The sequence below is a fragment of the Lactuca virosa genome, chromosome 7 (genome assembly GCF_052849685.1).
Source record: "Lactuca virosa cultivar CGN04683 chromosome 7, Lactuca_virosa_CGN04683_v6, whole genome shotgun sequence".
Taxonomy (NCBI): Eukaryota; Viridiplantae; Streptophyta; class Magnoliopsida; order Asterales; family Asteraceae; genus Lactuca; species Lactuca virosa.
The window spans coordinates 4610147-4674328 of record NC_136432.1 but is presented as its reverse complement, the minus strand read 5'-3'; the positions used below and the strand labels follow the sequence as shown (position 1 = coordinate 4674328).

General features: G+C 39.9%; 1 long non-coding RNA gene across 1 annotated transcript; it reads left to right on the top strand.

Moving 5' to 3' along the window:
• Positions 1-24961: 24961 nt before the first annotated feature.
• On the top strand, positions 24962-28766 carry LOC145125845 (uncharacterized). Its single transcript, XR_013716175.1, has 3 exons — positions 24962-25389; positions 25477-25605; positions 28660-28766. It is a non-coding gene; the product is annotated as an uncharacterized LOC145125845 (long non-coding RNA).
• The last annotated feature ends 35416 nt before the right edge of the window (positions 28767-64182 follow it).

Genomic DNA, 64182 nt, shown 5'->3' with positions numbered 1-64182 from the left:
CAAATCATTCATTCAACAATTATTTCAAATAAACAAATAATATATAAACACATAGCACGTATTTTATAAAGAATACTTCATATCTATGTGTTAGAAGAAAGTGACTACACACTCACCTGATCAGAAGATGATCGGACAACACTACGGCTCTAAGAGTAGTGTTCTTCGGTGAAACCGGGAGATCTTCACACACCGGGCTTCTCGCAGGCAGGGCTTCGGCTCGGAAACTCTTTTCTTCTCGGGATCTTCGGTGCTTCGGGACTCGCTTCGGGTCTCGGGATGATACCGGGGCTTCGGGGGGGTACTTCGGATGGCTATAGAGGGTATCGGGAGTGAGAGAGAAGAGATGCAGCAACCAAATTCGGCTGACCCTCGATTTCTATTTATAGGGCCAACATTCTGTACTCACGTCGTGAGTTTCCAATGCTCACATCGTGAGCCTCGTTGGTCACTGCATTCGTCACTCGTCCACTTGCTCTGGAAGACGTCCATCACTTGCTCACGTCGTGAACACTGTGCTCACGTCGTGAGCTTCGACACAGCCTCGAATTTTGTGTTCCGAACTTCAGAAATTCATATCTTTTGCATACGAGCTCCGTTTTCGATGTTTTTTATATCCACGTGTAGGTGAGATCATGCTCTACAACTCTAGTTTAGACTCCGTTGGCTAATTTTGACTTTATTTTTATTATATTATTTTTAGTAGGCCGGGACAGGAAAACTCCGTTAGAAAATCATATCTTCTTCATCTGACGTCCGTTTTTGTCTGTCTTTTTACCGTTGGACTACTATCGACGAGATCATCGATTATCGTTTAGACTGTTTCGTCTAGAAATCACTCGATCTCATATTCGACTTCGGGCTGCATACTGTTAAGCTGAAACTTAGAAAAATCATAACTTCCTCATACGAAGTCAGATTTAGACGTTCTTTTTATGCACGCTCTCGGTTTAACGTATTCTATGAATTTCGTTTAGATCACTAGGGCTAGATATTGCTCTATCATAAATTTGTATTTTACGTCATACAGCGTCGTGCCGGTTCTGTCACGAAACTTCGACATGTCATAACTTCTTCGTTATAACTCTGATTTCGGCATTCTTTATATATTCGGAAACCTTGTCATGACCACTTCGTCTTCATGTATCGATATCGGTTCTATCTAACATTTTATTTTTACGCTTATTTTTATTCTTAATTCAATTAAGCCACACAATTAAGCATAAAACACATAATACTCAAATAATACATTCTTATCATTTCAAAATGAGTTACAAAGGTTAACCTAGACTATTACATCAATATTAATGCCTAGCCCAGAAACGCGGGCGTTACAGCCAGAGACATCCCTAGGAGCTGTGGATTTCAGAATTCGACTAGGAACTTTGATTTGAAGAGATCTAAGGAAAAAATCATTAGTAACTTACTAATTCCTTTGTTTACATCATGTTTGCATTGATAAATTTCGTTTTTATGATTATTTCTGCCAAAGTCATGGGCTAAACACCTTACTTTTGTTTAGAGTAGAAGATCTTATGATTATGGTTTGATTAGTGGCTTTGGATTATATTGATTTGATTATTTATCATGTTAAGCTTGTTAAAAGAACCTTATGTGTTAATGACAATTATTTTTCGTTGATTAATGAGTTATTGAGATTGCATGAACATCTTTCTTGATTGCTAAACTCTTATGATTTTGTGAAAACAAAATTATAAGCCTAGTGTATTGAACATAACCTAGGGTTAACTAGAAAATAAGTAAGTTAATGTATGATCTATATATGATGACCAACCATATATAAGTTAATTGAACTAATCAATTTAATTAATTACTATTACAAGTCTTGCTTGATTCGAATTGAACACTAGTGAACTCTTTAGTTTAATCACTTGATCACTGTTTGAATTGAATTGTTTGCTAAAGGATTAGTAATAATGAACATGAACCTAATCACATTAGAAAATCGGTAATTAATGATATATTAATCCATTGCACTTGCCACGAAATCAACCATAGGAATAAGTGAATCGAATCTAAACGGAAGTCTCTTTAATATTATTGAATCTAGTTGTCTTTTGTTCCTCTTTTTAGTCATTAATTGTTCTTGCTAAGTGTTTAAGTAATTGCTTAAGTTTCTAGTCCTTTGTTCCTCTTTAATTCATTGTTTAAATTGGATAATATTAGTAGTAATTTTAATTGTTTACTGTTCCCTGTGTTCGATACCTTACTTACCTTCACTAAAATGCTAATCGATAGGTACACTGCCTACCGTGTGTTTGTTTTTGTTTAAGTTAGTTAGGATTAAAACTAGTACATTCCACACGTATCAAGTTTTTGGCACCATTGTCGGGGAACAGTTCTAAATAGTTAATCTTATTTGCTAATTGTTATCGATCCTTTGTGTGAGATTTATCTCATATAAAATTACGAGTTTTTTGTTTTAAGTTTTATTATCATTTTATATGTATTTTCCAAATCTCAACGCTCTTGATGTTTTTCTTGAGGAAGTAGTGCAGGAAATTAAGCGGGAAGATGAGGAGTATGACTCGGATGAAGATTTGAAGAAATTGGGAAGATGGCTAGATAACATCTTGCCTAAAAAACAAGAGAAATCTGAGTTAGAAGAGCTAGATTTAAAAAATGAGGAATTTAATCCAGAAAGATATTTGGAGGAGCTGGAAAGGTTGCTGGCAAAGGGGTCGGACGAAGAACAAGAACAAGCTGAGTTGCAGGAACGAAGCCGTGGTTTGACCATTACCACGACGTGGCCCCCTGTTTTTCCGGTTTGTGTTTCGAAGCATAGGGTGACGATTCCAACTTTGGAAAAAATTCTGAAGTACGATCCATTTCTGATTAGTACCGAACCGGTTCCAACCCTTGTCAAGATTCTTGGGTTTTATGAATTCAAGCTCGTTTGGCTAATTTTAGAAGCAAATAGTCGAGTTTTACAAATTGGTGCACAAAAGATATTCAATGCAACGGATGGATTGACATTGAGTTTATTGGAAGTTTATTAAGTTGGGAGTCCAGCTCAAGACTTGCACAAAAAGAAGCGCTTGCGGGAGGCAACCCGTCATTAGAGTTTGCTTTTCTTGTTCCTTTATCTTTTAGTTTTTCATTTTTCTTTTCTTTATTTTGTTAAGTTTCGTTAAGGATTTTTAATCTTTGTCTTCTAAATAATTCAAATGTTGCTTGAGGGCAAGCACGACTTAAGTGTGGGGTGTGGTGAAACTTTTAATGCGAAAACATAAATTTTTTGGTTCTGAACACCCAACACGGCGTGGATGAGCTGTTCCCACGCCGTGTTTGGCCAGTTTTTTGCGATTTTTTTTTCAGAATCCCGTTTCAACACAGCTTGTTGGTATCCCTAACATGGCGTGTTTACTTTTCAGTTACCGAAAATTTATCAATTTTAAAGTCCGTCAAAAGGGATCTTTAACCCTAAAAGGAAAAATCGATTTTACTTTTGACCTACCACCCCCAGAACGCACTGAGTTCCTTCAAGCATCCTTGAATCTCTACTCCTTCGGTTTTTGCTTCGATTTCCACACGAAATGGTTAGATTTTTCTCACTGAAACTTGCTTAAGTAAGGATATTCAAGGTTTTTTTGTGTCAAAATTGCAGTTTAGAATGGATTTAAGGAACTTTGCATAAATTTCTAGGGTTCCGAATTTGTTTAATTTGGGGTGTTTCAACCGGATTTTCTTGTGAATAAGTGCATATTATAGTGTTTTAAACAAACTCCTGAACTTGTTTGATATTTATTTGGTCGTATGGATTCAAATCAGAAACTGTTACTGTTGGATTATGTGTCTAAGCCATAACTATATTTGGTATGTACTTGACTCGGATGTAGCATGATCCTTTGGGTTGCCTTCACCAAAGCAACTAGACTGGAAGAATAATAGAGAAAGAGGTTATTATGATTTATTAATATTTTATTTGAATAATATATTAAAAGAGAGATCATATTATTTAATTAACATTGGTTAAAAATTAATTTAGAATTAATTTTGTGGTCAAAAGAGGTTAATTGAATTAAGGGGACTGTTATTGTAATTATTGGATAATTGCAGAGTGGGTTGAGGAACCCTAAAGATAGGGTGGACAAAATCTTATGGAAGCCCATAAGGATTTCGTCCAAGGGCTAGGTTCTGGAAGGATCTAGTGGGCTGTTTAGAGCTTAAGCAACCAGATTAGGTTTTTGACTGAAACCCTAATTCCTCACATATATAAGGAACCCTTGGCTTCACAATTTCGGCTACCACAACCCTAGAAGGATTACTAGAGCAGACTTTGTGCCTCCTCCCCCTCTCTCTTGCATTCTCCAATTGTTTTGGTGTTTGTGATCTACTAGAGGCATCACACTTGAGGTGCTAAAGTTCTTAAAAGCTCAAGATCTTCAAGCTACAATCAAAGGTAATATCATAACTCTTCATTAGATGTAGATTTCGATTTTATTGTATGCTAGATTAGGGTTTGCAAGTCTTGGACAATTATTTCATGTACAAATAGAAAAACTAGATCCAAGCATTAGGGTTTGCATGTGCATCATAGGATTGATGTTATGCTCATAACCCAATAGTGGTATCAGAGCCTAGATCGTTTTTCTTTTGTATTTGATGCATTGCTAATTTGTTCAAATCTTGAAAATCGAAAAATTGTGCCTCTGACTGATGAACTCGACGAGTCCAATTAGTGACTCGGCGAGTCGGGTCGTCTGGTGGCTGATTTTTTGGGATTTTGACTGAAATTGAACTAGGATAATTACCAAAAACGTTTTTAACTGATAAAACCCGATTTTTTCAATAAGTTATCGATTATCCTAATGCAATTCAAAGATAATTGTCATAAATAAGATAATTACTTGTTTTATATGATAAAGATTGATTATTTGTATTTTGATTTGAATTATCTTTTCATGAAAATAGATTAGGTCAAATTATGTGATAAAGACTAATAATATGATTAATTAATTATTTTTCAAATTTGATCTAAAAGATGTTTTGAAAGTTTCAAAACTTGCCCTCAGATTTTGGGATTTAAATTTTTGATTAATAGTTTTAATTTTGAAATATTTAAATTCTAAACCCTAGTGTTTTAAAAGTTAAAATTCAACCCTTATACTATTATAATATTAAAAGATTAATAATATATATATGTATAAGATAAATCTAGTCTTACCGTTAGTAGGCCTCATTCACGAAACCAATCTATAAGGGGTATAATGTTGCTGCCTATAAAATGACAGTTTAATGGGTGTCCACTCTCACCCACAGTTTCCTTGATTGGTGGAGGGTCGTTAGCCGAACGGGTAGGATAGGGCAACCAATTCCTCATTAATAAGTATAATGATTATATAAAGTAACTAAATCTTTTTATAAATTCCCAATCTTAGTTACTTTAGGAAAAATATGAAAATGTATGCTATTCCATGAAATTACACTTTGCACCTTGCCAAATCGTTAGTGGAGCATGTGTGGTTAACCGGCACACTAATTTGGGACTAGCAAAGGTGGCAAAGGGTAACTTGATGTTTATCATAGATCAATGGAGCGTGTGTGGCTAACCGGCACATTGAGTAGGTGGTAAATGACATCGAGAGTGCCATGTACATTTGCATGGTTATTCACACCTTGTTTGTGATCCTCGATATCCCAGTCACAAACTTGAAGGGCATAATCGAGATTTAAACATGCCATTGAAAAGTTCAATGAATCTCAAAAGAATCTAGGAATTTCAGTTCATTTAAAACGTAAATCCTTTTTGTTGTTCATGGTGGAAATTGGTAAATCGTCATTTACCTACCTTCATATTATTTGCAATTAGATTACGACATCCCTCTTCTGAATTGTAAATAATCATGTTGGGTCCTAGCCATAATTTCTCATTTGGGTGTTTAATTGGGGATTATTATCTAATCTAAACTTTGTTCCTTTTCTATTTCAGATGTCTACTCAAAACAACAACGCTTATGGCTCGACCCCTTCTGGCTCATTCTCACTCATGAACTTGTGTGGGAGGGTGATATTTGATGGGACCAATTTTAATGATTGGATCCGCAACATTCGCATGGTCACCCGCTACGAGGACAAAGAGTATGTTCTCATTCTCACTCAATCTGGCGTTACTCTGGATGGGTAACTCTCCTTTCTTGGAGTTATGCATGTTGAACCTTTTCAACACTTTGTCCACATAGGTGCTTTGACTAAGTCCAATTAGTCTTTTACTCCTGTTTCTCAAAATCCTTATCCCTAGGATATAGGCAGCTTCTCCAAGGTCCTTCATAGCGAAACACTCCCCAAGCCAGGACTTTACTTCCTGCAGGGTTGGGATGTCATTTCCTATGAGTAGTATGTCATCCACATACAGTACCAAAAAGTTGACTATACTCCCACTAGCCTTGATATAGACACAAGATTCATCTTCACTCCTTGAAAAGCCAAATTCTTTGACTTTCTCATCAAAGCAAAGATTCCATCTGTGAGGTGCCTGTTTTAATCCATTAATGGATTTCTCGAGCTTACACACTCTACTGGGGTACTCTGTACTGACAAAACCCTCTGGCTGAACCATGTAAACATCTTCAGCCAAGTTTCCATTAAGGAAAGCGGTTTTGACATCCATTTGCCATATTTCATAATCATGAAATGCAGCAATGGCTAACAGAACCCTAATAGACTTAATCTTGGCCACTGGTGAAAAGGTCTCATCATAATCAACTCCCGGAGTTTGAGAATAACCCTTTGCAACCAGTCGTGCCTTATAAGTGTGTACATTACCATCCATGTCGGTCTTCTTCTTGAATATCCATTTGCACCCAACTATCTTACGATCAGGTACATTGTCAATCAAGTTCCAAACTTGATTGTCATACATGGACTGTATCTCGCTATCCATGGCCTCTTTCCATTTAGCAGCCTCAGGGCCTGCCATGGCTTCCGTGTAGCTGTTAGGCTCATCCAGATTTATCAGTGTGTTATCACTGATAAGTGTCTCACCTTCTGCAGTAATATGAAAACCATAATAATGCTCATGTGCATTCCTAACTCTGGTGGAACGCCTTAGAGGTATAGATTCTTCAGTCGGCTCAACAGGAGTTTCCTCCTCAGGTTGAGGGCTAGGGTTTGAGGTTCCTTCACCACTTGACTCTTGAATTTCCTCAAGGTTAATTTGCCTCCCACTATCTCCTTGGCTCATGAATTCTCTCTCTCGAAAGAATCCTTTTCTTGCTACAAAGACCACATTATCATTGGGTCTGTAGAAGATGTAACCAAAGGATTTCTGTGGGTAGCCGATGAAAATACACCTTTCGCTTCGGGGTTCGAGCTTATCGTGAGTCTTGCGTCTCACGAAAGCCTCGCAACCCCAAATCTTGATGTGGTCTAGATTGGGAACTTTTCCAGTCCACACCTTGTGAGGTGTTTTGGCAACCTTCTTTGTAGGGACTAGATTAAGGATATGAGCGGCAGTCTCTAAGGCATACCCCCAAAATGAGATTGGTAGCGAAGCTCGACTCATCATGGAACGAACCATGTCCAACAAGGTCTGATTGCGCCTCTCAGCTACACCATTCAACTGTGGTGTCCTAGGAGGTGTCAATTATGAGACAATCCCACATTCCTTAAGATAGTCAAGGAACTCAGTACTAAGATACTCACCACCACGATCGGATCGAAGCATCTTAATGTTCCTGCCCAACTGATTCTCCACTTCTTGCTTAAACTCTTCGAATTTCTCAAAGGTTTCTGACTTATGCTTGATTAGGTAGACATATCCATATCTACTAAAATCATCAGTAAAAGTCACATAGAACCGATTAGCATCTCTTGTGGCGGTTCTGAAGGGTCCACACACATCCGTGTGTATGAGGTCCAACAAACCTTCACCTCTAGCACAAGTGCCAGTAAAAGGTGACTTTGTCATTTTACCAAGCAAACAAGATTCACAACTATCATCTGACTTTAGGTCAAATGACTCCAAGACTCCATCCTTTTGGAGTTGGCCTATGCGTTTCTTGCTTACATGTCCAAGACAACAATGCCATAAGGATGCTTTATCTAAGCTAGTGGAAGAGTTAATACACAATACATTATTTCCTAGATTATCTACAACAGATACAGTTTCATACACGCCATCACAAGGTAATGCTTTAAAATAAAGAACATTATTAAAGAAAGCATCAATACTACCATTATTATTATCAAAATAAAAGGTAAAACCTTGTTTATACAATGCATGAAAGGAAATAACATTTCTTGCCATTTCTGGCGAATAATAACATTTATTCAAATCTAATGTAAACCCACTATTTAGCACTAAGGAATAAACTCCTATCTTGGTGACAGGTGAAGCTTTCCTATTTCCCATGATCAAGTTTATCTTTCCCTGCTCCACATTCTCACTTCTTTTTAGTCCCTGCAAATCACAACATATGTGAATACCACAACCTGTATCAAGGACCCAAGACTTAGAATGAGGTGAGTTATTAGACAATATAGTGTATATACCTGCATGGTTGGGTTTTACTTTCCCATCCTTCAAATCTTGCTGGTACTTTGGGCAGTTTCGCTTCCAGTGCGACTTTTCATGGCAATAGAAGCATTCAGCCTCATTAGGGTTAGGAGAAGGAGTGACAAAACCTTTCTTGGTTTTGCTTGAAGAGGAGCCTTCAAAGGTCTTACCCTTGGTACCCTTAGAAGGGTTCTTTCTCTTCTTCCCTTTGCCATGCCCGTTTGCCAAGACATTGGCCGCAGTTGGAGTAGGAGTAGGAGTAGTAACAACCGACTTACCCTTTAGACCACTTTCGGCGGTCTTCAAGAGTCCTTGAAGTTTGCTGAGGGTGACTTCTTCCTTGTTCATGTGATATGTCATGCGGAATTGATCATAACACGATGGCAAGGAGTGCAAAATGATGTCTATTGCTAACTCCTTAGGGAAGTTCACATTCAGCTTCAGTAAACGGTCCACATACCTTTGCATTTTCTACATGTGGCCCGTGATGGGTTCACCATCCTTCATTCGGGTTGTTATCATGGAGGAGATTATTTCATATCGCTCTTGACGAGAACTTTGATGGTAGCGGTCCATCAAGTCCTGGTGCATCTCAAAAGGATAATAGTCCTCATAGGACTTTTGGAGCTCGGCTGTCATGGTGGCCATCATGATGCATGCCACTTTTGTAGCATCTCTTTCATGTACCTCATATTCAACAAGCTCTTCAGGAGTAGCAGTTGGCTCGGGTACCTTCAGCTCCTTGTCGAGAACATATTTTTTGATCTCATACCGAGTGACCATCCTGATGTTTCTGATCCAATCTGTAAAGTTGGACCCATCAAAGATGACTCTCCCACAAAGATTCATAAAAGAGAAGGAGCTAGTAGGGTTTGAGCCAGAAGCATTGTTATTGAAAGACATCTGAAAAGAAGAGGGAATAGATTAGATTAGATATAGAGATAGTCCTTAACAAAACACCCAAATGTAATATTAAGGCTAGGACCCAACACAATATTTTATAACTTAGAAGAGGGATGCCGTAATCTAAGCTATAAGATATTTGAAGGTAGGTGAATGACGATTCACCAATTTCCACCATGAAAAACGAAATATTTAATTAGGTTTTAATTGGTTTATAAACTCCTAGATTCTTTGAGATTCATTGAACTTTCTTCAATGGCATGTTTCAATCTCGAGTGTGCCCTTCAAGTTTTGTGACTGGGATGCCGAGGATTTCAAAACAAGGTGTGAAGTAACCATGCAAATTACTTGGTACCCTTAATGTATTACCCCTCAATCGATGTGCCGGTTAACCACACACGCTCCATCGATACTATGATAAACATTAAGTCACCCTTTACCTACCTTGTTAAGTTCAAGTTAGTGTGCCGGTTAACCACACACGCTCCACTAACGACTTAAACAAAGTGTAAAGTGTAATTTCATGGATTAGCACCTTATTCACATTTTCCTAAAATAACTAAGATTGGGAATTCAATAAAGTTTAGTTACTTTAGTATTATCATTATACTTTTAATGAGAATTTATAAGTCCTTGTCCTACCCGTTCGGCTAACGACCCTCCACCGATCAAGGAAGCGGTGGGTGAGAGTGGACACCCATTAAGTTGCCATTTTATAGGAAACAACCTTATACCCCCTTATAGACCGGCTTCGTGAATGAGGCGTACTAGCGGTAAGACGACTTGATCTTATACATATATAAATATTATTAAACTTATAATATTATAAAGTATAAGGGTTGAATTTTAACTTTTAAAATTCTAGGGGTTGGAACTAAAGTTTTTAATATGACTTTACATGTTCAAAAACTTGAGGGCAAGTATTGTAAACTTTCAAAACTTTTCATTTCTCATAACTTATGAGTTAATGGTTATTAAAAATGAAGACTCTTCATTTTTTGTAACCTATGTGTTCTTTTAATGGTTATTTATAAATATGACTTTTGGTTATCCATAACTTAAGAACTAGTTATGGACTCCATTAAAACACATAAAGATCAATAATTAATCTAATCAATTATTAGCACATAATTTCTATGATCTTCTAAACTCATATGTTTATGAATGTTCATATCAAAAATTTCAAGAATCGTAAGTACATATACAAAACTTGAAATTTTGATACGAGCTTTTGAACAAACCTTCGATTTTCAAGTTTTTTTTTTTTTTTTTGCATCAAGTATCAAATAAACAAACCAGGCTCTGATACCACTGATGGGTTTTGAGCATTCTAACACTCTTATGGTGTACATGCAACCCTAGAAACCTTGGATCTATGTTTGACTAAGATACATGCAAATAATTATTTTTTCCAAGGTTCTTATCCTAACTAGCATGGCATGGGGTACTTGAATCAAATAAAACTAGTAGAATTACTTACCTTGTAGTAGTAGTTGATTGCTTGGAGTTTGAGAGCCTAGCACCAATAATGTGGATGCCTCAAATGGAAGTCACAAATCACCACAAACTTGGAAACTTGAGAGAATAGTCACAAACTTCTTGAAATCGACCCTCTTAGTTTACACACATCAACTAGTGCAATTTCAAGAACCAAAGCCTCCTTTATATAGTGTGGTGGATTAGGGTTACATCCATGTAAACCCTAATACCCATGTCTTTTCATTTCCATGAGATCCATGGGTTAAAGCTCCATGGAGTATCCATGGACTTTCCATGCAAGCCTAGCCCATTCCAAATAAGCATTAGCCCACACTATATAAATACAAGAGCCCATATTTAATTAGTCATACTTTTGATCTCTAAATTAATTCTAAATTAATTATAGATCAACACTAATTAAATAATATGATTTTATATCAATATATTAGAACTTATAATATATTAATAAATCATAAATTATACTATTCTCAAAAGATTATCCGTAAATTGTTCGGGTGAAGTGCAACCCAAATGGACCATGCCGGGTTGGGTCAAGTACATACCAAATATAGTTATGGACTTAGACACTATATCCAACAATCTCTGCTTTGGTTTTGTTTGATTCGAGGCTACCCGATCCTTTATATCGCTTGCGCTCAACAAGAGGTTTGTTGATGCTCCGGGGGAGTTGGATTGTCCATTAGAGGTTGAGATTACTTATGACCATCCTGTGCGGGTATCGAGGGTTCATGGGGGTTGTGTCTTGGAGTTGTTCAGTGAGCGGTATCTGACTGATTTGGTTCCTATTCCTCTGCGTGAGAGCAAAGTTATTATGAGGATGTATTGGCTAAGCCCCAATGGGGCAATGATTGATTGCGAGCAGCAGATGGTGCGCATTCGGACTCCAAGTGGGGGAGAGTTGGTGATTCAGGGAGAGGGTGTTCAGCGTGGGCCATTTCTATGTCCAGCAGCTAGGGCCAGGCGCTATCTTCAGCATGGTTGTTCTAGATTTGTTGTCTATGTTATGGATACCTGGGAGAAGGGTAAGTCGAGTGTGGACGGTGTGTCGATTGTTCAGGAGTACCCGGATGTATTCCCGGAGAATTTTCAAGGAGTTCCTCTGGAGAGGTAGGTAGAGTTTCAGATTGACTTGGTTCCTGGTGCGGCTCTGATAGCCAATGCACCTTATCCGTTAGCACCTCCAGAAATTCAGGAGTTGTCTAGTCAGCTGCAGGAGCTGTTAGATAAGGTATTTATTCGGCCGAGTAGTTTGCCATGGTCGAGTAGTGGGATTTGTATCGACTACCGGGTGCTGAATAAGCTAACGGTGATGAACTGTTACCCACTCCTGAGAATTGATGATTTATTTGACTAGTTTCAGGGTGCATCTCGGTTTTCCATGATTGATCTACGTTCGGGTTATCATCAGATGAGGGAAAGAGAGGAGGATATGCAAAAAACGTCCTTCCGAACTCGTTATGGTCATTACAAGTTTGTGGTGATTCCCTTCGGGCTCACCAATGCTCTAGCCGCATTTATGGATCTGATGAATCGCGTGTGCATGCCTATGCTGGATCGGTCTGTGATTGTGTTTATCGATGACATCCTCGTCTATTCCAAGACCTAGGAGCAGCATAAGGAGCATATGAGGGAGGTATTGGAAACTCTGAGGAGGGAGAGATTGTATGTGAAGTTCTCCAAGTGTGAGTTATGGTTGCGCGAGGTGTAATTTTTAGGGCACCTTGTCAACCATAACGATATTCTGTTCGATCCGGCCTCGGTCAAGGCGGTGATGAAGTGGGAAGTTTTGAGTTGTACATTTGAGATTCGGAGTTTCCTTGGGTTGGCGGGTTACTATCGGAGATTCATTTAGTATTTCTCCAAGATAGCGGTTCCTTTGACCCAATTAAAGAAGAAGACCGTCACATTTCGTTGGGGGGCTGAGCAACATGCAACTTTTGAGACTCTAAGGCGGAGATTGTGTGAGGGGCCGATTCTGATCCTGCCAGAGGGTGTTGAGGATTTTATGGTATACTGTGATTAGGGATGAGAGTGGTTGCAAACCCGAACCAGTAGACCCGGACCCGGAAAACCCTGGAACCGGTTAACGGGATTTTGTAGGACTGGAAACCAGACCGGTATATAGGAACCGGTTCCGGGTAAGGTACCTGGTAAAGTGGGTCTAGAACCAGAAAACCAGGAAAAATTAAAGTGGTTCGGTTGAAACCGGGTAAAGTGGGTCTAGAACCGGAAAACCCGAGAAATCCGGAATTTTTTGGTAATTACTTAATGGTTGAACTTTGAAAATTTTCAACTTTGATATCCCAACTTCGGGGGATTGTAAGTCAATGAATATTAAACCAAAAATGACAAAATTATAGCCTAAAATCATGTAAAAGCTCTAAACTACACGTTGAAAAAAACCTCATGATAATCTGAATTCAAACGAATTAGATATGCATTTTTAAAATTTCACAAAATATAAAATAAAGCTGAAAAACAAAAAATTCACAACACTGATATCCCGACTTTGGGGGACTGCAAGTCAATGAATATGAAACCAAAAATGACAAAATTATAGTCTCATATCATGTATAAACCCTAAACTACACATTGTAAAAAACCTCAAGATAATCCGACTTCAAACGAATTAGATATGCAATTTTAAATTTTCACAAAATATAAGAATAAAGCTGAAAAATAGAAAATTCACAGCTTTGATATCCTGACTTTGGGGGACTGTAAGTCAATGAATATGAAATGAAAAATTACAAAATTATAGTCTAAAATCATGTACAAACTGTAGAGTACACTTTGGAAAAAACCGTATGCTATTCCTACTTCAAACGAATTAGATATGCATGTTTTAAAACATTCACATAATACAAAATAAAAAATCTAAAAAACATAAAATGTCCAAATTTGATATCCCGACTTTGAGGGAATTTAATTCAATGAATATTAACTTAAAATGACAAAATTATAGTCTAAAATCAAGTACAAACTATAAACTACATTTGGAAAAAACCTCATGTCAATCCGACTTCAAACGAATGAGATATGTATGTTTTAAACTTTTCATAGAAACCGTCTCCCGCCCCTAAAACCGAAACTGGTTCCTAACACGGTTCCCGTTCTTAACCCCAGTTTACCCTGACCCGAAACACAGATTACCTGAAACCCGGATAAAGCCATTCTTTAAACCCAGGACCCGGAGCGGTTTTACATATTACGGTTCTAACGATTCCGGTTCTGGTCCGGTTTTTCGGTTCTAAATCTCAACCCTAACAGTTGTGCGTCTATCACAGGTTTGGGAGCAGTTTCTTATGCAGTGGTGGCATGTGATTGCTTACGCTTAGAGGCAGCTGAAGCCTCACGAGGAGAATTACCCTACTCATTATTTGGAGTTGGGGGTCGTGGTGTTTTCCCTCAAAATTTGGCGACATTACCTCTATGGGGTCCGTTGTACTATCTACAAAAATCACAAGAGACTGACGTATTTGATGGATCAGCCGAATCTGAATATGAGGCAATGTAGATGGTTGGACGTGGTGAAGGATTATGATTGTAAGATCCTTTATCACCCGAGGAAAGCCAACGTGGTGGTCGATGCTTTCAGCCACAAGGCGGTCGCGACTCCGATCAGGGATATGTGTTTGAGGATAACAATGATTACCCCACTCTTAGAGCATATTCGAGTGGCTCAGGTGGAGGCTATGAAGGAAGAGCACTGAAAGAGTGAGCACATAGTAGGTTAGGTGGCTTCCTTTGATTATGATAGTCGGGGTTATTGACCTCCATCGGAGGGTGTGGGTTCTGTATTTGGGTGGTGCACGTCAGGTTTTGACGGAGGAGGCGCACAAGTTGAGATTCTGTATTCATCCCGGAGCAAAAAAGATGTATAGAGATCCCCGGATCGACTATTGGTGGCCATACATGAAGCGAGATGTAGCCTGGTATGTGGAGAGGTGCTTGACTTGCAGGAAAGTCAAGGTCGAGCATCAGTGACCTCACGTGAAAAATGGAGCCGTTGGGGGTTCCCGTTTGGAAATGGGAAGAGATTACGATGGATTTCATCACGAAGTTACCCCGAATGGCACACAAAGTGGATTCAATTTGGGTCATCATGGATCGATTGACTTAGAGCGCGCATTTCATTCCAATTCAGGAGAGTATTTCAGCGGAGAAGTTAGCAGATATCTATATTCGGGAGGTGGTGGCACGTCATGGGGTGTCGGTTTCTGTGATCTATGATAGAGATGTTCGGTTTACTTCCAGGTTTTGGAAGAGATTCCATGAGGAGTTAGGTACTCATCTGCATTTCAACACGACTTTCCACCCACAGACTGATGGACAGAGTGAACGGACTATCCAGACCTTGGAGGATATGCATCGGGCATGTGTTCTGGATATTGGTGGTAGTTGAGATACGTATCTTCCTTTGGCGGAATTTTCGTATGACAACAGTTATCAAGTCAACATTGATCGACCTCATTTTGATATGCTCCATGGGAGGAAGTGTAGGACCCCGATTTGTTGAGGAGAGGTCGGTCAGCGGGTCATGGGGAGTAACGAGGTGGTACTCAAGATGACGGAGTTGATTCAACAGGTTCGCAACAGACTTCAAACAACTCAGAGCTGACAGAAGAGTTATGCAAATAGACACCGATCGAACTTGGAATTCCATGTTGGGGACATCGTACTCGTGAAGGTGTCACCTTGGAAAGGTGTCATCCAATTCAGGAAGTGGGGCAAGCTGGCCCCATGTATATTGGTCCTTTCAGGGTATTAGCTCGGGTGGGCATGGTTGCGTATCCTTTGGATCTGCCATCGGAGCTCAGTCAATTTCATAGTACTTTTCACGTATCTCAGCTGCGAAAGTGTTTTGTTGATGATTCCACAGTGGTTCCTTTGGAGGATATTCAAGTGGATGACCGCCTGAATTACGTTGAGAGACCGGTGGCGAACCTTGACCGGAAGACGAAAACCTTGAGGAACAAGGTTGTGGGATTGGTGAAGGTGTAGTGGCTGCACCGAAATGGTTCCGGGTGGATGTGGGAGCCCGAGGACGAGATAAGGGAACATTACCCAAAGTTATTTGCGACAGCAGACTTCGAGCACGAAGTCTGATTCAAGTGGGGGAGAATTGTAACACACGATTCAAGGTAATTTTCATTTTTTACCCTTGGTGTGTAATTAGTTTGCAAGTTTGGTCCTTAGGGGGCATTTTTGCCATTTTCTGAAAAATAGGGTTACAATGGGCGTACTCCTCGTACGCTGGGCGTACACACCCAGGGGACAAACCCTAATATTTAGGGTTTGGACCCTATTTAAGCAACATTATGACCCATGATCCTTTCATTTCTCAGCCTCCATTACCCTTTGAGCCCCATTGCGAAACCCTAGCCCCTATTGAGAAGATTTGACCCTCTTTGTGTGTGTTTTAGTGTGTGCTGGTGAGATTTAATGAAGAAAAACATAGAAGAAGGAGCTTTGATCAAGGGAGAGCTTGTATATCCAGATTCTACTCATCATTTCCAGCTTCAGTGAGGTATAAAGTTTGGAACTTGCTCACTGTATGCTTACATCTAGTCTTTATGGAGTTTTGGTCATTTTGGTCCCATGAATGAGATCTAGTGGGAGTTCTTCCACTCCAGAAGTTAGGAGTTACTTCTCTTAATGGTTTTTGATGAACCATGCATGTGTTTGTGTCCATTTGGTGGAAGTAGAATGCTTAATCTAGGGTTTGGGATCATTTGATCCATTTAAAGGCTCCAAGTTAATGACTTTATGGGTTAACATTTTCCACAAGTCTTGGATCTGTAATTTGGACGTTTGGAATGCAAGCATTAAGTACTTAAGGAAAAGTGCTTAATGGTCGCGTACGCTGGGCGTATGCAAGTGTATGCTGTGTGTACGCATCCGAGTCCTCGATCATGCACACAGCCTAGTACGTCGGGTGTACGTCTGGTACGCGCATCGTACCAGGCCTGGTCTTGGGCTTTGTAGTTTGGGCTATTTTGGAGTTTTAGGGTTTTGGGCCTTGTTGGGAAACTAGTATTTCTGACTTTGACCCCATAATGGGCTTTGGGTATCATTTAGGAATTTGGGTCATATTGGGCTTTTGGTGCCATTGGGTTGGGCCTCAGTTATTGGGCCAAGTGAGGAAAGGGTAAAATGGTCTTTTACCGTGGGTGTTGGACAAATGAACTAGATTCCCAGTTATGGTTTATGGCCCAATTATTAATTGGGGTTTTATTTGATTGATTAGCGCGGAGATTTTCCGGTTCAGCAACCCAATCATTTGTTTGACTGACAGCAGACTGAGGTGAGTTTGATCACTATATTATAGGACACTAGGATATGTTATGTGCTTGTAGTCTTTGTGACTCCTGTTGTATGTGTTATATGCATGTGTGTCTGTTTGCTATATGTATGTGGGGTGAAATAGACCCGGTACAACCTTGTGTTGACATATGAGTTGAAATAGACTAGGGGGTGAAATAGACCCGGGGGTGAAATAGATTCGGTATGACCTTGGGCCGACACATGCGTTGAAATAGACTCAGGGGTGAAATAGACTCGGGGGTGAAATAGACCCGACACAACCTTGAGTTGGCAGATATATATGGTATGCGGTATTTTGGGGAACTCACTAAGCTTCGTGCTTACGATTTTCAGTTTATGTTTCAGGTACTTCCAGATCGAAGGAGAAGAGCTTGGGATGATCGCATCGCACACACCATGATTTTTCACTTATTTGACTCTGATGTTTTTGGGGTGATGGATTGACATACTCTGATTTACCTTTATGGTTTTATAAACATGTTTGGTTAATGGTTTATCAATTTCGAAAACAAAAAAAAATGGTTTTAAATTTTGGGACGTTACACATTCATACCCCATGCATGTCCTTGATGGGTTATGAGCATTACAACATTACTATGGTGTACATGCAACCCCATGCATGTCCTTCATTGGTTCCATATTAGTGTGCCGGTTAACCACACACGCTCCACTAACGACCAACAAGGTGTAATGTGCAATTTCATGGATTAGCACCAACTCCACATTTTTCCTAAAGTAACTAAGAGTTGGTAATTTATAAAAGTGTTTAGTTACTTTGTATTTCATTATACTTATAATGGAAGGTTGTGTCCTATCCTGCCCGTTCGGCTAACGACCATCCACTAGTCAAGGGTGCGGTGAGTAAGAGTGGATACCCAATGACGGTCATTTTACAGGCCGCTTCCTTAAACACCCCTTATAGACCATCTTTGTGAATGAGGCCTACTAACGGTAAGACTGACATTTACTCATACATATATAATATTAACCTTTTAATTTTATATAGTATAAGGGTGTATTTTATACTTTTAAAATACTAGGTGGTTTAATCTATTAATAAATTAGACTTTTAATTTGATTAACTTAAACCATATAATTATGGATTTATTAATTATCTCTTTTAATTAAACTCTTAATTAAATTAATAAAACCATAAGGGTGTAATTTGAACTTTTCAAAATACTAGGGTTCTAGAATTTAATATTTCAAAAATAATACCTTTTAATTGAATTTTAAATTCCAAAACTCGATGACAAATTTTGAAACCTTTCAAAATATTAGGGTTTAACTATTTAAATTTCAAAAACTAAAACTTTTAAGTTCAGATTTAAACTATAAAACCTAAAGGGTGTAAATTGAAACTTTTCAAACTTACTAGGTCAAATATTTGACTAATAATAATCCTATATTATCCATATTTAACCAAATCCATTAATTTTGATAAGGATAAACATTCCAAACATAAAAAATCGAATTTTGGCAAGAAAAACGAGTTTTGGAAGTAATCCTCAACAAAATCTGGCCAGAAAATTGAAAATCCCGGCACCAGACCCCTGGACTCGTCGAGTCCACTATGGAACTCGTCGATTAGGACCTACTCGTCGAGTCCATACATGGACTCGGCGAGTCAGCCAGTCATAAGCCAAAAATTTCAATTTTCTTGATCTTTGGTGGTTCACTTTTGCATCTATTCACTAGAAAATGACCTAGGCTCCGATACCACTGATGGGTTGTGAGCATTACAACATTCCTATGGTGTACATGCAACCCTAATTGCTTTGAACTAGGTTTTCTACTATGAACACAACAACATTGAATACCAAAGCATAAACCCTAGATCTAACATGCTATTATCGAAATTGACATAAGATTAGGGTTAGAAACATTACCTTGATTGTTATGTAGCAATAACAATCACAATCCTTCTTGATCTTGACTTCTGAAAGCTTAGTGCCTCAAATGTTGCACCTCTAATGGAGTCACGAACACCACTAGCAACAAGATGACTTAGGAGAAGGAGGAGGAGGCACAAAATCGTCCAGGGTTCCCTCTAGGGTTTCAAGTCATGATTTTAGGATGCCAGGGGTATCCTTATATAACTGAGGAATTAGGGTTTCACTCAAAGGGCTTATCTGGTTGCTTAGGCTCTAAGCAACCCACAAGATCCTTCCAGAATCTCCCCTTGGACGAAATCTTATGGGCTATCCATAAGGATTTCGTCCAACCCCTTTCCAAGGGTTCCTCAGCCCACAATACAATTATCTTATAATTACAATATTAGTCCCCCAAGTTTAATTAATCTCTTTTGACCACAAAAATAATTCTTAAATTAATTCTTGATCAATATTAATTCAACAATATGATTTCTCTTTTAATATATTATTCATATAATCGGGTCAAGTACATACCAAAATAGTTATGGGCTTAGATACCTAATCCAACAGTCCTTTCCCAAATTTAGGTCAAAAGATGCAATATGACTTAGGATTCAAGCAAGGTTTCCAAATCACCACCATTTCCTAGATCTATGACTATGAAATATAATGCTCTTAGGACATAGAGAAACCATAAAGTTGCAAACTTTATCTCTTCAACCCACATAAATCACCTCAAAGGAACCATACTATGACATAAAACCTAGATCTAAGGAGAAAGACATGAAAAGATGGAAACTTGATGACTTACAAAGGGTCCAGAAGATGCACACAAGTGAAAGGGAGGTTTGTTTGATGAATCAAGGCACAAACTCTTCTTCTTCTTCCTTCAAAACCACCAAGAACTTGCAAAATGATCACCAAAGCTTCAAAAAGGGTCAGGGTATGGACAAGGAATCATTTGAAGGTGGTGGAGGCTGCCTTAACTTCCTTTAAATATGGCTTAAAGTCTGGAAATTAGGGTTTGGCCCAAAATGGTCGCCACGACATGGCCACTTAGCGCCACGGCGTGGCACTCATTTAATATGCATGATCACGAACTAAATCGCCACGTCGTGGTCATGCCATCACCACGTCGTGGCCAACCAAGTTTTCATACATAAATAAAATTCATACCTCGAGATCCGGATGTTACATAATCAAACCTAAATACAAACAACAAAATCAGAGCATTCAATAGAAACCTATAAACTGAAAATCAACGAAATCAGAGCATTCATCAATGACAGTTTCGGGTGGTTGTTTGATGGCAACTTTAGGTGGTCAAATCTAGCATGCTTCAGGTGGCGAAGTCGATCAAGAGGTTTCATGTGAGATAAGAAACCAAAATCTTAAGAGCACTCAGGTGGTTTTCGTGGAAAGAGGATAGGAAAAAGAAAGTTTTTGAGGAGGAAAGTTTGACAGCGGTGTATTGGTGTTGAACTAAGTAGCTGGATCTGGAAATTGGTGATCACATCTAGAAATTAGTGGCGAGATCTGCAAAGGAGATGAAGGTGAAGATCAATGAGGCCGGGAAATACCGGTGGTGAGTGTTGACCGATGATGGTCGGTGATGTGACTGGAGGAGCAGATCAGAAGTGGTGATGGATGTCTCACTGACGTTGAGGAGATGAACAAGAGGGTAGGAGGGTCATGGTCTAATTTGTATCAACTCCAAACTACGATATGAACATCTTTTTGTTTGGTACAAGGGTTTGGTGCTTTAAGGGTTGTACATTATGCCTATTAATTATATATTAATAAAGATATAAACAAATGTTAAAAAAATAAAGAAAAAAAATCTCGTAACAGTAATTTGGTCATTTTAAGTCGATAAGGGACCAAATCTGAAACAAAAATAAATTCTAAGGATGGGCCGAATTAAATAAAAGGTTTATGGATCAAACGCATAGATTATCCCAAACCATAAGGACCATTTTTATCATTTACCTTAACGACATGAAATATAAAATAAGTGAGTGTGTCACTTAAAACTGTTAATGGCTAAGTCACATGGCCACATATTCAAAGCCAAAGCACTGGACCCTGATGCCAACCCATTCCCTACCATGTTAGCAATCTTTTAAAAAAAGATCATGCAATATTGTTTCATAAGTTATTGGTAATTGAAACATGGTAATATGTATAAGTAAAAGTAAAACATCATAATAAAAGTAAAAATATGACTTTTGTCATGTATATATTTAATTTTTAATTATTATTAAATATCTGTAATGTGATGGATATATAATGTTATAGCATTTATATTATAAATGTATGTTTAGTAAATTAAATTTTTTGTAATACAACACTTTTTGGAAAGAAGCCATAATATCAAGACGGATATCTAACTTCGTAAACAGTTATTTTAATTTAATGGAAATCCATCACATGTCTATCATTATAAACTAAAATGTCTTTTTTTCTAGCTTATCGCTAGCTTTTTACAATACATATAGTCGTTCAAAAAAAATTAAAAACAAAAAGAAAATATCAAACTACTGTGTAACCGTTTCGTAACGTTTTCTCCATATTTTGAGCAGTTTAATTTTCATCTTTTAACTTAATTCCAACACCAGTAAATCTTTTTTTTTTTTGGTCATAAATACTATTTAAATCTGTATAGAAGTTAAATAAGAAATGTGCCGGATCATTATTCGTTATTATATATATTTGAATAGAGTCGTGCCAAGTGGAAGCCATATCCTTTCATAATAGTGACAAATTTCATTACTAAAGTTAGTGAATAAACTTACGTGCATACAAAGGATCATAATGAATGGCATAAAGTTATACCGACCCATTAATTTTCACATTTTTAATGTTTATATTTTATTACATGAGAATAACAAGAAAAAGGTTCACGATAAGACTAACGGTTATGCGTCTGAGACTAATCCACTGGACAATGGCTACTACAACTGCTTAATGGGTGAGGATAAGAATTGACCATTTTGTAGATAAAATGAGAAGTGAAGAGAAATAACATAACGTTAACGCTTAGGTGTCAAACAAAAACAAAGAAATGATAGCAAATTCACACCTAGATGAGCATTTGGACCGGTGAACCGGACCGGACCGGACCGTTTTTTTGGACCCCCCGGCCGGTTCTCGGTTCTAGGAATCCATCAAAACCGGTCCGGTCCGGTCCGGTTTTTACCGGGTTTAGAACCGGTTGAACCCGATTTAAAAAAAAATTGTAATCTGTGAAATTTTTTAAACAACCATAACTCATTCGTTTTAAGTCGGATTGACACGCGGTTTTTTCCAACGTTTAATTTACAGTTTGTAGATGAATTTAGACTATAATTTTGTTGATTTTGGTATTATATTCAATGAGTTACAGTCTTTCAAAGTTGAGCTATCAAAGCTGAAAAATTTTAGTTTTTCAGCAATATTTTTAAAATTTTGTAATCTGTGAAAATGTTTAAACAACCATAACTCATTCGTTTTAAGTCGGATTGACGCGCAGTTTTTTCCAACGTTTAATTTACAATTTGTAGATTAATTTAGACTATAATTTTGTTGATTTTGGTATTATATTCAATAAGTTACAGTCTTTCAAAGTTGAGCTATCAAAACTGAAAATTTTCAGCTTTTCAACAAGATTTTTAAAATTTTGTAATCTGTGAAAATTTTTAAACAACCATAACTCATTCGTTTTAAGTCGAATTGACCTGCGGTTTTTTCCAACATTTAGTTTACAGTTTGTAGATAAATTTAGACAATAATTTTGTTGACTTTGGTATTATATTCAGTGAGTTACAATCCTTAAAAGTTAAGCTATCAAAGCTGAAATATTTCAACTTGTTAACTATTATTTTAGATTATAATTCTGAATTTTATGTATTTTTGACAAATAAATAATATGAAAGGGATCTTGGTCAACTTGATTTATATGTTAGTTGCTTTTATTTGGAAAATTAATTTTGCAAGTTATAATATTATAACATCAATGTAGATTAGTTATGCATGAAACGGAAACGTAATCATTTTTACAAGTTGTATCGTATCGAACCCAATAACATATTCGTTTTAACGAGTTCTATCAAACCCAAAAACTTATTTTAACGACTTGTAATCTATGCAGTTAAAGTTGTACCGGTCCAAACGGGTCCAAGAACCGGAAAACCCGGACCTGGACCCGGACCCGGACACGGACACGGACACGACTCATCCGGTCCAGTCCACGGTCCACAATATTCTCCATAACCGGTCCGGTCCAAGAGCCGGTCCGGTCCGGTTCGGTCCAAATGCTCACTCCGCCCACCGGCCTTGATTGTTATTTTTATTTTTATTTATTATTTTTTTTACAACAACTTTTGTTAATATTAAATAAAACTTAGTTATCATCGTACAACGATTGAGATGACAAATGAGCAATAAGTTGTGCCGCTAAACCTTTTTATATGGTAAAGTCAATTCTTTTGAAAACTATATTCATAGATCTAGAGAATATAATATTGTCATGCATGATCCGTTGTACTCTGTTAAGAAACTTCATCATATCCGACGCAAGGAAACCAAACATATCAATTGCAAATGGTATGAACATGTATTAATATTATATACACGATTTCTCATGTTTGATGACCTTGCATGTAACAGTTTTTTTCTTATTTATCTATATTTTTTTCATTTTGAAACAGTTTAATAGATATTTTATTTTTATTTATTATGAAATAACAAATTGTTATATAAGCGGGGGTGAATGTGGTGGCCCCTCAAGTAGTTTTGTAGCCAAGTATGGAGTATTGATTCTTTCTCATTTTTTCGTGGGTCGGGGTGTTTCAATTTCAACCCCTCATTCTAAATTCTAAAACACGCAATATTATATACATAAATTAAATTTAAATAATAATAATTATTTAATATAATAAATCAATATCTTTTTGCTAAATATTAATTTTTCATTCAATTTGATACGTGTCATTTTCTAAGAACTTTAGAGTAATTACTGAAATTTTTTTGTATACATCCTTATTAAACATCAAAATATCATATTTACTCGACTTAAAATCTAAATATGATGTCTATCCTTCTTAATCATTTAAAATATTATATTTTCCCGAATATGTTTTTAGTATTTTTTTTAATATTTTATAATCATTTTTTATATTTTGAAATCATTAAAAAAAAACAAAAAAAAATGGACCATATTGTCCTTGATCTTATGCACTTACTGCGATGAAATCTTAAGACGTGCGTCTTCATAAAAGTTAATCAATGCATTCCAACTCACCATAAACCACCAATGATACAAAGCATTGGAATTCAGATCAAGATGGTAAAATTAAGCATAGATCTGACACCTAATTATTTGGCTAATCTTTATAATACAAGTGGTGTACAGGTTACTCAATGTATGTTATGTATAAACTGTAGAAATTAATGTCAAATTTTCATTCAATTTGACACATGTTATTTTCTTAGAAATTTAGAGTAATTTATTAAGAGAATTTTGTATACGCCCTTATTAACGTCAAATATCATATATGGCTGACTTAAAATTTAAATATCATGTTTATCCTTCTTAATCATTTAAAATATTATATTTGCCCAAGTATGTTTTTTAGTATTTTTTTAATATTTTATAATCATTTTTCCTATTTTGAAATCGTTAAAATTAAAAAAACAAAAACAAAATGGATCATGTTGCCCATGCACTTACTGTGATGGAATCTTAACATGATCATCTTCTTAAAATTTAATCATTGCATTCCAACTCACCATAAACCATCGATGATATAGAGCATTAGAATTCATACCAGGATGAAATTACGCACACATCTAACACTTCATTATTTGGCTTTCTGGAAGGTCAAAATCTTGATAATACAAGTGGTGTGCACAGTTACCCCAGACATGTTCTTATACAAATTGTAGAAATTAATGGTGTCCCCCAACAGATATCACTTCAAAAATTCACTCGAAAAGTCGCAAGAATTTCATAACCCCAACATATCTATTAATATAGCTTTAATATCTTCAAGTTCTCACACAATATCTACCTTTGGTCATTCTCTTTTCACACTATTTTTTTGATGGTCATGAAAATTACATATCATTTCTCCATGCCTCATCCACAAGTTGGTCGGTCTTGTGGTTCCAACACGACTTCCAACCGTGAAATTAGGCTAAATGCTTCAGAGAAGCATATAAAAAGAAAAGGAAGATATTAAAGTTTCAAATGTAGCAAATCTTTCATGGAAGGAGGTCTTAGAAGAGGTAAGTAACACATTTATCTATAATTTAGGTCTTATATAACTTAATTGACCTAAATTGACTTCATTTAGAGGGACGACTTGACAACAGGATTAAGGAATGTGAATCTGAACCGTTGAACGACACGACACAAGTTTCAAACCTTATAAGAAAGTTTCCTTGATTCCAAGGAGAAAGCAAGATTGTGGGCACATCTACTCATAATGATGAAGATGATGGGTATGTGTGTGATATTAGATTCAAAAGGATAGAACGACAATAAGGTCAATTATTTTTTTATAATTATAATATTTTTTAAATATTAAAAAATATATAAAATATTAAAACACACACACACATATATATATATATATATATATATATATATATATATATATATATATATATATATATATATATATATATATGAAAAGTGAATATACCTTACAAAGTATTATGGGTGGAATTGGTACCGTACCAAGTTAATTTGTAACACTCCGTTTATTAAATAAATAAATAGACAATTCATGAATAATAGTAGCCCGAAAATCAATAATAATATAGCAAGGTATTAGTCTCAAAGGTTTATTGTTACAATTTTAGAAGTTGGGGGTTAAAAGTGTAAGTTTCGGAGTGGTTTGCAAATATTTATGAAGGCAGTGACTGCTTGGTAAATTATGGGGACTTAATTTCAAGAGATTTTTGGAGGTTGGGGGCTGAATGGTAAATATTGGATTAAAGTTGAAAAGATTTTATGGGGCCAGGGGCTAAAGTGTAAGTTTTGGGCTTAAGTTGAAAGAAAAAGGGGAAGGAGGAATCGAATCTGTCATTATGGGATACATTCATATGGGGCTCGGGGTATATAAGACCTGTCACCCGGTAACCCTAACCCTAACTCAAGAAGGCAGCCGCCATCATCGGAAGTCCTCTAACCGCCACCTTCTCGTAACCGACCACCACTCGACCACCGGTAGTCTAGCCGTTGGACGCCACTTCAGTGTTGCCGCCGGACGTTTTGGGCCGCCAAACGAACCACCGAGACGATCGCCGCCGCTTCCAGCTCTCTCGTTGCCACCTTGCACCACCGAAGCCACCACCACGAATCGGTGCATTGACTCTCGCTGTGAGCCGCTGATGCTGCCATTCCCAGCCGAAGACAGTACCACCGGACTTCCTCCATTCTTCTTCTCCTTCTTCAGCCGCCACCAAAGATGGAAGCCTCCAGCGTCGCAGTAGCGCTGCCGTTCCGTCGCTGCCGTCCCCCAAGCTTGAAGACCAGTTGTGGTGCGTGTTCCGGTTCGTGTATGTGTCCGTGTTTTAGTGGTTGGCATGTGTTTGTTAGCCGGTGACCAAGAAGAAGCACCATGGCGGCCAGCCATGGTGGCTGCCGTCGGTGATGCCACTGCTACCGTCGCCATATGCCACCAGGTGGGTGGTTGGGGTCGTTTTGCGAACATATAGTATGTTGGGTGTGGTTTCAATTGGCCGGAAAACTGAAAATAGCCACCACCACCACCGTGAGGTGGTGACTGCCACCATGTGCCACCGCCGGCCACCGCAAGGTGGCTGTGTGTGTGTTTATCTTAGCTTAGCTTAGTGTGTGTGTTATTTGAGATTGTGTATTGTAAAATTGTAATCGGGTAAGAATAATCAAAAGAGTACTCAAAACCACCACTGTAGGGTGGTGGCTGCCGCCTCCTACCGCCACCAGGCGCCGTGTTGGGTGGCGGTGTGCTTTGCATGTGTTTGGATTACTTTTGGGATGCTTGGAATCGATTGGAGTAGAACCCTAACCACCACCGTGAGGTGGTGGCCGCCGCCGTGAGCCGCTGTTGACCACCACTACCCGAGGTGGTAGTGGGTGGTGCCCGACTTAGGAAATCCCTAATTGTCCTAATGAAACGCTATTGGGCCTAAGGACTTAGCTTTTGGGCCTAATTGGGTTGTGAGAGGTTAGAAACCCTAATTAGGGTTTAGAAAACCCTAATTTTGGATATATGGATTTGGGTTGTCAGGACCCGCATTTTTAGATGACCGGATTGGGATTATGGATTAAGCCGACCACACTACATGATTGACCTAACAGATTGATGGACTTAATGGATTAAGTCCTTAGTGGGTTAAGTGGGAAACACTTAACCCTTTTCGTCATTTCATGTGAAAACCCTAATTGTGTTGGGTTTATAGTTGGGCCTTTCTGTTGGGCCTAATGTCTGGACTCTTAATGGGCCAACTATTGATAAGTAAATGGACTAGAATAATTGGATTGGGCTTCAGGATAAGGGCCCATTGGACAGGCTTGGGCCCAATTGGGAAAATTAGGCCATAGATGGGCCATAACTGGGCCTTGATGATTATGAGATATTGGACCATCAGAATGTCAAGTGTTGGACCAAGAATCAATGGTTGGGCCTTAAGGCATGGCCATGTAAAGGTTTGGCCCCAATTTGGAAAATTGGTCCATAGTTGGGCCTTGGTTCATTATTAGACTTTTGGGCCTTTGGATTGGGCCTTGGGCTTGAGTCAAGCTAAGTTAGGGGTAAAGTAGTCTTTTACCCCAAGAATGGACTTATGGATATGTGTTGGGGACCCAATTATTAATTGGGTGTGATTTTGATGTTGACAGATTCGGGAATCTGTCATCCAGCAGCTAGGGTTTTGTCAGCGGGACTTCAGCAGTGTGAGGTGAGTCCTCTTCCAGTAGGAACGGATGCCGGCCCGTTTAGATGTTAGTAGTTCCGGACTACGGTCCGATGTCGGGGCGGTCCCGAGAAGAGTATATGTATGCTTGATGTCTTTGTAATTCATGCATGTTATGTGTTATGTGTTCCGGGCTTCGATATGATGTCGGGGTAAGCCCGATGCATGTTAGCTTATATGTTATGTGTTCCGAGCTTCGGTCCGATGCCGGGGTAAGCCCGATGCATGTTAGCTTATATGTTATGTGTTATGTGTTCCGGGCTTCGGTCTGATGCCGGGGTAAGCCTGATGTATGTTATATGCTTATGTTATGTGCTTATGTTATATCATATGTTGTATGCCAGGGCAAGCCCGATGAAAGTTATATGCCTATGTTATTTGTTTATGATGTGTTGTATGTATGTCGGGGCAAGCCCGATGTCGGACGGGGTCCGATGCCCGATGCGATCGGATGCCAGGCAGGGCCCGATGCCGGGTTTGTCCCGATGCAGCTGGGCGTGACCCAAGGTTATGTTATATGTTATGTATATGATATGTGGTAGTTTGGGGAGACTCACTAAGCTTCATGGTTACGGTTTTCAGTTTTGGTTTCAGGTATTTCCACTAGCAAAAGGAAGGGCTCGGGATGATCGCATGGCACACACCACAGTTTTCTAGCCTGGAAGATTTACTCTGATATTTGATATGAGATTTTGATATGTTGACAGATATTACTATATTTTGAAATACATGGTTTATGATTTTATATGATGATGATGATGTTTATGGTATTATTAATGATTTAAAAACGAAATTTTTGGACCGTATTTTTGGGATGTTTCATAATTCTTTCAAACTGTGTACCGTACCAATTATAGTTGGTAAATGAATTTAGCTACCAGTACCGTACCAAGTATACTTGGTACCAACTAATTTGGTTGGTGCATATTGGTATTTGTAACACCCGGTTTTGAAAGTGTTCGATTGTGTCTTCGGAGGCCAAGGGTATAAGCGTAATCTGATGATCCGGTCTTTATGGGTCTCAGGTTTTATTTGGCAGGTTTTAAGGCTTGGAGTGTAGGGATTCATGCCACCTTTTCGTAGATATAAAGTTCATCGGAAACGGACTTAGAACGTAGAAGTTATAGTACTTCGAAGTTGTTGGCAGAATTGGTCCCTGAATGGAAAAGTTTGCTTTTCAGCCCATGCATGCAAGGTGGCAGCTAGGAGAGTACGCCCAGCGTAAGCTGGGGTACGCCCAGCGTAGAGGGGTTAAGTGATCGCGGATGCCTTAGGCGTATGCCCAGCGTACAGGAAGTACGCCCATCGTACATCCAGAGTCCAGAAACCCTAATTTTAGGGCATGCCACTATATAAAGAACATAATGGCTCAAACCCTAGCCTCCTTATCCGTCCCCCAACCTCAGAAAAACCCTAGAACGCCTCATCCCTTCATTCTTGTGAGGTCTTGACCTTGGGAAGCTCATTTTGGTGGTGTAAACTTGGAATAGTAAAAGGAGAAGTTGGCAAGGAAGAACTTGGGGAGTTGGAGCTCATAGATCTGGAATACCATCAGCATTTGGAACACTTTTGAGGTATAAAGTTCATAACTTTACTTAAGAATGTTTAGATCTAGTGTAGTGTAGTTTTGGAGTTATTTTGGTCCCAAGAATGGACCTTTATGATGAAATCTCGTTTGTGAGCTTAGGGTTGCCACCCTCAGAGCTAAAAGGGTTCCATAAGCAGTAAAGTCTCCATCTTGAGTGTCTTAATGGGTTCATGCATGACATAGCCATCTTTATGGAAGTAGATTATCTTTTTTTGGAATTTGGACTTGTTGAGGCAAGTTAAGTCACCAAGTCAGTGACTTTATGGATTAAGACATGGAAAAGGACCTGGATCTGTGTTTATAGCTTCTAAATCCGCGTATTAAGCACTTTATGGAAAAAGGACTTAACAGGGGAGTACGCTGAGCGTACGTGTAGTTACGCCCAACGTAAGCATCCTTTGGCCTTTACGCTTAGCGTACATTGGAGTACGCCCAACGTACTCATCAGGTTTGGGATTTGTGCATTTTGGGCCTCAGTTTGGGCCATGTAGTGGACTTTGGGTCCTTGGGCCTTCATGGGCCATCAGGAGTCAGATAATATAGGACAATGAAATAGTTGGGCTTAGAGTAAGGCCCAATAGAGGGATTAGGCCCAATTTAGCAAATTGGGCCATTAGTGGGCCACTAGTGGTCTTGGGAAGCTTACATAGTGTTGGGCCTTAGTTTTGGGCCTTAAATATGGACCAAGTTGGTCTAGGGGTAGAATGGTCATTTCACCCCCAGAAGGGTTATTGTATTGGACTAAGAATTATGGTATGGGACGCAGTTGCTAATTGGGTATAATGATCGGTATTGATGGTTCAGGAAGTGGTTGGGTCAGCAGTTAAGGATAGTTGGTATATTTGTTTTGTAGAGGTGTGTGGCTTGAGTATGTGATAATATGCGGTAGAGGTAGCCTTATGGCTAACGGTAGAGATAGCCTTGGGGCTAACGGTAGAGATAGCCTTTGGGGCTGACGGTAGAGATAGCCTTTGTGGCTAATGGTAGAGATAGCTTGATAGCTAATTGATATGTGACATGTAGTAGAGGTAGCTTTTGTAGCTAATTGATCTGTATTATGTGGTAGAGGTAGCTTCTATAGCTAATTGATATGTGGTATGCGGTAGAGATAACTTTTACGGCTAATATGATATGTGTTATGTGGATTATGTGTGGGGTATGCTCTAGGGGAATCACTAAGCTTTGTGCTTACAGGTTTGTTATTGGTTTCAGGTACTTCAGACCCCAAGGGCAAGGGCAAGGCGTGATGGCGCGGCGTGCACTCTCTCATTGACATTTTATGGGACACTCTGATGTTTGGAATAAAAGTTGTATTTGAGTTATGTTTTGAAAACAATTAAACTAGATTTCTTAATGTATGGGAAAATGTTTACTTATTCTAAAATGAAAATTTTACTCTGAAAATTGGGTCGTTACAGTATTGGTATAAACAAAAAACTTAAACTAATATATGTATTTGAAGAGTTTGACTTGATAAACCATGAAAGGCTTCACGTTATAATCATCACCCAATTGTTAGAAAGTTTTCCAAACTTAGGAAACAAAACAAACAAAAAACCGCAATGGGTGTGCTAACCAATTTAAACCATTTATATTGTGTTAATCTAGTATCACCGATAACATACTGTTAAAACAATAATAAGTATAAAGAGAATTATGAATCAATGTGTTAGTTTACTAATTCCAAGACTTGTTAGTTATTATAATAAAAACATGAAGATATCATAATTTCTTTATATTTATTAGTTTATATATATATATATATATATATATATATATATATATATACGAGTTGTTTGGTACGTTACAACCATGGTATTCAAAGTTTTATACTGTTGTCGTACCAAGACTACTTAATTTGTATGATATTACCAACCATGGTATTACCAACCAAACATATTGGCAACCAAACAAGTTGGCTACCGTTTTTATTGATTCGGTTGGTACTATGTTGGTTGGTTCTCCGAGGAACATATTTGCTAGCCCTACAAAGTATATAAGCTTAGGTACCCAAACCCACCATACTACGTCGTTTTTGTATCATATATGCATTGTACTCGTCCAAAGTTGTTAAAATTCAACTCCTAACTTGATTACTTTGGAAGTTTTTTTAGAAATTTCTCCATTAACTTACTCTTACATATTTTTCATTTGCAACTATATATATATATATATATATATATATATATATATATATATATATATATATATAGTCTGGTAAGTGTTCGACAGAAAGATGTGATTTAAGAGGAAGATAATAGTGAAATTTCAAAAATCTTGAAAGTAAATCAAGTTAGGGATGAAGTTTAAGAACTTTGGACGATTAAAATGCATTAATGATACACAAAAACAACGTTGCATGATAGGTTTGGGTACCTAAGCTTATATACCGTGTAGGGTATATTAACTTCTATCTATCTCTCTCTCTCTCTCTCTCTCTCTATATATATATATATATATATATATATATATATATATATATGTGTGTGTGTGTGTGTGTGTGTGTGTGATGACGTACCCTATGTCGATTCGTCATGGCGCAACTAGCAAGACATCAACTAATCCAGCAAGACAGCTGCTGGTCCGACGAGACAGTAGAAAAGAATAGATGAACGGCGATGCCTAGCTAGTTGTACAGGTCAGGTAAAGGATTCACCAAGATGAGATCCTTACTAGCTAGATAGAAAGATTGCACAACCTTAGCAACAAGCCATTTCCGTCTAGGTAGGAACTTCTTGTTCCCCACGCATGGCTACCGGTTGCCGTATAGAGGGAGACATCAGCATAAATGTGCACGGGCCATTCGTAATTATTCCATATGCACCAATCAGAATAGGAGAAGTATAATACATAGACAGATGGACCAATCAGAGGTTGGTACTCCAAATACCGTTATAATGGTCCCCCCCATCTATACGAAACCCTAACTATAAAAGAGGAATGACGTATCCATAAGAAGTAGAGTTTTCCTACTCCCTTCTCTGTAGATACTCATATTATCTTCTCCTAAGACTAACTAGACCGTCAGAGCACCCTCCTGGGACCTCCTCCTAGCGCGCGACTGACGTATGACTTGATTGTAGCTACAGGTTCCCGGCGTGGATCTCTTTTCTAGTGGTGTATCTCACCCGCGAAACGACGCTACAACATTGGTGTCATCCCTTGTGTGCTAAATAGAACAAAAAATCACACAACAATATTACACATATGATGGTTATTGAGGAAGTAATAGAGCTCGTACGAGGAAGTGGAACTAATAGAAGCACGATTCGTCAGATGCAACCGCTGGAACATCCCGTTGTAACGACACCTCAGTCGGCATCACACCAGACAGCCACTATGACAGTGTCATCGTAACAGCCAAGCACAATTGGGGGATTGGGCTAGACGAATGCATCAACACCACCACTTTTCGCTCCGATACCCAGAGCACAAACCTCTGGCTACAATATGACCAATGTCACAACTATCCAAGTACAGTAGTATTGGGGGGTGTATGTTTCTAAATTCTCATAAAAATGTTCCAATGCCATCATTCATGGTAACGATACCATAAATATCTAGCATGCAGAACATTATAATACCACCAACGCAGAGTACATCATTATATACACAAAGCACAACCCTACTAATGACACCATTGATTTCCAACAACATGCATGGAAATCCCTACATACCACCTCATGGTACCACAACGACTTTACCGCAAGTTCCCTTTAAACCACCATATATCCCTCCAAACTCCGTACATGCCTTTCCAAGCTCCATATATTCCTTTCCAAATGCCATATGTGCCTTCACAACACCAATACACAACACAACTTGAGATGGGAAGAAGTATTGTCTCACCCTTCACGACAGATCTTTTGAACCACGACATCCCAAACACATCCAAATTGCCTACACTAAAAACTTATAGTGGCACCACAGACCCAGACAATCACATTGACACATACGAGTGGACTACGACGTCTTTGAAGCTATACGAGCGATTCTAGTGTACATATTGTTGGGTTTTGAGCATTCTAACACTCCTAAGGTGTACATGCAACCCTAATAACCTTGGATCTATGTTTTCTCTAAAATACATGCAAATAATAATTTCCAAGGTTTACATCCTAACTAGCATGGCATGAAGAACTAGAATCATAAAACACTAGAAGAATTGCATACCTTTTGATAGTGATTGATTGCTTGGAGTTTGAGAGCCTAGCACCAATAATGTGAATGCCTCAAGTGGAATCACAAATCACCACAAACCTTGGAACCTTGAGAAAATAATATATGTGCTCTAGAAATTAGGCCACCACTCTTGTTCACACACAACTAGTGTCATTTCAAGCATCATAAGCTCCTTTATATAGTGTGGAGGATTAGGGTTACATCCATGTAAACCCTAATACCCATTACTCTTCCTTTCCAAGGATCCATGGGTTAAAAGCTCCATGGACTATCCATGGATTCCCATGCATGCCAAGCCCATTCCAAATGAGTATTAGCCCACACTACATAAAATACAAGAGCCCATATTTAATTAGTCACCTTTTTGATCACCAAATTAATTCTAAATTAATTTATGACCAATACTAATTAAATAATATGATTTAATATTAATATATTATAACTTATAATATATTAATAAAGCATGAACATACTATTCTCAAAAGATTATCCAAACAAATTGTTCGGGTGAAGTGCAACCCAAATGGACCATGCCGGGTCGGGTCAAGTACATCTCAAATATTGTTATGGACTTAGACACCTTATCCAACAGTCTCCCACTTGGATGAGTCTAATAACATATTTGCAGATATGACTTCAGGAACCAACCGACAATCGTAGCTCTCAAACCCTGTTGAACTATGAATCGCCATTTTAGATAAGTGATCATATAATCCTCTGCTCTCATGATATCAGCCGGACAAATACATGGAACAATGTCTTACTTATTGTCCAGCAGTTTGTTTCCCGATTTCCGATTTGTTTGACAAAGAACTTAATCGAACACATCAATTTAGTTCTGACCGGGCCCGGTACATAGGTCAAAACAAAATCATCGAGGGGCCCAAATATCACTTCTAATCCTCCAAGGACTATAAGGAACAGATAAACTTCGACTCATATACTTGTTTCTACTACTTGTTGAATTATACACAAAGGCACGTTTTATAACATCAAGTTACTGATGCGTTTACGTGCAATCAATGCACAACCAACTCATAGGTAACAACTCATATCTCTAGGTTTGAAGACTTATATGATATTACCGTCTCACGATATGTAACATCCCAAAATTCAAGCCCAAAAATTTCATTTTTGATTAATTAATTCATAAAACATTTATTAGAAAATATTGTATAAACACGTCCTCTCAAAAAACCAAGTATCATGTTTGAAACCCACAACATAAACGAATGTCATATCATAGTACAATCCCAGAGAACACCATGCGGAAAATCATGTGTGTGTGTGTGATGCCATTCTACGCCGCCGGCTCCTTCCCCTTAGACGAAGAGGTACCTGAAACCAAAACTGAAACTGTAAGCACAAAGCTTAGTGAGTTCCCCCATCATACCATATACCATACAATATCATCGGTATCTTTCAACCGGTAACCATTCATCGGTATCTTTCAACCGGTAATCATTCATCGGTATCTTTCAACCGGTAACCATTCATCGGTATCTTTCAACCGGTAACTGGGGACTATTCCACCCCTTACCACTAACATACGATACAAGATATAAGCATACAGTCAGGCATATCCGGGTACTGACCTACCCCTCGGTCCTAAGGACCACTATCAGGGAAACTATCCTTATCATGCACGTAACATATCATACAGATATAACTCATAACCAAACCAAGATAATTATCACAAAGACAATCATCTTCTAAATACTCCTCATTGGTGGGCCGGCATTGTGGCCGTAGACCCACCCCTACTGGAAGGTAACTCACCTCGTACAAGTGGCTGCTGATAATCTGTGCGGGAAACCTCCGTCCGCTGCTGCTCCGGAAATCCTCCGGCTACAAACCCCATAAACACTCAGTTAGAAACTGATCTCTATACTTAGGGTAAAATGACCATTTACCCCCAACCAAGTCAAGTCAAAGTCAAAGTCAACTTCCAGTTGACCCGACTCGCCGAGTTGGGCCGTCAACTCGCAGAGTCCCTCACTCTCTACTCGTCCTCATCCGTGACCCTACTCGTCGAGTTGGGCTGTCAACTCAACGAGTTCTTCTCTCATTCGAACGCCCCATGAAAACTCATCCGACTCGCCGAGTTGATGAACAACTCGTCGAGTTGGCCTTTATCTGATGAACCAGATCTGTCCTCAACTCGCCGAGTTGATGAACAACTCGCCGAGTTCTAAGGAGATTGCCTTGGACTCGCCGAGTCCGTTCATGCACTCGCCGAGTCCCATGAACTTCCAGCACAATGGCTTAGTCCAGAACATTGGGTCACTCCCTAGGACCCCCTTAAAACCTTTCCACACTCAACTGGGTTCTTTTGACCCTCAACAGAAAGGGCAAAACCCTTAGACTCGCCGAGTCCAAGAATGGACTCGCCGAGTCGGTCTCATCCCCTCACTAAAACTTCGATTTCAGATGAACAACACTTGACCAAATGATAGATCCCAACCCCTGGACTCGATCTAGCACGTAAAGTTACAAACTTTACGTGCATGCATGGGACATTAGAGCTTAAAAGGCTCTAAAATGGTTCTTTTGTTGCATGGGGCCTTCCTTGGGTGTAAAAGCAACCTAGATCTGACTTGTGACTCATAAAACGACATGATACAGAAGCCCAAACCCCCAACGATGTTTGCAAACATGGTTGGCCACCAAAAATGGCTTATAAAAGCCCTAAATCACCTCAAAGAGGGATCTAACAAATGAATGAGCAAGGTTCAGACTTTATACCTTCCAAAGACTGCAAATGATGAACCAAACTCGAATCCTTCAGTCCCCTCTTGATCCTTCTATGCTCTTCCTTCTTCCTTGAGGTCAAAACTCACAAGAATCACTCAAAAAGTCTTAGATCTTCTCAAAAACGGCTAGGGTTTGATATGAGGGGTTTCTGGAAGCATAAAGGGGCGATGGGGGCTGCATAAGGTTGTTTAAATAGGGTGCAAACCCTCAGATTAGGGTTTTTGTCCAAACTGAGGCTACTCGCCGAGTCCGGGACCCGACTCGGCGAGTCCGCGACTTAAACCCCGTGCCCCTTCCCGCTCCTACTCGGCGAGTCGAGCCTTTGACTCGCCGAGTCCAAGGCCAAACATGCGAAATACTCAGAGATTTAAATAAAAGAATACGTACCAAGAACCAGGTGCTACAAATCTCCCCCACTTATTTTAGACTTCGTCCTCGAAGTCTGCTGCTTGCTCCTGAAACAGCTTGGGGTAATGCATCATCATCTCATCCATCGGCTCCCAAGTCCACTCCGACCCCTTCTGGTGCTGCCATTGCACCTTCACTAGTTCCACTCTCTTGTTCCTCAGATCCTTCGACTTCCGGTCGAGGATCGCTACAGGCCGCTCGATGTAATTCAGGCTGTCATCAACCTGAATGTCCTCCAAAGGCACCACTGCGGTGTCGTCCACCAGGCACTTCCTTAGTTGCGAAACATGGAAAGTGCTGTGTATCTGACTGAGCTCGGCTGGCAAATCCAACTTATATGCCACCTTGCCCACCCGGGCTAGTACCCTGAACGGTCCAATGTATCTGGGGCCTAACTTGCCCCGCTTCCTGAATCGGATGACACCTTCCCAAGGCGACACCTTCAGGAGAACCATATCCCCGACCTGGAACTCCAAGTCTGATCGACGCTTGTCGGCATAACTTTTCTGCCGACTCTGAGCAGTCTGAAGCCTGCTCCGAGCCTGCTGAATCCTCTCGGTCGTCTCGAGCACCACTTCGGTGCTCCCCATCACTCTCTGTCCAACCTCGCCCCAACATATCGGGGTCCTGCACTTCCTCCCATACAACATCTCGAAGGGAGGACGGTCGATACTCGCATGATAGCTATTATTATACGAGAATTCTGCCAACGGAAGGTAGGTATCCCAGCTACCTCCAAAGTCTAAAACACACGCCCGCAGCATGTCCTCCAGAGTCTGAATGGTCCGCTCGCTCTGGCCATCTGTTTGCGGGTGATAGGCGGTGCTAAAATGCAGACGAGTACCCAGCTCGTCATGAAACTTCTTCCAGAACCTGGAAGTGAATCGCACATCCCTATCCGAAATCACCGAAACTGGCACTCCGTGCCGCGCCACCACCTTTCTGATGTAGATATCGGCCAATTTCTCGGCCGAGATGCCCTCCTGAATCGGGATAAAGTGGGCGCTCTTGGTCAATCGATCGACGATGACCCATATAGAATCCACTCCCCGTGCGGTCCTGGGAAGCTTGGTGATAAAATCCATCGTGATGTCTTCCCATTTCCTCAGCGGGATATCCAACGGCTGCATCTTGCCGTGTGGCCTCTGGTGCTCGGCCTTGACCTTCCTGCAGGTCAAGCGCCGCTCAACGTACCATGCTACATCCCGCTTCATGCAGGGCCACCAATAGTCCAGACGAAGATCCCTATACATCTTCGTTGCCCCTGGATGAATGGAGAATCGGGATTTGTGCGCCTCCTCCATCAGAACCTGGCGCACGCCTCCGAGGTATGGAACCCACACCCTGCGGTGTAATGTCAATAATCCCCTGCTGTCATAGTCGAAGGAGGAAACCTGACCCACTATACGCTCACTCTTCCGATGTTCCTCCTTCATGGCCTCCTGCTGGGCCTCCCGAATCCGCTCCAAAAGCGGAGTCACCACTGTCATCCGCATGCAGATACCTCTGATCGGTGCCGCCTTGCGGCTAAGCGCATCGGCCACCACGTTGGCCTTCCCCGGATGGTAAAGGATCTCGCAGTCATAATCCTTTACCACATCAAGCCACCGACGCTGCCTCATGTTCAGATTTGGCTGGTCCATGAGGTACCTCAAGCTCTTGTGGTCCGTGTAAATCGTACAACGAACCCCATAGAGGTAATGTCGCCAAATCTTGAGGGCGAACACAACAGCCCCTAATTCCAAATCATGCGTCGAGTAGTTTGCCTCGTGAGGCTTCAGCTGCCTCGACGCGTAGGCGATGACGTGCCCTCTCTGCATCAATACTGCGCCCAAACCTGAAATGGACGCGTCACAGTATACTACAAAATCCTCTACGCCCTCTGGCAGGGCTAAGATTGGCGCTTCGCACAATCTCTGTCTCAAAGCCTCAAACGCTGCCTGCTGCTCAGGCCCCCAACGAAAGACCACAGCCTTCCTCGTTAGCCTGGTCAGGGGTAATACTATCTTGGAGAAATCCTGGCTGAATCTCCGATAGTAGCCAGCTAATCCCAGGAAACTCCGAATCTCAGATGGAGACTTCGGAACCTCCCATCTCATTACGGCCTCCACCTTGGCCGGATCCACCAAAATCCCGTTCTGGTTGACAAGGTGCCCAAGAAACTGCACCTCGCGCAACCAGAACTCACACTTGGAGAACTTGGCATACAAGTTCTCCCTCTTCAAGGTCTCTAGAACCTCTCGCAGATGCTCCTCATGCTGCTCTCGCGTCTTGGAGTAAACCAAGATATCATCAATAAATACTATCACCGATCGGTCTAACATCGGTCTACACACGCGGTTCATTAGGTCCATGAACGCGGCAGGAGCATTGGTGAGCCCGAAAGGCATCACCACAAACTCATAGTGGCCGTAACGCGTCCGAAACGCAGTCTTCTGCACATCCTCCTCTCTGACCCTCATCTGGTGATACCCTGAACGCAAATCAATCTTGGAGAACCAAGATGCTCCCTGTAGCTGGTCAAAGAGGTCATCAATCCTCGGGAGTGGGTAGCGGTTCTTCACCGTTACCTTGTTCAGCTCCCGATAATCTATCCGATGCGACCCGTCCTTCTTCTTTACGAACAGAATCGGGGCTCCCCAGGGTGAACTGCTCGGTCGAATGAAACCCTTGTCTAACAGCTCCGGCAGCTGCGTAGACAATTCCTGCATCTCGGGAGGAGCCAACCGATATGGTGCCTTGGCTATCGGAGCCGCACCAGGAACTAGGTCGATCCTGAACTCTACCTGTCGCTCCGGAGGTATCCCTGGCAACTCCTCGGGGAATACATCCGCGAACTCTCGTACCACGGGCACATCGCCCACCGTCGCTCTACCAGCCTCCCGGGTATCCATAACATAAGCGACATAACCTGCGCAACCCTACTGAAGGTAACGCCTAGCTCTCGCTGCTGAACATAAAGCTGGTCCTCGCTGTGGCCTCTCGCCCTGAATCACCAGCTCTCCCCCACTTGGGGTCCTGATCCGTACCAACTGTTGCGCGCAATCGATCACTGCCCCATTGGGGCTCAACCAATCCATGCCAATAATGACCTTGTTCCCCCGTAAAGGTATGGGAACCAGGTCCACCAGGTAGCGCTCCTCGAATAATCTCAGCACACAATCTCGGAACACCGTCGATGCTCGCACCGAACGGTCGTCTGCAATCTCTACCTCTAGAGGGCAATCCAACATACCCGAAGACTCGGAAAACCTCTTGCTGAGCGCAAGAGAAACAAACGATCGGGTAGCGCCCGAATCAAACAACACCTGAACCGGGATGCCGTTCACATGGAACGATCCCGTCACCACATCGGGTGTAGCGCGTGCTTCCTCGGCTGTCAGCTAAAACGCTCGGCTCCGCACCACTGGAGCCTCTGCCTTGACCTTTCGGCCATCTGCAACCCGCGGCGTCCCTGAGACCGGCGCCGCCGCTGGCGCTGCTGCCAATCTCGGGCAGTTGGCCCTGTTGTGGCCTCTCTGATTGCAGTGGAAGCAAATCAGGTCTGTCGTCTGTACTACGGGGGCAGGGACAGTACAATCCCTGCCAAAATGCCCAACCTTGCCGCACTTATAGCAGCCCGAACCCGGCCCAGTGCGACAAGCCCCCTCATGTGACCGACCGCATTTCCCACAGCGGTCCCGTCCTGCCTGGCCTTTCGGCCTACCATCAGATCCCTTGGGCTTTTTCCCCGAAGCCCCGGTCGTCAGCCCATCTACCGCCTTCCTCTTCTGGATGTGCTCCAGATCAATCTCCCTCTCCGTAGCCCTGGCAACCATGGAATCCAAGGTAGGGCAAGCCGAAAAACTAACATGCTCCCGAATGTCATCTCGTAGCATGTCGTGGTAGCGGGTCCTCCTCATATCCTCGTCTCCCGCATACTGGGGCACCAGCAATGCCCTCTCCCGGAACTTGGCGGTGATCTCCGCCACAATCTCCGTAGTCTTTCTCATATCCAAGAACTCCCTGGCCAGCCGCTGAAGCTCCACAGCTGGCGCAAACTCCGCCCTGAATCTGGTCACAAAGTCCGACCAGGTCATAGCCTCAACCTCCGAGGCTCCCAATGAGTCACTAACAGACTCCCACCAATCTCGGGCCCTGTCTCGCAAGCAACCTGCTGCATACCTCACCTTCGACCCCTCCGGGCAGAAGCTCGTCAGCTGCGCAGACTGAATGTCTGCGATCCATCTCCGGGCAGCAATGAGGTCTTTCACCCCATGGAAATCTGACGCACCACTCCCACGAAAGTCCTTGAAGGACAGTGTGCGCGTGCCCACCTGGCTAGACGCCATATCACTTCTGAATGCTCGGAGGCGATCCTCCATTAGCTCAACAATCCCCTCCTTGATCGACCCGAAGATGATAGGGGTCGACTCAAGGATGCCTCTCGTGATCTCAGACGCGATGAACTCGCGCTACCCGTCATCAACCTGCTCGGATCCTGCACCCGAGCCTGATCCCGATCCTGATCCTGATCCGGAACCTCCTGCTCCATGTCGTGTGGTCACCATGCTGAAAATACACGCATAAACGTCAGGATCATACATATACTCGAGAGATCTAACACCCTCTCCAAGGTCCTTGGTTCCATCTAGGCCCTCCTTGATTCGAGTACGGGTCCTCTGCTTTCAGTAGTACGGGCCCATACTACCATCCACATCTACCTGTACTTTCCTCAAGGATTGCTTCGACTTCGCCAAGTCCCTTTACCGATACCCTTTCCACTGACCTCATCCTAGGCTTCCCTAGGGCACTCTCCGACCTACCCCCGCCATCAGCTGCATTAGGAGTCCCTATTATCTCCCCCTAACTAACTTGCAGATACTGTTACATATCCGCTCCTTAGTTATTTGGAAATGGCCAGGACCCCCATAGCACAAAGCAAGCAGCATTCGTGCATCGAGTAACCAAACCAGGCATAACCTATACAGGCCATCCTACTGCTGACTAAACAGTCCTAGCATACAGCTCATACAACCGACGTATAAGGCATCCTCCTAGATCCTTAGCCCTAACTAGCATGCAATTATCATAATCATATATCAGGCACACAAGGCATCTTCCTAGATCCTTAGTCCTATTCTAGCATGCAATTCCGAGTCAAACCATATAGCATAATATAACAAGTATGGGTATCTTGGGGAAACTTACTTGAGCCCGGCCGTCGCATGCATCACACACCTTGTTTTTCTTAAAACCCTTCCGTTTAGACTTTTAGAAAACCATTTTATTGGACAAATCTTTTAGCCCCTCAGTTTGAGTCCAGACACCCCCGAGGGTGTGTCCGAATCCCTCAAACCAGAGCTCTGATACCAACTTGTAACATCCCAAAATTCAAGCCCAAAAATTTCATTTTTGATTAATTAATTCATAAAACATTTATTAGAAAATATTGTATAAACACGTCGTCTAAAAAAAAACCAAGTATCATGTTTGAAACCCACAACATAAACAAATGTCATATCAGAGTACAATCCCAGAGAACACCATGCGGAAAATCATGTGTGTGTGTGTGATGCCATGCTACGCCGCCGGCTCCTTCCCCTTAGACGAAGAGGTACCTGAAACCAAAACTGAAACTGTAAGCACAAAGCTTAGTGAGTTCCCCCATCATACCACATACCATACAATATCATCGGTATCTTTCAACCGGTAACCATTCATCGGTATCTTTCAACCGGTAATCATTCATCGGTATCTTTCAACCGGTAACCATTCATCGGTATCTTTCAACCGGTAACTGGGGACTATTCCACCCCCTACCACTAACATACGATACAAGATATAAGCATACAGTCAGGCATATCCGGGTACTGACCTACCCCTCGGTCCTAAGGACCACTATCAGGGAAACTATCCTTATCATGCACGTAACATATCATACAGATATAACTCATAACCAAACCAAGATAATTATCACAAAGACAATCATCTTCTAAATACTCCTCATTGGTGGGCCGACATTGTGGCCGTAGACCCACCCCTACTGGAAGGTAACTCACCTCGTACAAGTGGCTGCTGATAATCTGTGCGGGAAACCTCCGTCCGCTGCTGCTCCGGAAATTCTCCGGCTACAAACCCCATAAACACTCAGTTAGAAACTGATCTCTATACTTAGGGTAAAATGACCATTTACCCCCAACCAAGTCAAGTCAAAGTCAAAGTCAACTTCCAGTTGACCCGACTCGCCGAGTTGGGCCGTCAACTCGCCGAGTCCCTCACTCTCTACTCGTCCTCATCCGTGACCCTACTCGTCGAGTTGGGCCGTCAACTCGACGAGTTCTTCTCTCATTCGAACGCCCCATGAAAACTCATCCGACTCGCCGAGTTGATGAACAACTCGTCGAGTTGGCCTTTATCTGATGAACCAGATCTGTCCTCAACTCGCCGAGTTGATGAACAACTCGCCGAGTTCTAAGGAGATTGCCTTGGACTCGCCGAGTCCGTTCATGCACTCGCCGAGTCCCATGAACTTCCAGCACAATGGCTTAGTCCAGAACGTTGGGCCACTCCCTGGGACCCCCTTAAAACCTTTCCACACTCAACTGGGTTCTTTTGACCCTCAACAGAAAGGGCAAAACCCTTAGACTCGCCGAGTCCAAGAATGGACTCGCCGAGTCGGTCTCATCCCCTCACTAAAACTTCGATTTCAGATGAACAACACTTGACCAAATGATAGATCCCAACCCCTGGACTCGATCTAGCACGCAAAGTTACAAACTTTACGTGCATGCATGGGACATTAGAGCTTAAAAGGCTCTAAAATGGTTCTTTTGTTGCATGGGGCCTTCCTTGGGTGCAAAAGCAACCTAGATCTGACTTGTGACTCATAAAACGACATGATACAGAAGCCCAAACCCCCAACCATGTTTGCAAACATGGTTGGCCACCAAAAATGGCTTATAAAAGCCCTAAATCACCTCAAAGAGGGATCTAACAAATGAATGAGCAAGGTTCAGACTTTATACCTTCCAAAGACTGCAAATGATGAACCAAACTCGAATCCTTCAGTCCCCTCTTGATCCTTCTATGCTCTTCCTTCTTCCTTGAGGTCAAAACTCACAAGAATCACTCAAAAAGTCTTAGATCTTCTCAAAAACGGCTAGGGTTTGATATGAGGGGTTTCTGGAAGCATAAAGGGGCGATGGGGGCTGCATAAGGTTGTTTAAATAGGGTGCAAACCCTCAGATTAGGATTTTTGTCCAGACAGAGGCTACTCGCCGAGTCCGGGACCCGACTCGGCGAGTCCGCGACTTAAACCCCGTGCCCCTTCCCGCTCCTACTCGGCGAGTCGAGCCTTTGACTCGCCGAGTCCAAGGCCAAACATGCGAAATACTCAGAGATTTAAATAAAAGAATACGTACCAAGAACCAGGTGCTACACGATCACTCGAGATAAATTCCATGAAGTGATGCAAGTGAGCGTGGGTTGAATCCAATACTCATAACTTATGAGCACTCATGAGTGTTGTAGCCATGTCCAACATCTTAGACCTCTACAAGCAACTCATGACAGTCTTGATTCATATCTACTTCCAACATATGACCGACTGTGGATGGTTTGAATAACTTAATCATTCGGAAAGAATAACCTAGTTATTATGGAAGTCAAAACATGCAAAGTGAAACACAATAATAATCGAATCCAATATGGTCTCAGAACCCTTTTGAATATAAATAAAACCACCTTTTATTTATCACCATATTGATTACACATTATTCATTGTATAATGTTTCAAATAATCAACTTAATACTTGAATAAAAACAACAGTTGTCCCATGCTCCTAGCATGTACACTTTGTTTTTCTAAACAATAGTTATGCCATACTCCAAGTATGCACACTATGTTTGTCTATGATCTTTACTTTGTGAAATAGATCAATTGAACATGATTCCAATGATGCTCATTTCACAATCCCAAACCCTTATTGTAAATGTGAGAATTCCTAATTCCTACCATTTACCAAAAATCTGTTAGATTTTAAACTTATATGCACTGATCCTCTCGTAATGATTATGCACAAGGTCACCAAAACCTTGTCATCAGTCATTACAGAGGATTCCAAAGGAGATCAATTCCATGGAAACGAAGTCTCATATTCAAAGTACATTGCTTTGAACATCCTTCTTGCATAAAAGTTTCTAACTTTCTCATAGATTCTTAATATCCAACTCCCAATATGGAAAATTTCCATATTCCCATTTTGATTATCATATCTGAACAAGAGCTACCTCTTTTCAGAATATATCCATATGGTCCTTCCAAAATTTAACACTATACTTCCAACTGTCCCTTAGCAACCAATCTTTGGTGAACCTTAGATTGTCCTCGACAATTGCTTAATCATTTTAGTCTTATCCAATTCTAGACTAGCACATGTGACCGATCCTATACCCGAAGCATATGGGACACGATTCATGATGTCTCACATAAAGACCTGATACTAGATCAGTCTTTTGCTACAATATTTTTATTTGCCATGTTTTCAAAAATCGACTATGAAGAGGGATGCCGTAATCATAATCGAATTTGAGAACGCAATATATATAGAATTTCCTTATGTTGAACCATTCCAACATAAAACTCATATATATATATCCTTGACTAAAGATGATTGAAATCTCAATCTAAACTTTTAGGATTGAAATGAAGTATAATCTCCTCTCCCTTAATTATAGCAAAACAACCTTTTCCAAGTGAAATTCTTGTTTTCTATAATTAACAATACTCATCATAATTGATTATGCTCCCACTAGCATAATAATTATTTAGCACAACAATTATGCTCCCACTAGCTTTGACATGTACTCTGAAACCGACTTCTAGAAATCAATACTTTATTGACTTTCATCACCAAAGTTCAGACTTCTGACACGAGATGCTTCGACAAAACTTTATCTAAGCTTCTCAGACTCATACATCTTTCCTTAGATAGCTCACATGTGTGTCTAAACAATTATGAAGAGGGATGCCGTAATCATAATGTTTAGACCTGTTTTCCATTTCTCACAAGTCCATGTTAATGTGCCGGTTAACCACACACGCTCCACTAACGACTTTGAGAATGCAAACATCACAATTGCTATCTACTTAGTCAAAGCGTTTCCTCACCATCATTTTCATGAATCGGAGAGAAACCTTATGACACTTAGATTTTATAGTGTATGAGTTTCTATCCATGTGAATTTGTCAAAACCATAATCACAAGACAAGGTTAGTGACAAATTCAGCCTTACATGGATTGAACTTGTTCAATCTTAATTTCTTGTCACCTGGTAGCACAAGGCCCACCAATGCTTCCAAGCTGTTATGCACACAGTTTAGAACTAACAGAACTCATATGCATAGTCAACTTAATAGGAACAGACACAGAAACAAGAATCATGTCAACTTAATAGGTTGCAAACCTTAAGTCGTGTGCTAGTGATAAAACTCAGGTTTTACTCTTGATTAAATCTTGAAATCCTTTCAGGATCTTTAAGACTGCCACTATCCTCTTGACATATAAGTTTCCCTAGTCAAGGACCATTCCTTGACAAAACAAATATTCAAGGGATAGTGCGGATTCTTATCAAGATAAGCACTTCACACAATTAGTCTTAGTTGGTCTTTGTCTTATCCAAGACATCACAACTTACCAATTTCAAATGTACAGGAGTAGAAAACATTTTACACTACAATTGATAAGTGTTTTAAACCTTACTTTATGTCACTCAATGTTACAATCTTGGAGTATGACTCTAAGAGTTGTTTTGGAATGAAGTATGATTCATCTTTTTGATTTTAATCATTCCAACAATTCATGAATCCTCTTCTTAGCCATAAAATGCACTAAGATGTCCTTAGAGGATGAATTGTGACATGGTTTCTTAATCATTAAGATGATCATAAAACAAGATACTAAAGTACTCTCCCATCTTTTCAGATTTGAGAAACCTTTTATCTTTCTGCCCAATTTGATTCTTCCCATTCGTCCTGCCATACATTGAAACTTTTCCAATGTTTCAGAATTGTACTACAACTTGTAGGTACAACCATATTTACTTAAACTTTAGTAAATCATGACGAATAGTCTTATCGATCTTTGTGGTGGACCTTGACCAGCACACACCCAGTGTATCTAATTCCTTAGTCCTTCAATTGACTCACATATGCATGTGATCAATGAATTAGTCTCAATTTTACAAAGATAAAAATTCTCATTCATCATACAATACAGCTTGTATGATTCCAAGTTTCTGTCCAATTGAAACCTTGGGTGATGAGAACCTTTCCTCATTTGGTAAATTCAGACACAACCACAAATGAGAGAATCAAACTCATATTTCCATTATTGCTAGAAACATACAAACATCAATTTTCCATAAATGCCATTGCAAGGAGATATAAAATAAAGTAAAACAAAATTTTATTTATTCATAAAATGCGGAAAAACTTTTCCTTACAATGCAACTTTAAATGGAAACTATGCTATTACATATTTCCTAGCAATCTATCATAACTTCTAAGTAGTAGCTCAAGAATCCGATCTTCGAACCATGCGATTGAAATCCATCTTCGCTATCAGATTCAACATACTCCTTTTATTAAGTGTCCTTCCCTTTGCTTGATCCTGCCAAACACCAAAATGTAACCGAGTCAGATTTTGTATTAAGAATCATCAATAAGGAAATTAACAGAGTTAGATAGTGGACTTTCCTGAAGCAAAGTCAAACATTTTGTTTCTACTTGCTTTCAGATCTTTCAGGTATTCAGGGCAGCTTCGCTTCCAATGTCCCTTCTCATGACAATAAAAACATATAGACTCTTTGGGAATGGTACACGAGACAATCACAAACTTAGCCTTTCCCTTTACCTTTTGGTCAACCGGGTTGACCAAGGCCGATCCCTTTCCATTGGGAAGAGAAAGCTTTTCTGGACTTCCAATGTTACCATTGTCCATGTCCATGGAAGTTTGAGAATTAGACCTTCCATCAATATTTGCTTGACCATTGTGCCAAATCATTGCTGATTCAGCAGCAACAAGCAAATAAGAAAGATCTATTAGGGTTATGTCAGGATCTGTCATATGGTAGTCTTTAATAAACTCACTATACGACTCAGGAAGTGACTGAAGAACCCAGTCAATAGCGAACTTCCTTGAAATAACAGCACCTAACATTCTCAGCCTGTCAATGTGTGACTTCATTCCTAAGACATGAGTGCACACAGGTCTTCCATCTTTATGTTTCATTTCTAGTAGAGCTTGAGTGATCTTGAACCTTTCATGTCTTCGGGATTGTGGGTCAGGGAGAATAAATGGAGGAGGTGGAGGAAGTGAAGCCTGATGTTGAGGGACATCATCTTCAAGAAGAAAGTTTGTTCCAAGAGATTTGGGAAGATCATAGTTGTCTGAACCAGACATCTTCAATGGGAGAAAATCAAGTTAGTTGATTCTAAGTCCTTAATATAACACCCTATATGAAATATTAAGGCTAGGACCCAACACAATATTTTATAACTTGGAAGAGGGATGTCGTAATCCAAGCTATAAAATATTTGAAGGTAGATGAATGACGATTCACCAATTTCCACCATAAAAAACGAAAAGAATTATTAGGTTTTAATTGGATTTGAAATTCCTAGATTCTTTTGAGATTCATTGAACTTTTCAATGGCATGTTTCAATCTCGATTGTGCCCTCTCAAGTTTTATGACTGGGATGCCGAGGATCACAAAACAAGGTGTGAATAACCATGCAAACTCACTTGGTACCCTTAATATTATCACCTAATCAATGTGCCGGTTAACCACACACGCTCCACCGATCTATGATAAACATTAAGTTACCCTTCGTGATCCTTACTAGTCCAAGTTAGTGTGCCGGTTAACCACACACGCTCCACCAACGACTTGGTAAGGTACAAAGTGTGAATTTCATGGGTTAGCACCATATTCACATTTTCCTAAAGAAACTAAGATTGGGAATTATAGAAATATTTAGTTACTTTATAATAATCCTTATACTTTTAATGAGAATTAAAGTCATTGTCCTACCAGTTCGGCTAACGACCCTCCACCGATCAAGGAAGTGGTGGGTGAGAGTGGACACCCATTAAGTTGCCATTTTATAGGCAACAACCTTATACCCCCTTATAGACCGGCTTCGTGAATGAGGCCTACTAACGGTAAAACGACTTGATCTTATACATATATATAATAATTAACCATTAATGTTATAAATAGTATAAGGGTTGAATTTTAACTTTTAAAACTCTAAGGGTTTGGAATTAAAGTTTGTGTGCGACTTTACAAATTCCAAAACTTGAGGGCAAGTTTTGAACAATTCAAAAACTTTTGGATATTCATAACTTATGAGTTTTAATTAAGTGTTTTAAAACTTTTAATGAAGAGACTCTTGGATATCCATAACTTGAGGACAAGTTATGGAGTCCATAAAAGCATTTATTAGAAAACTCTTCAAGAAAATGTAACTTATGACTTCTTAAAAAAACATTTAAAAGAAAAACTTTTGGAATTCCATAACTTGAGGACAAATTATGAATTCCATTAAAACACATTAAGATCAAGAATTAACTAACAAACAATTTGCAAATAATTCCTATGATCTAACAAAACTCATATGAACATGAACATCCACATCAACAATTTCAAGAATCATATGAACACATATAAAACTTGGAATTTTGATATTAGCCTTGAAATTGGTTTACCACAATCATTACCACATCAAAAACAGGTTTTATAAGTCCAAAATAGTTTAAGGTAATGATTCTAGACCAATTCTAGCACAAAATCTCGAAAATCTGCACTCAGGCCTGCCAACTCGTCGAGTGCATGAACTGACTCGGCGATTTGGTTGAATATATGCATGAACTCGGCGAGTTCCATGAGGGACTCGGCGAGTCAGCTGTGCAGAATGCAGTTTTTCAAAAATTTTCAGCTATTTGCGTCAAGTATTCAAGAAAACAAGCCTAGGCTCTGATACCACTGTTGGGTTTTGAGCATTCTAACACTCCTAAGGTGTACATGCAACCCTAATAACCTTGGATCTATGTTTTCTCTAAAATACATGCAAATAATAATTTCCAAGGTTTACATCCTAACTAGCATGGCATGAAGAACTAGAATCATTAAACACTAGAAGAATGACATACCTTTTGATAGTGATTGATTGCTTGGAGTTTGAGAGCCTAGCACCAATAATATGAATGCCTCAAGTGGAATCACAAATCACCACAAACCTTGGAACCTTGAGAAAATAATATATGTGCTCTAGAATTTAGGCCACCACTCTTGTTCACACACAACTAGTGTCATTTCAAGCATCATAAGCTCCTTTATATAGTGTGGAGGATTAGGGTTACATCCATGTAAACCCTAATACCCATGACTCTTCCTTTCCAAGGATCCATGGGTTAAAAGCTCCATGGACTATCCATGGATTCCCATGCATGCCAAGCCCATTCCAAATGAGTATTAGCCCACACTATATAAAATACAAGAGCCCATATTTAATTAGTCACCTTTTTTATCACCAAATTAATTCTAAATTAATTTATGACCAATACTAATTACATAATATGATTTAATATTAATATATTATAACTTATAATATATTAATAAAGCATGAACATACTATTCTCAAAAGATTATCCAAACAAATTGTTCGGGTGAAGTGCAACCCAAATGGACCATGCCGGGTCGGGTCAAGTACATCTCAAATATTGTTATGGACTTAGACACCTTATCCAACACATGTTTCCCCGCCGCCCTGGATGGAAATGTAGGAATGTGGTTCAAACCGCTAGCGCCAGGAAGCATTAGCAACTTTGCACAATGCTTTACTAACGAATTTCATGCAATTACGATGATACAAAGGGGACACCCATGCCATAATTGGGTGTAAGCAAAAAGAAGGGGAGACAGTGAAAGAATACTTTGAAAGGTTCACCAAGGCAACCCTCGATACCCCAGGACAAGATGAGACAATGGTTATCGGTGGATTCATGTGGGGATTACTTCCAGGTTAATTATCGAAAAAATTTCTGGGAAGAACGCCTCAGACCATGCACGGACTCAAAGAGAGGGTCAAAAAGTACATATGACAGGAAGAGGACACAACAGACAAGTTGGCATACTTCAACGCCTTGACTACTACTAAACCGCAACAAAGAAAACGATAGAATAATTACAGCCCTACAAGGCATACTAAACAACCCTATCATTCGGTCATACACTCAAGAACGTACAAGCCGTACCATCGAGACAACAAAAGGGCAAGCTGATCAGAAGTATATGCAGTGGTTGATAAACGATAGGAAAGAAGCAATAAGTGAAAGTCAAAATATTATGAGTACCATCGAACTGCACAACATGACGTAAGTAAATGTGGCTCACTACAAAAGGATATGGAGGAGAAAAACTTGAAAGGGGATCTAAGGGAAGTAGCACACAACCTCAGCCTTGAGTGGGAAGAAAAAAGAAATGCACGACGACAACATGCAGACGAAAAAACCCCAAAGGAGAAAACAAAATAAATATTGGCCATCAGGACACAACAACGAAGAGATGGATATGATTACGACGTGGAGGATCTAGTTAAGAACATGATAAACTTAAGTGCAACGTCCTATTTTCACAACCAAAAATTTTCATTTTTTTATTATGGTAAATCTTCCCAATTATAAAACCATTTTCTTAGAAAAACCATTTATTCTAAATTACATTTATCGAAAATCAGAGTAATTTAAATAACGTGGAATCCTCAATGTTGTTGATGCATGTGTACAGTCCCGCCTTCGCATTCCCACGATCAACGATAGAATCTGAAACATAAACAACTGGATAAGCATAAAGCTTAGTGAGTTTCCCCCCAAATACCCCATACAAAAAACATACTAGCATGCATAACGGGTCCACAATCATCAGATTGGATTACCCTGGCCTAGTCAGTAATCGGAATGGAATGCCAATATGCAAGGAGTCCAATCAGTCATCGGAATGGAATACCCTGGATTTGTTGGCCTGTCGCCTCAACCCAACCGCTCTTCTCGAGCCTCCGTACCTATGACTTACAGCCAGCCCGCACCTGGTATCTTAGCCTACAGCACACAGTAGGACCGCATCAACCTCATCCACTACCGTATGTCGACATATAAACAATCAATGATCAAGTAGGCACATAATACATGAAATTATCAATCGTGAAACTCACTAACGCCTACTAGATCTCTCACAGTCCACTTCTCTGCTACCGGCTAACCTCCATGGAATGCCTAACCATAAGTAACTAGAGGTGAGATAGCCACCCGGACAGATGATCCTACTCTAGATCTACAACCAAACATGGAACATGCAAGAAAGACTATATCAAGAGTTCTCAGGCTATACGTATAGTCCCTAGGACACTCTACTAGACGATAATCTGCCTACTGGTACTCTAACCAGTATACCACTACTGCTGTATCCTATCACACCAGGATATTTATATATAAATCTAGCAGATCACTACATCATAGAAACATCCTATACACAAGGATACATGACTAACTTTGCAAGGCTTACATAACCATATGTAACCAGTGGTGAGATAGACACCCAAACAGATGATCCTTCTCTAGAGCCACAACCAAACAAGGAACATGCAAGAAAGACTAGATCAAGAGTTCTCAGGCTATACGTATAATCCCTAGCACACTCCATTAAACGATAATCTACATACTGGTACTCTAACCAGTATATCACTATTGCTGCATCCTATCACACCAGGATATTTATATATAAATCTAGTAGATCACTGCATCATAGAAACATCCTATACACAAGGATACATGACTAACTTTGCAAGGAATGCATAACCATATGTAAATAGTGGTGAGATAGACACCCAAACATATGATCTTACTCTAGAGCCACAACCAAACAAGGAATATGCAAGAAAGCCTAGATCAAGAGTCCCCAGTCTATCCTATTTGACTACATACAATCCCTAGGACATCCTTCTAATAAATGATAACCAAAACTAGTGGGACGGTGTTGATGCATGAAAAGTGACTCCTTAGCAATCCAAAGTGAAGCCAATTCTGAAATAAGAAGTGTTCTGAGATGATGCTGATTCTGAAGTAAAGATCTGTCCGAGACACATCCTTTTGTTACTTGTTTTATGAGTCTGTAATGTGCATTTAATGTTCCTAGTACTAGTTTGTCTCTTAGTAGTTGTTTTATTGTACAATACATGGGACAAGATCAACAGATGCAGATTTGTCAATCTGTTGATCTTCAGTGGTCTTTTTGTTCATGCAATTTTGCAGATTTGTCTTATTTGTCATTCGTTGTCTATTTAAGGAATTGTAACTCTAGTGTTACATACATGAGTGCAACATTCTCCTTCACGTCAATACCAAGAACTATTCAGTCAAATCACTCTCTTTTACATTATTATTGTTCTTAATTTACTTTACGTTGTTCATACTTATTATTCATATCATGAACACTTTGTTGAACATCTTTATTCCGAGACAAAACTAGTTTACCAGAATTGGTTGGATCTTCATTAACAGCAGACATTGATCTTAAGTTAATTCAAAGTTTGAGTTTTCAAACCTTATCCACACAAATCGTTCTTGCCTTTACAATTGGTATCAGAGCCTAAGTGTTTGTCCTTTGAATCCATAAAAAAACATATTATAGTTGATCTAATATTACCTTGGTATCTTGATCATTGATGTGTTCATGGTAAAAGTTCTTCTATATACCACTTCAGCTTTAATATCTTAACTTCAATGGCTGCTTCTAATCAAACTCAACAAATGTATTCAATACAAATAGCAAATAGCGTAGGTTGACCAACGCGTGCGCCATTGCTAGTTGTTGAAGAGTATGATCATCAGAAAGTTAGAATGGAGAGAATTTTTCTTGGTAAGGAAAAAGGTGAAGAGATATGGAGATCAGTGAAACAAGGTCCTCATCTTCATCTAAGACAAATGGTCAGAGATGTTGCTGCTACACTCATGGGTCAAGAAGAGCTCTGTGCAATGCCATTAACTACATCCGACATTGAGAAGCTTCATGCAGACCAAATTGCTTTCTCATAAATGGTGTTTGGTGTTCCTCCTTCTCTCTTTGAGCACATAAAATTATGTAAATCTGCCAAAGAGATTTGGGATAAACTTCAAGACCTGTTCGAAGGGTCTGAGAACATGAAAGATAAGCATTTGACATCAGTTGTAAACGACTTTGACACCTTCACTACAACTCATGGTGAATTTGTAGCCTCTGCATCAAATCGGTACTGAATCGTTGTGAACAACATGACAACATATGGTGTAGTACGAACTCCACTCGAGTACAATCTCAAGTTTATCAACAGCCTTAGAAAAGGATGGGAAAATCTTAGGTCATGTCTTCAGAGTAATGGATCTCTGAAGAAACCGAAGCTCTATCAGTTGTTTGATGAACTACAAGGTCATGAATCCAACGTTGCTCAAACGTTATGAGAACTCTCAGGAGGTCCTTTCGCTTTAATAAGCTCTATCAATCCACTGATTTCGAAGCCATTTTTTCGGATCCTTTTGGAGTAATCCCACCTATTCCACCTATTCAACCTACTCGACCCACTCCATCTGTTGCACCTATTCCTCTAATTCCAAACTATTCGTATGATGTAGAACTTGATCCAGAAGTTGGTGATTCCAAACTTCGTTTCCAGCAAGAGTTTGCACTTCTATCTATGAAATACAAACGTCCTTGGAATCCAAATCAAAAACCACCTTAGAATCGATTTCAAGCTCCTCACCACAACAATCCTCAACCTTACCCCAAACCCATTGAAAATCCACATGCATATCAACCCAATATTCCAAATCATCCCTCAAAACCTCAGGAAGTTCCAAAAATCATTCAAACCCAAGATTGTGTGTCACAAATATGGTCTATGAAACCACGTTGAAAAGGACTGTTTGGCTGATATTCCTCAAAAACCAAAAGTGAAAGATTCTGCCTACTATACACGTAGAGCACAAGAACTCGCAGAAAGTGAAAAAGCTTTTGTTACCATGGTTTCAAGGAATGTTGATGGGTATTGGTCGTCCGTAGACGAGGGTGAAAAAAAATCTGCAAGGAATTTGTGTCTAATGGCTAAAAAATCAGTTAAATGTGATGAAGGTTATTGGTCTTCTGGTTCTAAAAATGATGATGATGATGATGCTGAGCCAAACTACTGCTACATGGAAACAAATGACCCACCTGGACGAAGCATCATCCAGTAGGTAAAATCCATGATCACTGATAATAATTTTGATTTAACTGTTTGTGAACCTTATCTAACTCAAATTCAATTAGATATGACAGTTATTCATAAAGCCTATGAGTCTGCCATAGAAGTTAGTGAAAAGTTGGATAGTGAGTAGACTCATCGTAGATTACGTTTTGAAGACCGCAAGCTTAAGATTGAATCATTAGAGATAGAAATTTTAACGGCTAAGGATGAATGTATTATTTTGAAAGACAAATATGAAATTACTTTCAGTAAAAGAAGCACCTTAGTTACTGATAATCAACGTCTTAATGATAAAATTGATGATTTGCATAACTCTATTGATTTTCTTGAAGCTAATGAAAGGATGACACTTAATTTTTGTCACCCCTGGTCTAAAGCACGTGGTCTCGGAAGCGAGTTTCTGAAACCCATTGCTCGTCCCTTGAAGGAACTTCAAAATCTAACGTTTATGGGAGACATTATGAACCATACTTATTCGGATACCCCTGTTTCGCCATTGTCGTACCTAATGGGTTTTCAGCATTCTAACACTCCTATGGTGTACATGCAACCCTAGAAACCTTGGATCTATGTTTGACTAAGATACATGCAAATAATTATTTTTCCAAGGTTCTTATCCTAACTAGCATGGAATAGGATACTTGAATCAAATAAAACTAGTAGAATTACTTACCTTGTAGTAGTAGTTGATTGCTTGGAGTTTGAGAGCCTAGCACCAATAATGTGGATGCCTCAAATGGAAGTCACAAATCACCACAAACTTGGAAACTTGAGAGAATAGTCACAAACTTCTTGAAATCGGCCCTCTTAGTTTACACACATCAACTAGTGCAATTTCAAGAACCAAGGCCTCCTTTATATAGTGTGGTGGATTAGGGTTACATCCATGTAAACCCTAATACCCATGTCTTTTCATTTCCATGAGATCCATGGGTTAAAGCTCCATGGAGTATCCATGGACTTTCCATGCAAGCCTAGCCCATTCCAAATAAGCATTAGCCCACACTATATAAATACAAGAGCCCATATTTAATTAGTCATACTTTTGATCTCTAAATTAATTCTAAATTAATTATAGATCAACACTAATTAAATAATATGATTTTATATCAATATATTAGAACTTATAATATATTAATAAATCATAAATTATACTATTCTCAAAAGATTATCCGTAAATTGTTCGGGTGAAGTGCAACCCAAATGGACCATGCCGGGTTGGGTCAAGTACATACCAAATATAGTTATGGACTTAGACACTATATCCAACAGTACCTTCATGAGAATTCAGACAAATATCAATCTATGATTCCTGATTTCAAACCTATCACTGTTAATGTCCTGATTCCACGTCTCTTCCACCTCTGATATCCCTGGACCTGAATCAGTATTCAGAATCCTTACCTAACACAGGTTGTACTAGAGTTTATTTTCCGAAATCTGGTCCTCCGAACAATTATGTTATTGAGGAATCATTCGTGAGACAAACGGACATGACTCAGACCAATCCAATTCATTTTTGGTGTCTCTTGATAGTGATGTAGAACTTAAGAGTGATGATGACATCTCGTCTAAATCTCGTGTCTCCAGTTCCAAGGTGATCTCAAAATCGACTCTAGTGGCAGTTAAGCCTCGTTTCAACAATTCGTTGATTGGAAAAACTTCTAAGTCATCATCTGACTCTCGGAAGAAACCCTGGCTAAACAAGAAAGACATTGTTCATCCAAAGATCGAAGATAGAAAAGCTCTTGAAAAAGAAACTAGGTCTAGGCAATATTCTAGGTTTCTGAAAAAATCTGAAAAGAAAGTGTCTCAAACAGTTAGTCCAACTACTAGGAAGCACAATACTTTCATTTATGTTAGGATCCTTAAGAGGCCATCTAATCCTGTCAGCTCGGATGTTCAGAACACATCTGTCAATTGTTGTGTTAAAAATGCAATTGTTGAGACCTCATCTAAGAGAACCGGCTCTCCTCGAATGGTTTCCTTTTCTGTGTTTATTGCTACCTCGGATGGCATGATTTTTAAACCTAAATAACTTTCAAAACCTAATGTGCCTTCAAATGCAACAAACAAAGAAAAAGATGCTCAGAATACTATTGCTCAAAAACCTTCTAAAGATTTGAAACAAAAGTTTGAATGGAAAGTGAAAAGTCTGAAAGCACAACTACAACACCTGTGAAAACAGTTCTTCCAGCAATATCTAGGAAAACTGTCCCTCCAAGGAAAGCAGTGCCCAAACAGCCAATGGTTGAATATGACTTTTGGATAAATGAAAAGACCTTGACATTCTGCATCTTTCCAAAAGATTCTCGAAAAAAGCCTTCCGAGATACTAACTACTCAGAAATCACAAACCAAGTCCAAATCCCATGTTAAAGTCCCTAAATCTAACTCGGAGCCTAAAAACTCCAAAACTCATTGAGTTTGCATGCATTCTGTGCTTCAGACCAAGATACAATATGGTATATTGATAGTGCTTGTCCCATGCACATGATTGGGCATAAATAATTTATGCGTGATCTGAAGCTCGCTTCAAATTCTGGTTACGTTACTTATGGAAACAATTTGAATTCTCAAATTCGAGGTTATGGTGTCTTGACCAATGGAAATTTATATGTTTATAAAGTGGCATATGTTGCTGATCTCAAGCACAATCTGATCAGTGTGGCTCAACTCACTAATGCTAACCGAAGAGTTGAGTTCTGTAAGAAGCATAAATGCGTTATGATAAAAAACCGGAAAGAATGTCTTATCAAATTAAATCACATCAAAAATGTATCCTTTAGACATCAACATGATCATAGGAAAGCCTCAACTTTGTCTTATTTTAAAGGTTGTTCCTGACGTAAGTTGGCTATGGCATCAGAGGCTCCCTCATCTCAACTTCTGATACATGAATGATCAGGTTTCTGGTGAAATGGTTCGAGGTCTGCCACTCCTCAAATTTGATAACAATCATCTCTGCACTACTTGTGAATGTGGGAAACAATCAAAGAAAGGTCATCCTGTGATCATTAAAAAGTCCATTTCGGAACCATTGGAACTTCTTCATATCGATCTGTGTGGACCATCCACAGTAGAAATTCTACATCACAAAAAGTATATTATTGTGATTGTTGATGACTACACAAGGTTCACTTGGGTTTTCTTCCTTAGGCTGAAGTCTGTAACAGCCTCTGAACTCATAAATTTCATCAAAGGAATTGAAGTGCTTGTCAAACTTCCTATTCGAAGAATCCGAAGTGACAATGGATCTGAGTTTACAAATTCCACCATTGAGAAGTTTCTCATCGACAAAGGCATCGATTACAATTTATATTCTCCCTACACTCCTCAGCAAAACAGTGTGGTTGAAAGAAGAAATTGAACTCTTGTTGAAGCCGCTCGATCGATTTTGAACTTTGCAAACCTTCCTCCTTATCTTTGGGCTGAAGCTGTCTTCACTGCCTGCTTCACTCAAAATCAAAGCATCATCAATCGTCGTCTCAACATGACAACGTATGAAGAAATGAATGGTCGAAGGCCGAGTATCTATTTCTTACACATTTTTAGATGTAGATGCTTGATCAAAAACAACCATGATCAACTCACCAAGTTTCAACCAAAATCCGATGAAGCAATCTTTCTGGGATACTTAGTCAAGTCTAAAGTTTTCAAAGTTCTGAATTGTAGAACTCATGTAATTGAAGAAAGTTTTGATATCACTTTTGATGATAATTTTGTTCAGAATTCAGATCCTACTCATGTTACAACACAATCATGGAGTCTGATGCTCTACCTCTTGGGTCTTCGAATCATCAAATTATCTATGAAGTTGATTTTGAAAGTCTTTTCGGACCAATAGAGATTGCTCTTGATTCATAATCTCAAGCAAGACCTTCCTCAACTGACGCTCCAGTTTCTCAAAATGTCTCTGGTCCAACCCCAACCTTTCCTCCAGTTGATTCCGATCCATTTCAACCTTCTCAGATTGAGGGGGAGAATAGTCATCCAACCCTCGAATCAAATGTTGACGGATTTCAAGATGCAGGAGATTAATTTGTTGAATTTGATCTCATTCCGAGCAACAATGAAGATGATACCATCTTTTTTGACTTTCCGAACGACGACGACGTTGGCATATTCGGTTTAGAAGTTCAGGGGACCTTCATCCTCAAATTCAAATTGTTTAGGGGAGCAACATAACCCCATTGTTGATATCGGATCATTAGCTGCACAAGAACTTTCGAGATTGCATATATGGACAAAGGATCATCCTCCCAATCAAGTTATTAGAAATCTTAATGCTGGAGTTCAAACTCGCTCTGCTACTAACATTCAAAATGAGTGTCACTTCTCGACATTCATATCAATAGTTGAACCCAAATCCATCAAAGAATCGTTAGAACATTCTGATCGGATTACAGCCATGCAAGAAGAGCTAGCAGAATTTGACAGAAATCAAGTGTGGACTCTTGTCCCTCCTCCTCAGGATCACTTTATTGTTGGTACATGATGGGTTTTTGGAAATAAACTCGACGACGCCTGAGTCATTATTAGAAACAAAGAGATATTGGTAGCCAAAGTATTTACTTAGATCGAAGGACTCGACTATGACGAGACATTTGCTCATGTAGCTCGTCTTGAAGTTATCTGAATCTTTCTCGCTTATGCTACTCATAAAGGCTTCAAAGTTTACCAAATGGACGTCAAAAGTGCCTTTCTCAATGGTGAAATTGACATTGAAGTGTATCTTCAACAATCTCCTAGGTTTGTAAATCTTTCGTATTCGAACTACTATTACAAACTTCAAAAAGATGTTCATGGCCTCAAGCAAGCTCCACACACCTGGTACGAGACACTCATTGATTTTCTAAAGCGTTCTGGTTTTCAAAGAGGAATTCTTGATCCTTCATTATTCCAAAGGTCGAATGGAAACCATCTCATTTATTTCAAATATATTTTGACCACACCATATTTGGATCAACTAATCCGACGATGGTTGCTGATTTTGCAAAGCTAATGGTTAGTCGATTGCAGATGAGTATGAATCGTGAATTAAGCTTCTTCCTCGGACTGCAAGTTAAACAAACCAACAAAGGAATCTTCATTCATCAAGAGAAGTACATTTCTGAACTTCTGAAGAAATATTCTACGGACACTTGTGCCTCTGCAATGGTTCAAATGGGTTTTAGACACAATATCTTCTCGGACCCATCATGTGTTGTTGTTGATCAAAAGAAGTATAGGGGAATGACTGGATCACTACTGTACCTCACTCCAAGTTGTTCGGACGTTATGTTTACTACATGTCTATGTGCTAGATTCCAGGTTAATCCGAAGATGTCTCATCTTCTGGCCGTCAAGCAAATCTTCCGATATCTCAAAGGAACTATGCACCTCGGAATTTGGTACGCTGAAAATGAAGGTTTCCTTCTTCAAGCCTATTCCGACTCAAACTATGGAGGACTTTAACTTGATAGAAAAATCACTTCTGGTGGTTGTCAATTTCTGGGTGGAAGATTGATTAGCTGATCATCCAAGAAACATAACTGTATTTCTCTTTCAACAACTGAAGCAAAATACATTGCTATTGCAAGCTGTACCTCGCAAGTATGGATGAAATCTCAGCTTTTGGACTATGGTTATTGATTTCAATAGATTCCTATCTTGACTCTCAAAGTGCAATTGCTATCTCTCACTATCCAATTCAACACTCCATGACCAAGAACATTGATATTCAGTACCATTTTATTAAAGATCATGTTCTAAAAGGTAACATTGAGCTCCTTTTTGTTCCATCTGATGATGAAATTGCTGATGTCTTTACTAAGGCATTATATGAAACCAAATTTAATGGTTTTCTGAACAAAATGGGAATGATGATGCGTGATCCTCAATTCTTCCATGAAGTTTGCACTATCTAATGGAAACTTTAGAGAGTTCAATAATTTCGAACTAAAACATTTTCTCCTCGGAATTTTTTCTCCTCGAAAAATAAAGGATTATTATATGTCTTTTTGTCTAAACTTTCCTCTAGTCTTAAGTTTTTCAGCTCTCCTCATCATGTGAAGCTTAGTCCGATATATGTAACACCCATAAAAGTGTCAAGAAATTTAAGCTTTTCAAAACAAACCCAATTTCACAAATTGTTTACAAACATAGTTTTCAAAACATTTTCAACATCAGAGTGTCCCACAATCATGAGTCATAAACTAGAGGATGTGTACGGTCACGCCTTCGCCTTCCCGTGGTCATCCGAAGTACCTGAAACTTAACCCAAAGTTGTAAGCCACCGCTTAGTGAGATCCCCAAAGTACCAACACACAAACATATAACATATGCAATAACAGCATGTTGGGTCCAATCAACCATCGGGTTGGAATACCCCCAGGTCCAATCAACCATCAGGTTGGAATACCAATATACTATGGGTCCAGTCAACCATCGGGTTGGAATACCCTAGGCCCAATCAACCATCGGGGTGGAATGCCAATCTACAATGGGTCCTGTCATCCTCGGGATGGAATACCCTTGGGCCCAATCAACCATCGGGTTGGAATGCCCCCCCGGTCAGTTGGGTCATGCACATAGCAGTAAAGCCTCAACCACCAACAAATATGTGCACATATAACAGATAATCATATAAACAATCTATAGACAGCCATGCAGATCTACTGATCACTAAGCATAACATTATCCTATATACCAGGATACCGATCTAACAGATCTTTACATCACGATAATATAAAATCATATAACAGGATATCAAATCCAAAGGGCCGGCCTTGGTGCCTTCGACCCGCAAGTATAGTGAGGAAAACTCACCTCACGGTCTGAACACTAGCCGATGAGGTCCTGACTCCGAATCTGAGCTCAATCCGACACCTAATCGTCAAAATGACCAAATCTCAAACATAACCCAAATTACCAAAATACCCCTTTGGGTCATACTAGGTCAAATGGTCAAAAGTCAAACGGTCAAAAAAGTCAACCCAAACCGAGTACGCCCAGTGTGCTCGGCTCGTACGCCCCGTGTACTCGCGTTCCAGATCAGGGCTTCCCTTGGTGTACGCCCAACGTAAATCCTATTACGCCCAACATACATGGTGGTTTTCCAACTTCCACTTAAGGGATTAATTCAAAAAGCCACAATGTCCAAACCTCAGTCTTAGCCCCAAAATTCATTCCAAAGCATAAGGTTTCCAACTTTATGGCACTACATGTCTAAATCAAAACCAACAACAAAACTCTAACTTCTCTTAACCATTTAAGCTCTTAATGACATGCATGGGGACACTTATGGGACTAAGATCATATTTTTATGACTTTACACCTGAAAAAACGTCCAAAGGACAACCCAAATGTCCTATACTATGTCATGCACAAGAAAGTCATTATTTTTGGACAAAAGCTCATAATATCAACATGCAAGTTAGATCTATAAAATAAGCCATCAATGTGGGAACTTTTTACCCTATAGAGATGGAGAATGATGCAAGACTTCTAGATCCAAGGTTTCCTTAGCTTCCAAGCTTCACCACAACCTTCTTCTTCCTTTGGAACACACCAAAACACACTCAAAAAGCAATAGATGGGCTAGGGTTTTTCAAGAAACGTTCTTGGTAATGGAGTTTGGAAATGAGGTGAGGGTATGGGACTTAAGGATGATTATATAGGGTCAAGACCCTCAAAATTAGGGTTTGGACATTCTGTGCGTACGCCCTGCATATGAGATGTATGCCCAGCATACTAGGGTCCACCCTAGCACGCTCAACGTACACTTCATATGCCCAGCATATCCACCTCGAGTCTAATATATACCACAATGCCAAAAAGGGCCAAACTTGCAATCTTTTCAACTCCAGGGGTGAAATGAAATATTACTCAAACATAGTACTAAAATTGAAATTACCTTGACATCGGGTTGTTACAATTCTCTCCCACTTGATCTAGACTTCTTCCTCTAAGTCTGGCGTGGCGAATAACTCAGGATAATGCTCCCACATCTCTGCCTCTGACTCCCAGGTCCACTCGGAGCCTCTCCGATGTTGACACTGTACCTTTACCAGAGCTATCTCCTTGTTGTGCAAGACCTTCATATTTCTTTCTAGAATAGCTACCGTCCTCTCGACATAGTTCAAGCGCTCATCGACCTGAATATCATCCAACGGTATCACTACCTCGCTGTCTAACACACACATTCGCAACTGAGAGACATGGAAAATGTTGTGGATCTGACTGAGCTTGCTCAGAGAATCCAACATGTCGAGACCTTCATGAGCACCATATCGCAGACCTGAAACTCCAACTCTGATCGACGTCGGTCGACATAACTCTTCTGCCGACTCTGAACGGTATGTAGTCTCTGCCTGATCTGTTGGATAAGCTTCGTGGTCTAAAGGACTACTTCGGTCCTTCCCATAACCTGATGACCAACCTCTCCCCAACAAACCGAGGTACAACATCTCTAATCATACAAGAGCTCAAAAGGCAGAGAACCAATGTTGGAGTGATAACTATTATGGTAGGAGAACTCCACAAGGGGTAGATAGGAATCCCAACTCCCACCAAAATCAATAACAAAGGCCCACAAAATATCCTCCAGGGTTTGTATAGTCTGCTCACTCTGGCCGTTAGTCTGCAGATGATATGCAGTGCTGAAATGTAATCTCGTGTCCAGTTCCTCGTGGAACTTCTGCCAGAATCGGGAAGTGTACCGAACATCTCGGTCCGAAACAATGGATACCGGGACCCCATGGCTAGCAACGATCTCCCAGACATAAACATCGGCCAACTTTTCGGTCGAAGAACTCTCCAGGATAGCAAAAAAGTGGGCACTCTTGGTCAATTGATTCACGATGACCCATATAGCATCAAAACC